Source organism: Phoenix dactylifera, unplaced genomic scaffold (genome assembly GCF_009389715.1).
Source record: "Phoenix dactylifera cultivar Barhee BC4 unplaced genomic scaffold, palm_55x_up_171113_PBpolish2nd_filt_p 000544F, whole genome shotgun sequence".
In the NCBI taxonomy this organism is placed as follows: Eukaryota; Viridiplantae; Streptophyta; class Magnoliopsida; order Arecales; family Arecaceae; genus Phoenix; species Phoenix dactylifera.
Window position 1 is genome coordinate 49,508 of NW_024067953.1, and position 71,711 is coordinate 121,218.

At 43.1% G+C, this 71,711-nt stretch overlaps 3 protein-coding genes, 1 long non-coding RNA gene and 1 pseudogene across 8 annotated transcripts; 3 read left to right on the top strand and 2 right to left on the bottom strand.

Moving 5' to 3' along the window:
• Positions 1-465: 465 nt before the first annotated feature.
• On the bottom strand, positions 466-2,371 carry LOC103719164 (protein ALTERED XYLOGLUCAN 4-like). 2 transcript variants are annotated; one of them, XM_008808274.4, is made up of 2 exons: positions 1,862-2,371; positions 466-1,751 (listed from the first exon to the last, which is right to left on the bottom strand). In XM_008808274.4, the coding sequence occupies exons 1-2, from the start codon at positions 2,061-2,063 to the stop codon at positions 631-633; spliced, it is 1,323 nt and encodes a 440-aa protein (XP_008806496.2). In that variant the 5' UTR covers positions 2,064-2,371; the 3' UTR covers positions 466-630. The 2 variants fall into 2 exon arrangements, with proteins under 2 accessions (XP_008806496.2, XP_008806495.2); XM_008808273.3 differs by having other exon boundaries at positions 466-1,754; positions 1,862-2,367.
• A 7,861-nt stretch (positions 2,372-10,232) lies between these two features.
• On the bottom strand, positions 10,233-25,203 carry LOC103719165. Of its 4 annotated transcripts, none has more exons than XR_005508556.1 (5): positions 24,513-25,202; positions 16,886-17,254; positions 12,136-16,754; positions 11,732-12,009; positions 10,233-10,348 (listed from the first exon to the last, which is right to left on the bottom strand). XR_005508556.1 is itself a non-coding variant. In XM_039119395.1 (5 exons), the coding sequence occupies exons 1-4, from the start codon at positions 24,675-24,677 to the stop codon at positions 12,180-12,182; spliced, it is 5,016 nt and encodes a 1,671-aa protein (XP_038975323.1). In that variant the 5' UTR covers positions 24,678-25,202; the 3' UTR covers positions 11,389-12,009; positions 12,136-12,179. The 4 variants fall into 4 exon arrangements, 3 of the variants coding, with proteins under 3 accessions (XP_038975322.1, XP_038975323.1, XP_008806497.2); XM_039119395.1 differs by lacking the exon at positions 10,233-10,348 and having other exon boundaries at positions 11,389-12,009; positions 12,136-15,370; positions 15,464-16,754; XM_039119394.1 differs by lacking the exons at positions 10,233-10,348; positions 11,732-12,009 and adding an exon at positions 10,358-10,633 and having other exon boundaries at positions 24,513-25,203.
• A 5,086-nt stretch (positions 25,204-30,289) lies between these two features.
• LOC120106397 lies at positions 30,290-39,043 on the top strand. The gene is made up of 5 exons (XM_039119396.1): positions 30,290-30,464; positions 30,560-30,722; positions 31,174-31,254; positions 38,576-38,699; positions 38,808-39,043. The coding sequence occupies exons 1-5, from the start codon at positions 30,341-30,343 to the stop codon at positions 38,856-38,858; spliced, it is 543 nt and encodes a 180-aa protein (XP_038975324.1). The 5' UTR covers positions 30,290-30,340; the 3' UTR covers positions 38,859-39,043.
• LOC113462919 lies at positions 31,261-36,739 on the top strand. Its single transcript, XR_003386256.2, has 2 exons — positions 31,261-32,217; positions 32,339-36,739. It is a non-coding gene; the product is annotated as an uncharacterized LOC113462919 (long non-coding RNA).
• Positions 39,044-44,659: 5,616 nt separating the features above from the next.
• On the top strand, positions 44,660-49,423 carry LOC103710066 (annotated as a pseudogene).
• The last annotated feature ends 22,288 nt before the right edge of the window (positions 49,424-71,711 follow it).

Consider the following 71,711-nt stretch of genomic DNA (forward strand, 5'->3'; position numbering starts at 1 on the left):
ATGATGTAGAAATATGATGTCCTCTGCAGAGCACACCAAAAATATTTGTCAGCGACTCCTCCGACACTGACATCCCATCAAAACTCACTCTAGTGAACTCAACTACTGCCACTCTCATCAGAACCATTCCGAATTTTATTGGGTAAATCAACTACTGTTTGGACTACTGAGCTTTACGAAAACCCTTTTTTTCCCATGGCTACTGAACCTACGAACTACATGATCTCTGCTGCCACCAAATAAAGAGGCCAGCTTCCAAATCCAAGGCAGTATCCTAGACAAATGGCCTTCTTCAATCCAATGCCGATGGAAGAAATGCTTCCTGTGAGACAGCTGGATTTCCACTTTAGACCAAAGTATTGTGGTCCGGAGGCGTTCAGCTTTGGATGCGAAAAGCTCAACTCAAGCCCTCACCAACCTCATAATAACATTTGAACCATAACCTTTCCCGGTAAAGCTTCAATGTTGCAGCTCATAAAAGCTTCCCCAGCTCTCTTGCTTCATATCTTTAATCAAGATTGAACAACAACAAAAAAAAAAAACGTAGATAAAAATGAATTAATTCAATCCAATCTTCCTTCTCTCAAATCACTGGCAACAAACAAAACCACAAGGATGACTTCCTCTTCTTCAGCTACTCTTTTCTTTCCATCTCCTTATCATCTCCATCAATATCTCATTCCAAGTATCGATTGGCCCCGGCAAGCACCAATGCACGCAGTCGTTCTGGACCTTCTCTTTTATTCCATCAGCGAACGGATTTGGATACATGTAAGGCCCTGGGTGGCCGTCCGGCCTCAGCAACGCCAGTTTGGTCACGTCCAGTGCTTCAATCCTTAACCTCCCTCCGCTCTCCGCCGCCTCCTTCGCGGCCGCCGCCACCTCCTCCACCTCGATCTTCCTCATCTCGGCGTCCATGTATTCCATCTCCTTCTCGCCTTCTTTGTAAGGCTCTTTCTTTGGACAAGCGCCAAATTTATCCCACTCCCCTTCAAATTGTGCCGGCGAGAAGGTCGTCACCACCACGAGCTTCTCGGAGGAAGCCGGCGATGACCAATATCGACTGCTCGCCACCTTGAGTGTAGTCTTGAATGCCCTTCGAAAGACATCGAAGAAACCGATCTCGGTGTGATTGGATTCAGGGCAATGGTGGCAGCCAAGGACTAACTCATTCTCGTAGTAGATAGCCGGGTGGAGGAACCAGTGCCCAACCGAGAAGACCACCATGTCCATTCGATCCAACTCCGACGCCCACCGCTCGTCCGGCGAGTCTAGGTACAGCTTGTTGTGATTTAGGCCCGAAGCCGCCGACTTCTCGATCCCCTTAACGAGGAACGGGCACCAAAAGACCGAGATGGTGGCATTGTAGTCATGGAAGACCCACCGCCGGAATTTGTTTTCCTGCCCGTCTCGGTGGACAAGGTCGGGCGGCGTTGCGGTGGAAAGGAGGCAGAGGAGGGACTCTACCTGATTCCGGGCCATGGAGTCGCCGACGAAAGCCAGGTGTTCGTTTTGGATCAGCTGGAGGAATGACACGGGATCGAAGCCGGGGAGCTGGCACTGGTTAGGCTGCCACCGCCAGTAGAGGTAGCCGGCGTCGGGCCGGCCATGGGCCATGCAATTCTGGCCATCTTTGATGGTGCTGCAGCTGGTGCCGTTGTATCGAGGCCCGCGTGAGTCCGGCACCCACCGGCCATCGGAGTAGTCGCACCGGGGACTTCTCGGGCTATGCCTCTGTTCAACTCCTTCCGCTGCTGCAAATTAAAGGATATATGCGAGAAAGTGTTACATAGTTAGCTCTAGCTTTACACAGCTGATAAGAGGAGGATTTGAGAGCAAGAGAGCAGGGCGTTTGAATTACCTTGAGAGGAAGGGATGGAGGGGGAGGAGGTTTCTTGGGTTTGAGTATTGTTGGTGAGTTTGGGTTGGTTTAAGGGGATGGAGAAGAGATATACACGGAGGAGAGCCAAGGGAAGGAGGGCATAGAGAGCTCCGGTTATGAGTTTCTTGGTGGGGAAACTGCTGGGTTGGTGGTGGTGGTGGTGGTGGTGAATAGTCCCCATCTATGTTTTATGGTGGTGGTTTGGACTTTGGGATGACGAGAGGAGCTAAGGTATGGGGACGGGAGGTGAGGTAGGGACTAGGGAGGGAGCGCAGAGAGAGTTTCAAGGAAGAGCAGAGGAAAGGGAAGAACAGAGTCAGCCTTGGTTCGTGGCCGGCGCTCGGGGGTCTTTAAACGCTTTGGTGTCTTTTTCGTGGTCCAAGCTGATGGATTTCTTTTATTTTTGTTCCCCCCACTCGCTCTTAGTCTTCCCACTCTCTGTTCGTCAAAGTTCATATCCCGAAGCGCATTTTTTTTCCCCCGCTCGCTCTCTCTCTCTCCTCTCGTGACCTTTTTCAGTTTTTCATCCGGAGATTCGAAAGAAAACACGACTTTTTATATCTATCTAAAGACAAACAAAGCTGTGGATCAGTTGTTTTTTTATCTCATCGAGCGTTCCGGAGAAATGCTAATTTTGTTGAACATTCATACCAAATATATTAATTTATATATTTTATAGAAAAATAATTTTTAATTTTATTTTTTTGAGCTACGTAATTTGGATCTGAGCAAATTTTTAAAAAAAAATTACAAAAAGTGACTATGCTGCCATTCTAGCTAAACTAGTAGTATATGTACAAATAAAATTTAAATTAGAGATAAAAGTGGATTAGATAATATTCATTTAGATTTATTTTTATATCCTAATCTACATTTGTATCCATATTCATATTTCTAAAAAAATGAATAAACAACTATTCAATTCGTATCCGAATATCCGATTTTATTTATAATTATATTTAATTTTATATAGCACTTATAAGTTTTTAGGAAAATAAATGATCATATTAATATGGTATTAATTTAATTTATCATCTACTTAGTAATATTTTTGATTCTGTAGGCATAAAGTTTAATTATCCATTTTGTATTTATATTTATATTTATATATATATATAGTATTCTAGTAACATCTGTATTTATATTATTAGTATTTGATTTAATTTTAGCTATAATTTAAATATTTGAGATATTTTTCAAAAATTTAAAAGCAAGCCAGCTAACTTGTTTGACATCAAGGGAATTTAAACCCATCAACTAACAAGGGACGCAATCAGCTCTCCAGCTCTCTGTTACAAGAATTTTGTGGTCGCCAAACACTGCTGAAATATCTTTTGTCAAGGTGTCATTTGACATGATTTTAAAGGGCGGTGTTGTGGACCGTAGACGCGTCTGCATTTGCTTCTCCCCGTCATCTGCGGACGCAAGTTGTCAACAATAATTGAATCCATATTTTAAAGCCCATGACGGTTCCTGATTTGACGCTGTCGAGGATAAGAAAGTCTAGCTTCGTGCAAGTTTCTGAAAACTGCTTATGGGTCACGAGTAGAACGGGTACGGGTCACGAGTAGAACGGGTGCAATTGAGAAGAATATCAGAGGGCATACCTAGCCTATGATCTATAGTTGGACAGGGATATCCGTCTCTTCAAAGACACTGAAGCGGCCCTGAGGGCAGTGGTGGACAGAACTTTGCGTCACGCTGCGGAGATCACTGGGACAATCACGTTGAGTTTCTCTGGGATAGCCAGAAATATCTGAGATATCCATTCTGTTTCTTTAGCGCCCAAATTTATCTTTTTTTTCTTGGATGACCCCACTCCTTAGTCATTTTAAAGTGAACTTTAATGACGGTGTGTTGGTGGATGGAGCATATGGAGCTATGAGATTTGTGATCAGAGACTCCCATAGCAGTCTGGTGGCGGCAGGTGGTTGTCGCACTCGAATTGACGGTCATTGAGGCAGAGCTTTGGGCAGCATGAAAGAGCATCTCTTATGCTAGGGGGACACTGGGTGTAGACAGTATATCTCGAGGAAGATTCCACCACGGTGATCGATGGGATACTGGAAGCTGATTGATACGGGGACGGTCACCTACTGATTTGTGAGACTCGCAGACTGGCCAGAGGTTTGACTTTCTTTTGGACAGTGCATGTATATCGGAAGACAAATAGAGCTGCAAACTGGATAGCCTTCTACGTGGCTCGACACTCTGGTGAGATTTCTTAGACTAATCTCACTGAGATTCCTATTCCCCTGTATCATTTTATTGCTTCTGACTTGGCAGGCTGCAATTATGTAAGAGCTATATGAATGTCGTTTTTTATCATTAAAAAAAAAAAAAATTGCTTTCGGGTCCGATCCTTCCACCACACTGGAAACAAAACCTATTGACACGTGGAACGTCGCCAAAATTAATGCCCAATATTACCACCTCCATTTTCTCATGCCATTGGCATGAATTTTTTTTTTTTGTTTTTTTTTGCTCGACGAATAGTAGGGCTCCATAACTTTAAAGCAATTCTTATTGGATGCTAACATGGCCACTCCAACCACATAGAAGAGAATGGAGTTAGGGGCGATAATTTACTTCATCCTATCAAATATATGATCCGATCCGACTCTAGTGAGATAGAATTTACTCCACCTATTTAGAATTGGCGGCAAGTACAAATCTTAATTTCAAAATTCGAAGCAGAACTAGAGCAGATGCAGGTAATAGAAAAAGCACCTCGAATCTGACCTAAATATGTATAACTTCATTAATCTCCTTCCTATCCTTTGCCCTCCACTCGCTTGTTTTATGACTTTGATCATCCTGTTGTCCTTACTCTTTCCAACTAAACTCTGGTTGCAGTGTCGCACCCACTCTTTTCCCCAAGCTGATCGGATGCCAGTTGATCCGTCACTCCCCACCCACACCCAAATTTCTATTCACCATAGTAATTCAATTTTTTTTATTTTTTTTTATTTTGCCTTCTATATTATGATCATATATTTTTGCTTCAGTTGCTACAGAGCTATTTGATATGATTATTGATTCTTGTTTCCATTTCCAAAAATTTGAGCTACTTCAATGTATCCTTTTATTAATTTTTTTACTTCCTAAAAATAATATTTTTATTTGTTATTATTGAAAATTTAGTATTATATGTTTTGTATCTCTGTCTCTTATTTTGTTTAATATTATGCAAAATATTGAGATCTATTTTTATAATCTTTTTTATTTATTTGATTTGTATGCCTAAAAAGATTGTTTTTTTTGCTGTTTTGCCCAAGGTCCAACCATTCCTTTTAACTCTACCAGCCTACCCTACCCTGAAACAGATACTAGGTGGGTATGGGTATATGATTTTTAATTACAAGCTAAATACAGATAATGACCTATCCGATCTATATCCAGCTCGATGCTATCCCTAGATAGAGTTATGAAACAAAAAACAAGACAAAAAATCGGCAACGAATCAGGGCTATCTTGGGGTTTAGAGTTGGGATTCGTAGCCAACTGGATTTAACCTTGCCTATATCCTAAACTTGGAAACTATCTCAATGGAGAAAAAAATTACATTAGGAGATAATATTATTAATAACTTATTTTTTTATGTATATTGAATCTTCATCATGTAGGTCATAATAGAACAATTTTATGACTGAACATCAGGCCCAGGCATCCCCACTGCCATAATTCATGTATAAATTTAAGTCCAAACTTCAGGCTTGAACCCCAATAAAAGACCACCTAGACATAGGGAAAATAGAGAATCCAACCTGCCATGCGCGATGTTATAACTCCAAATTTTGAGAGGATGTTACACCATAGTAACGAATTTCCGGCCAATAAAAAAATAATTTGGGACTCTCGTATCTGCCCACATCTTTTGGAAAGGAAGCACCTAGGTTCCCACTTTCGAATGGAAATAAAAAAATACCGCGGAGTGTTTCACTCCATCTGTGATGAATTACTTGACGTGTGAAAATGATCCCATCAAACAGCAAAATGAGAACTATAATCTCTTAAATATGGAAAAATATATAAAATTTTTATAAAAAATTGTTATTTACATACATATCTTTTATATATATATATATATATATATATATATATATATATATATATATATATATATATATATATATATATATATATATATATATATATATATATATATATATATATATACCTATCTGTTAATGATATTTCGATCATTTTAATTTTAAACTACTCCTTTCTTAACTGCATGAGATGAAGTAGATATGTATGAAAAAAAGAAAGAAGAAGATATACATGTAAAATAAGTATTTTATCAGATTATATATACAAATAGCAACTTGGATTCATATAATTTTCTATATTCAAGAGGGCATGTACCTATTAATTAAAGAGGAAAAAAATGGAGACTAAGACATCACGAATGAAATTGTGCTTAGCTTCTTTTGTCACTCCCATTTGGATATCAAGGGACCACAAGCAGGTGCATCATTCAGTTACTTGGGTCGACTCGAGTCTGGAGTGCCTGGTAATTTTCAACCTACCATCAGGTCATGTTTGGGTCTAGCATCCGTGGTTACCAAGGATGGACATTGATCTTGGACAGGCCATGACTCACGTCCAAACTATTACTTAAGCAGCAGTTGGGGCAGCCCAAACTCATCTTATCCAGCCCAGGCCCACTTAGATGATATAGATTAGCATTATGGTGCATGTTACTCGGATCAAATCATGCATTCATTAGCTTGCATCTTACAGTCTTTGCCAAAAGCCATAGCACTGGATCCACATGACACAACGGTCCTTTGAAATAATGTTGACTCGTAACCATGGAGGCCCACTTGGATAGGCCTCCATGGTTTGCTTTTGTATGATTTTCCAGGCCAGGCCGGGCCTCGTCTGGGGTGGTCTTGTTACTTTTGGTGGTCTTCGGCTCTGGGCTTGGCCTGTTAATATATTGCCCGTCTGAGTGTGCGGACTTTGCAAGATTTTTGTTTTCTCGGTAAGCTATCAAGATTTATACAAGCATTTATATAATGGATAGAGAACTTTGCGATAGACCTATATTTTAGATCTATATAATAGATTAGCCTGATTGCCGAGTCATGTCATGGCTAACAAATTGTACTCATGTGGGGGCTAACATTTAGTATTCAACATGTTACCCAAATAAAGATTGCGTAGGGATTAGAATGAAACTATCTGCGACATTCTTGTAACAGACATGACTAATTGACTATTATATGTCCTTTGTACTTTCTTTCTTCGTCCTTGCTTCTTGCATCTTTATCTTGGTGTGTTGTTCAATGGGCACGGTAATCTTCAAAACTTGCAAATAAAATCGTCCAATAAATTAGCACCCCTAATCATTTCAGGTTTGTGGAACTAATTTGGGTGTTATGGCCGTCCCAAAATGGCCTGAACCCACTGTCCTTTCCGAGCAACTGGGCCCAAGTTATTTTGGCGAAGCAATCAAGCAGTTCCACCGAAAATGCATCAACATTTCCAAATCCTAATGAAAGATTGGAGGATCTCCGTGTTCCCCCTCATATGGCCCCCACATAGGCACTAGGTGCCTCACGTGACCTGCGCAAGTGGGGCATGATATTTTTTTGAATCCTTATTCAAAAAAATTATAGTTAAAACCAATTCCAAAAACCTACTTGCATTGATGGTGACTATTGTGGTTGAAATCTGGTCTGAGGGTGATCACGCCGGAAGAAGATGAGGAGACATCGGCCGGGTTGGAGAAAGAGGGCTACCTTTTGAGCTCCAGGGTACTTGCACGAAGGCCCTCCGATGGCTAAGTTAGCTTGGTTTTTGGAAGGGTTTAGAATAGCTTTCTTCTACCTTTTACTATCTTTTTTTTTGGCTTGCCGAAGGCCTTTTCCTACCTCCTTTTTATAGGGTGAGGATTTTGGCTGTTACTTGTAGCCTTTTGGCTGAATTGTAATCAGCTAGCAGCACGAATTACGGAGACTGAGTCCGCCGACGGAGGATCCAGGAGACATCATTTCAGATTTGCTCTGAGGATCCACGGGGTCTTCAATGAGGATTTAGAAGATATTTCTCCAGTCTTCTTCCGAGGATCCGCAAGATATTAAATGAGGAATTTGGAGACGGTGAAATTAAGGTTGGTAGGATTGAGGTCGACTTGGCCTCGGACCGAGGCCGAACGGGCTTGGAGGTCGTGGCATGCATTTAGCGAGGTCGGTTTGGTCTTTAGCTGAGGTTGCCTCCTTCGATCGAGATCGGCTCGGTCTTCGGCCAAGGTCGCCTCTTTGGGTCGAGGCCGGCTCGGTCCCATGCCGTGGTAGGTGGGATTGTCCGGGTTTGAGTGGTTCCGTGTTGGAGCAGGACAACCCATTTTATCTCCCATCAGTGACGTGTCAATTGCAACCCATTTTCTGCATGTAATTTTCATTTGGGTTCATGCGGAAGGAACCCAAATTTGGGTTTTGTAATCAAATGAAAATTTGGGTTCAGCCAAAAATTTGGGTTTTTTAGCCAAATTTGGGTTTTGTAATCAAATGAAAATATGTGAGTAGGAGGTTCGGGAAGTTTTATGGCTGAAGTAGGAGGTGGAACAAGTACGAAAACGGCAATAAAAATTTCATGCGGAAATATTTTTCTATCTCAATATGACGACGTCCGCTCCTTTTGTTGACTTCAATCCCCCCCCTCCCCTCCGTCCTCTCTCTATCTTTCAGCACCCGGAAGTAGGGTATTTGCATGTCGTGGACGGCATCCTCCGAGGCGCAATTTTTCCAAGTCAAAAAATCCAAACATGGCGTCACGCAGCAAGCAAGATGGAGACGTAGAGGCGACAAACCATCAACCTCAACAGGGAAACCGAGTCCGGTCGCTTTCATGAAGAGCGCATCGGTTTGAATGGGCGGACGTGGGAAGCAAGGCCACCCCACGCATGACGTCGTTTCCACGACATTGCCTTCTTTTTTCTTTTTCTTTTTGTGCTTGTCTCGTTAGGTGAGGTGTTTGTCAGAAGGAAAAGGACGTGATGGGTGCAACTCACGAAGGAATTGTAGACTTTATGGCTGGCAATATGGGTGTGGGGATCCATCTCATCACGGGGATCGCGTCCTTTGTATCCTGCTAGCTTTTTATTTAATGAGACCAAACTTTCGTTCGTTATCATTGGTGTCCCTCCCTTTTGCGTGATTGAAGGGCGAGGACAGCTATGGGGTCAGTCAGACGTTGCCCGTGGGGGGGCGCCTTGAGCTTTGTTTTCTTTTTGAAGAAAAGGAGCTGAAGCTATCCTGTATCCAAAGGAAAATTACACGGTATGAAGGTTGCATTATATGAACGGGAAAACCCAGTCGTAGAGACGACAGCAGCAGCAATTGAGACAAAAGGAACTCACAGGCACCTGAGACTGCAGAAACAGCGTAGAGAATAAAGAAACTTGATACAACTTGAAGCCGAAATCCAGAGTAGCAACAAGATATGACCACCAACTGGCCTGAGACAGAAAGTGCTGATGGCTGCTTAATAGATAATATGTGAATACAGCTGCTGCCACAGGAGGAAGCAGAATACCAAATCCTTTCCCTTCACGCGATTCTTTTAGATAAAGAAGTACGGGAAATAGGCAGTTGGGAGTTCTGAGCCATCGACCAAACAAGCCTTGTAATGATTGAAGTGGGAAAGCTAGCCTGAACTGAGAGGGAAATATGAGAGATCCAGGGTAGCATTTAGATCCCACATCTCGGCAATTCTGGAATACCAGAATGAAACATGAAAAATAACACTGAGCTGAAGCATCTCAAAATCCGCTGCATGCTCCAATGGACAAATCCCTCATTTTCTTGGAGGACAATGTGGATTGAAGCTTGAATAGTTGGTCGATGTCTCATACACAATGAAAAAATACCTCCTCCCCTTGGAGGAGAACATGAATTCCACCCTCTGGTAATACATCAATCTGTATAATTTATGGAGCGGACGAGCTTTGATTGCTCCAGTAATACCAAGATTGGGCAACTTCAAAAGCCCCCAAGGAAGGCTTCTCCCATTAGGTAGCTCAATACCTCCCAACCTCCTCAACAATAATAATAAATACCATCTCATAAAATCAGCTCCTCGGCCCCAGCGGTACCATGATCGGATTTTTCAGCATGACATCAAGAAGAAAACTGGTAATGCAAACCAATGGTTCAATTTTTCCCCATGCGCTACTTGCAGTGAACGAAGTGGTTAATAAAACAATTACATACACAAAAATTGGATCCTCCTTGGCATATCCATGGGCAAATCAGACGTTCGTCGTGTACTTGGAATATTAAACATAAACATATGCAAATTCAAAAATCATCACCAAAAAACGACCCAATGCATAACACCCACAGCATGTATTGCAGTGAATCACACATCTTGTGGCACAGTTCGGACAAGCGTTCCAAGGATACAGCTCATTCTTTTCCACTTCACACCAGCCAAGCAAGTTGAAGGAAAGACAATCTGTCATTAACATTTGTTTAGCCCTCATTCTAAATCCCAGATGTTTAAAGATGAATGGCTTAGACTACTTGTACTGAAATTATGTCCCATCCTACATTGCATTAGAATTACAAAAGCATCGGTATAATTTAAACAAAACTAAACAAATATAATCATTCTGACTCCACCATCCAACTCAATGCTGTCGAAACTATGCAAGGTAGATCCCCAACCAAACACAGAACTCCTTTCTTTGAGACAATTATATATACCATGCATTAAGTTAGAAGTATGTCTTGAGCTCACCTAAAGATCACAATCAAACACAAGTAACTGTAAGAAGTCATTTAACACCAGAATCTTGGATTCATTGATATATACACAAATGCAGCATTCAGAACACACAAGAACCACATGGCAGATATGCATACCAGATCTCGAAGAGATATAGTAAAAAAGGGATTATGCCAAAGACCAAAAAGATTGATAACAAGCAAGACAGCAACAGAAGTCTGTAATGGTGGAGACTAGAAACCAGGACTTTCAAAAATGCTAAATAGCAAACATGTGATGAACTAATTTTCTCTGAACTGCTTTGTTAGAGGCTTACAGCATCCAAATGGCATGCAATTTCTGCCAAGAGAGTAATGAAAAAAACAGGGGGGAAAATGCAGCACCTTTAAATCCACCAGCAAATACTTAAACCTGCCATTGAAACCCATCCTAAGCAAAATCAAGAAAAATAAAAGTTGCCAGTCGTGCCCTAAGAATAAAATGGCCCGAGTCATTGTCATTCAATAATACATAAAACATGTTTTAACTACAGCTCAAACCACTACATGGTTGGCTGCAAAATCTTCTGTCATGACAAAGTTCACCAGAAAAAATTGGAAGTGAGATTACATTTAGCAAACCTTCGGATTATATCCTCCTCCAAAATCTGCCCTAAGAATGAAATGGCTCAGGTAACTGACATTCAATAAGATATAAAACATGTTTGAACTACAGCTCATACCACTACATGTTCGGCTGCCAAATCTTCGGACATTACAAAGTTCAACAGACCAAACTTGGAAGAGAGATTATATTGTTGCACAGTCGATAAAACTAAAAATACAAACGACACATGGTCATGCCTTGGCAATTCAAACAAGGAAGATGAGTCCTGTGCCACTGGAAGAGGTGCCTAGATGGCATATCTAATTGTCTAACTGATGTAGCATTATAATGTTAATTCTTTGGAGCAACAATGCAGGCGGACATGTAAAGCTGCAATACCACCCCCCAGGAGAGATTATACAAACAAAGTAACAAACTACTCTGACCAACAAGGTGCATTTAATTACAGTGGCTTTGGTGGAAGAGATGACAGAGAATTGAAATAGTAAGATAGATGTGACTTACCATCCATCCTCCAAGGCCAGCCATATATTTACCCTCCTTGACTAAACCAGCAAGCATGCCCATAAATGCTAAAAGAAGCTAAGCAACTGCTGAAGCCATGAAAATTGTTTCTAAAGGAGCATCATATCTCAACATTTACATGAATTACAACAAGGTTTGATTCCCTCTGAAAGAGTTCCACATCATCCTCGAGGCAAACACCAGGACGCATGTGACATTGTGTGTGTATAACTTAGTGCAAAAGCAATACAGGAAAGAGAGTCCACAAACGCTTGTGCCTGCAAATTAAGGTCTAACTCATCCATATGCACCAGAATAGAAAAATCCATATACAATAAACACTATTACGCTTTCACGGCCATAAGGGAAGGAGAAAAAAAAAAAGAGAGTAGCTGGTGGCTCACCAGATCCTCAAGTCATCAAAGAAATGGGTTCCCCTGAGACCTCCTTACTGCCACGAAAGTTGCTTGTGACCAGATCTATCTGCATCCCAACCCCCTTCTGGCTCTTTCCTCTTCAGACCCCCACCAGGCACCTGGTACATCCTTGCCTGGTCCTCCACAAAAGCCTGAGAAGGGGCAACCAAGAGTTGTCTCGATGCTGAAGGCAATCTGTCATCTTTTCCTTCCATATCTGCACTCCCTGGACCTGCGTTGAGATCAAGACCTTGTCTGGCCCACTTTCTACTGTTATCAGATCCTCCACTAGTACTACCTTCTGGAAGGCTTATAACATAAGGCCTTGGATAATGGGACGAGACAGCACCTGCTGGTCCAACAAGCTGTGATGAAATGGTAGGAAAGCATGAAGCACCTCCAGATGATGAATCAACATAGGCTGTTGATCCACCTGTGAAGGAAGTTGACGTGAGAGGAAAACTGGAGCCAAAAGGGAAGCCAGCATATGGAAATGCTGTAGCAGGGGAAAAGGCCATGGCTGGAGATGATGAAAGCACTGGGCCTCTGTAAATATCATTTCCAAATGTGCCACCACCTGTAACTGACCCCAAAATCCTCTGGGTCCCTGGAGCTGCAACAATAGGGTAAGGCTGCTCCCCTCTATCAGGCAAGAAAGATGGTATAGCAACAGCTGGATAGGAATTACCCGAAGGAAACCAAGATGATACATTTCCTACTTCAGCATTGTTCATTCTGAGGCCTGCTAATGGCGGTAAGAAGGGCAGACTGCTGCTGCTCTTGGCATGCTGGCTTCTTGGTGCAGGTTCTGAACCAACTTCATCAAGTCCTGGTCCATTATTAAGATCAAAGTCCCTTAATATGTTGGCCTCCCCATTAGAGAATCCTCCAGGTGCTGGTCTTACTGGCAAAAGTGGCACCTCTAACCTCTGGCTGGTGCTTGCTAAGAATTGCCCATTTTCTGTACCCTCATCGATTCTATTTAAATCAAGATCAAGTCCCCCAGCAGTTCGTGTGGGTGCCTCCTGATTGCTAATGACTCCTGATTCAGAGCCTGTTGTCTGAGCAGAGCTCTGAGAATCCATGTCCTCAAGTACTCTCTCATCAGGTATATTCAGATCGATGTCCAAAGGTGGACGACCCTGCTTCCCTGCAGCATCAGATGCTGGGACATTAGAAGTACTAAGTAGCATCTCAAGAACCTTTCGTGGTTCAGCAGGGCGAAATGCACTGGTGGCAGCTGAACCTTTCCACCCAGGCTCAGCCTTAGTCTTCAATAAATTTTCAGGTGGAACGAACGGTCCCTTCGCTGCAGCAGCCACTGTGATTGGACTAGGCAAGCCACTTAACATGGGAGATGCATATGGAGTCAGGTTAGGCATGCGAACTGCAGATGAACATATTGGTGCAGCTGAGGAAGCTTGCTCGCCTTGGTTCCCATCATCTCCAGGGATGCCTTCATTTAAATCAAAGTCGAGCTTAGCCGAAACATGTGGCTCAGCCGTAACAGCCAATGAAGAAGCCTCTGCAGAAGATGCAAGCTCCTCCTTTCCATCAGCATCAGCTCCAGACATCTTAGAACCAGAAGACTTTGCACATGGCTCAGTTTCTTGAGGAGGAATACTGCACGGAAGCTGATTGTTGGCTGACCCAGTAAGACAAACCTCAAGAGGCTGCTTTATTTCTAGGTTATCATCAACCCCATTGCCAGAGACAAGTGAGATAACAGTTGATGCAACTCGTTCATCAATGCTTGAAGCAGCAATACTAGAACTTTCTTTCTTTTCACTGTTACTGAAGTCCAAATTACCAGCCCTCAAATTATCAGACTTCTTGGTCTTGGAGTCGTCATCATTTTCAGGACAAAGAACTTCATCAGCACCAGAAAGAGCAACAGCATCATCAGCACTTTTATCTAAAGCCACTGCATGATTTGCCGCAACAGGAGGTTGTTGCTGGTCCGTTAAGGTAGCACCACCAGGCAGCTCTTTATCAATGGGAGGACAAGAGGAAGATTCTTCAACTACCAGCTTCTCAGATTTTCTGCCTGAAGCAGCCTTTTCAAACTCACAAGCACCAGCCAAAGTGTTGCAAACAACTCCAGAAGTGCACATATTGCCCCCTCCAATCTTTTCACGGGCACAATCAATGGGTTTACTCTCATCCATTGATGGACTCCTTAACTTAGGCTTACAATCTGCAAGACTATCAGTAACCTGCCCACTACTCATTAACCTGTCCCGGTGTAGATAAGCTCCATCACCTTCACTCTCCTCCTTGACGTTTGATGGACTAGACATAGAATAACATCTATCAGCTCTCTCTTCCTCGAGTTTCCCTTCTGATTTCATATAAGAATCTGTAGTTTTATGAAAACTTGCACTGGAAACGGGAGACTGTTTGGGTTGCTCGCCTGTCAATATATTATTATCCTGCAATGGCATGATGATTTTTTCATCACCTGAAAAGTTGGCGCCTACCTGTTGCGGCACATCCCTTGCTAACACAGAACCAACACTCTTCCCATGCTTCCCGGAGTCAACATCAGCAGATTCTTCAGACCTGGCATGACTCTGGACAACACCATCGTCGCATGACAGTCTTGACTTAGCCTCATTATTGGCAGTACAAGGGTCCTCCACTGCAGGTGAAGTTCCAGGCGAGCCAGTGGGAGAAATCAAGTCAGACTTTGACATTTCCCCAGCAGCCACACTAGCAAGTAAATTCATTCCTATATCATCCCCAGCCGATAAAGGAACGCTAGATTCAGAACATTTTGCACAGCTTTCAATCAGTGCATTTATAGAGCTGAAAGAGTTCCTTGTCCTAGATTCAGGCAAGAAAACCCCTTTTTCATTCCCAGAGGATGAACAGCCAGTTCTTGGAACATCAGAGACCTTCCCAGTTTCATCAGCACTCCGGTGTTCTTCATCAAGAATAGTTGTTGGTGATCTGTCCCCTTCATCAGATCCAACTACCCCTTCTTTTACATCATTGCTCTGCCATGTTTCTATATTTGCATTGGTGGCAATATGAGACCGACAAGCATCGCTCCTTAGTTTCATTTTACGATCATTATGCTCATGTTTATCAGGAACCCCAGGTGATGATGCTCTGCTACCAGTCACTGAAGGGTCCTCAACTGAACCTCCACTTCCACTTCGGGCAGGACTGCGACCAGGGTTAGGAAGCCTAACAATCAACCTGTGGCTATTTCCATGATCTGCAACAGGTACATCAAGTGACTTTTCACATGTCAATCCAGATTGTGATGCTTTATCCAGTGTTGTAGTCCTGTTAAGAGAACCAGACTTACCCAAATTAGGTTCCTTCTGAATTCCAGAATTACTTGCTCCCAGAAGCCCATTGCCAGACCTTCGGTGGCGAGAAGAACTGCCAGAAATCTTGCTAGCATTCATTGAGCCAGCAGTTGAACTCCTTGCATCCTCTTTCCATGAAGAACCCATTTTTTTTGCATGATCACTTGAACAAGACTGGCTATTGTTCTGAGACTGACTCGAACTGCTGCTCTTTTCTTCTTTCACCACTGTCGGGGGCAACTCCTGAGTCCCACTGCCACCACTTGTTTTGCCAAGTGGATCCTTCAAGCCAACAGCCCCCGAAGCAGGTAAAGGTGATTGTTTTAAAGATCCTGATGTAAACGGACTTGGCTTTGCAACAGGATCTGAAATGCCAGGCTTACCAGGCAAAGTTTTACAAGCAGAAGGCTGACTGGGGCTTTTCACAGCTACCTCATTTGATCCAGTACGTCTGTTTCCTGGATGAGAAACTTCAGGAAAACCTGACTTTCCAGGCCATGCTACAGCCTGGCTTGACCCTACAGATTTCGCATCATTGTTCTTTGTCATTTCTGCACCAACTCGTTTCTTCCAAGTGTCGACAAGACTCCTAGCCTTTTTGTGGATCTCCAAGTTCTTATGACTACGCAAGTGATTTACCGACTTGCCAATGTTGCAAGTCTGTAAAGCATTAAGATTTACAGGCAACTTTTCCAGAGCACGAAGTAGAGCAAGCAGCAGTTCCTCAGTGGCTTTATCACTTTCCTTGGGACTGTTGCCATCGCCAGTTTTACCTTTGTGTGCCTCCTGAAGCCAATCATCCAGAACAGGAACACCCCTGAGCTGCACAAATCTAACAAGGCAATCATTTAAATCAGTGGCCGCAATCACATCTGCAAGCAATATCCTACCAGCCAGGTCTATTTTTCTCTCATTTCTATCAAGTTGCATGAGATTCACCAGTTTCTCAACCCCTTCATTGTTTACAAGCCCACCTTTTTCTGTAATTTTGGCAATTTCATCTTTTATCATGCTGTCAAATTTAAAGTTAGCAGAATCACCATCCTCCGTCTTAGCAGACCGCTCGCGTTTAATGGGCTCCGTGCCCTGATCACCTCTCTCCCTCTTCTTCCCCTTAGACTGAGGAATGGAGGTGCCACTATTTTGTACACTATCTGAACCAGATTTCAATTGTTGTGCGGACGCAGGACCATTCAGAGGTTTTGGAGAACGCCCGCCTGACTGCACTGCTGCATGCATCTCTAGTCGTGTTCTGTCCAAAAGTTGGTCTACCTCTTCCTGACGCTCCTGAGTTAAAAATAATAATAAGAAGAGGAATAATCGATAACTAGAATTTAACATATAAAGGAAAAACGAATGTACGTATGTATCCATCGCCTTATACATGCAGAAAGATGCTAGAAAGCTACAGGACTTACATTGATATAATCCTGATCAGTTAGCCACCACAAACACTTGTTTGCTGTATCATATACTCGCCTACACACAAATGATGATATCCCTGCTGGAAGGTCGACACCTTTACGCAAAAATGCAACTTTACATGGATGAAGCAATGTGGCAGCTGAAATCACGTCCTTGTGAAATGAGTAGAAGACCTCGTTCGGTGCAGCTTCAGGTGATATGCCTTTGGCAAGCTTTACGTCAGCAGGTCTGTAAAGCCAATTTACACATAACTCAAGATAATCCTCTTTGCCTGCTGAAAACCAACGTATTATTCCAATGAAAGGTGGAGCATTGACAGCCTGGAAAAGAGCACAGTCACCAACTCGAATTTTGCGCCCATCCTACAAAACAACAGAAACATCAGGAAAAGATTAAACAAAAGCAATAAACAGTCTTCATGGCAGTGTAAATGCAAAGTAAAAGAACGACAGAAGAACTTCAGTTCAAGAAACAAGAAAACAATCTCAGAATACTTAAGCAAATTAAATGTACAGACATAGACCAAGAAATTTTAATAAGGGCACCATACTTACCAATCCAACTTCCCAGTGGTCCTTAGTATTAACTAACATGATCTCCAAATCCATATATTAGATATTAGCATTCCAGTTCTAACATTCAGTCAACAAAAAGCATAATTTAGGATATAATTTAAAAATACTTGAAGTTGGAAAATTACATAGCCAATGGGAGAACACCCACATACACATCAAAAATATAAATATCCATATGGATTCACAGGAAATAAACATAACCATACATAAACATGCAAAAAGAATATGCATAAGGAAACCCTCTGCTCCATTTCTTAAGCTGAAACACACTGGCAATAAAAAACAACAGACATTGGAATCAAGAAGAAAAAAGCTGAACTGAAAGCAACAAGGAAATAGATTACAAAATAAAGTACACTAATCAGTTAACAACTCAAAATACAGAACAGCTAGCACAGATATCCGAAAATTTCGGTATTTCCAGAATATAAAAAGTAATTATTTCTACCATTACCAATGGAAAAGATTTATCACAATAGGCTAGCTAGATTTTAAAGAATGAATTAAACATAGCATGCATATGCACATTAAGCAAACAAGACCATCTAAAAAGGCATTTGTATAAATCCAAATATCTGACATATTTAATAACTTGCACAAGGATAAAACTGAATAAAGCAACAGTGCACAAAAAATATTCTCTGCTAAAAGTTCCAGCAAAAGGAACTTCCAATCTAATACTCACTAAATATGTCAGCTCCACACCGCACTAAACATTAACTTGACTTCGAAATACCTAGAAATTTTATAGATCAATCATTATGCCATATATCAAATAAAAGCAGAAATACAAATTCACCAATTTGTATAAATCTACTTATAATAGATGTCATTCATCAAGGAGCTTGGCAAAACAAAATCAGTTTGTAATACATAATTAAACAGATCATAGAAACTGATACTATTTATAAACATTACCGTTACAATGAAGACTAAATGGCCGACTTCATTTTTTTCCAGGGTGCTATATGACTATTTTAAAACAATTTTTGCAACAGTTTTTGGGTTTATACATACTTCATAAAGACATCCAAACACCTAGATAAAAGGAATTTATTAAGTATCAAAGACAAAATGCAAAAGAGGCGCAACAAGGATCTGCAGTAAGGAAGGTTCTAGCCAGATTATGCCAGCAGAAAAGAACCAGTAGTAGAATAATTCTATAGCTAACAACTTCAATCATCCACGGCAAAAGCAATATACTGACAAGCGAATGCATAAATATGTTGGAATCACTAGATTATAAAAGCAAACACTGCCGGGGAAATTAATATGATAGACAGCAGAAAACTGAACAACTAGCATTACAACCCAAGTCAGTAGGAGCTTCTATTCTAAAGTATACAGATTTCTTTTAAATACGCCATGCATCAATTATAAGAAACACATTAAGGTCACTGCACACTATAAACAGTAGCAGAATCAAAAGCTTGCATTGGTCCTTTAAAATATTGCTCCATATCTTCTGGAAGAACCTATATTCTTCAACAACCAACTTGCCACAAAACCTACTCACATAGTCATCAAAATGGACAAGTGAACATTTTGTTTTCCAAACAAATGGGCAAACTTTGCTGATTTGTGAGAAAAACCTATTGCAGAGAGATCACAAAAATAACAGTCCATTACTGGAAGCCATTTTGAGCAAAGGTATCCACAAAGTAATAAACCTCAGGATGAACATCAATGTCTCTTTTTTCCAAGCACATGTTGAATCAACATAAAGGCCATCATTATCACTTACAACAAATTCCTTGTATAAAAAACTATCTCCAATTATCTCATATAGGCAACAAGTCTTCACCTAAACCTTCTATTGTTCGTAACAAAAAGAATTTCGTTAGTTGTCATATCAACAATTAAATCAACATTCTGATAAAGATTGAACAAGAAATTCTTTTACTATTCTTACTTTTCCCATTGCTTGATGGGTGACCAAACTAGACAAAACAGGAACACATAAAGTCATGCAATAGTCTGTACATTGCATCAAATTGGAAATGCACATATTTCAGAATTTAACTAGTTTCCCTTTTGTATATTGCTTGAGTTAACGATAGAACTCTTCTGTTGTCATATTCTGGTGATCAAAGTGATAAACCACACATAAACCTGTAACATTATACGGACATATTACATGCATTTATAAATATTAAATCATCTTAATTATTATGATTATCTTATAGGTGTATACCCTTCTGTGCAATCTAGATTGGCAAGGTCTGCCAAACATATCCATGTAACAATAAGATATTACTGTCTAAATTGACTATATCATAGACTAAGAAGGTTCTTGGAGCCAGCAACAGTAAAAGAAAAAGCATTATACAGGAGTGACGCCAAACAAACTTTAAGGTACATAGAGCAACTCAAAGCTGTCAATATATTTCATCCATGATACAAAATAGACTTAAATGATATCTTCACATTAATGCAAGTCATAACAAGGGAGAAAAGCTCATGCTGGAATTGCCAATTAATAAGCTAGCAATCATTTTTGTCCTACATAGTTCACTCTTGACCAAAACAATACATAAATGCAAACATTCATACCTAAAATAGTCTGTGCAAATAATATGAACACTTAAATAAGTCCATGTATACATGTACATGCGCACATATGTTACAAATATTATACATCTCACTGAACATATGCATGAATCTATGCATGTGCATATGCATTTACATAAACTATTAATACATGCATATCAATGAATATACATCATATGCATGAATATATACACACATATATGTATCTATGTATGAACAATGTAAGTATGTATATATATTTATATGTATACACTGTATCATATACACATTTTTTTTTAAAGAAATTTGAACTAACGGAGGCTCTAAATTTCTGAAAGTGCATTTTAATAACATATTTTAAGTCAGGCATAATTCCGCAAGATTAACTAAATATGAGAATTACTTCTTCAAAATGCATCAAATGAATTGCTTTTTAAAATTCTGTCGAGCATGAACCAAGTCACCACGAAGTAAACCATTCAGGGAAAAAAAGCACAACTTGCAATCCTACAATAAATATAATCTCACTATTCAGTAAAAAAATTATTCAGTCTCAAAGTAATAATAAATGCAGTCATGGTACCAACTAGTACGATCACAGTATAGAACAAAATAGCTGCGACAAACTTAATGTTTCTGCAACACTGGATGTTTCAAATTGTTTATCTCCAATCATCAGCTCATGTTAACAACATAAAGTTCTGTAATAATCAAGGTCCGCCGTACCGGTACCGGTCGGCGTACCGGTGGCCGGCCGGACCGGTATGGTACCGGTACCATACCGGTCTGATACGTACCGGCTGGTACCGGTCCCGTACCGGCCGGTACGCGGTGGTTTCAAAAACCACAGCGCGCGGCGCTGTGGTTCTAAAAAAAAAAATCGTACCGGTACGAGGCCGGTACGGGCTCCGAACCGGCCGGTACGGGCTCGAACCGGCCGGTACGCACCCGTACCGGCCGGTTCGGATAAAAAACCGGAAAATACCGGTTTTTTATCCGTTCCGGTACCGGTCCACGGCCGGACCGGTACGTACCGGCCCGTACCGACCGGTACGGGCCGGTACGGCATTCCATGGTAATAATACATGGCCCAAAAAAAAAAAGATATAGTAGGAAATATGAATAATAATTACTAACTACTGAATTTAAAAAGTATTAATTTTCCTAACTTTTTCCCAGATAAAAACCTTATGTGGAAACAACAAGTGCAACATATAAGCATATCTAGCTATTAGTATGTCATGACACTTGATTAAACTAGTTATTAAACATAAAAGGGCTACTCAAGAAGTCAAAATTATCTCATGTCATAAAACAATAAACTTCGAATGCAAATAAGCCACCGAAGAAAAAAAATTATGAGTTCACCTCAGAATACATAAAAACATGTTCTGAAAATTATTGCAGTAAACTTCTTCTTTATGGTGTTGTAATACAATTATAGGAATATGGTTTTAGAAATCCTGATATGCCACAGGCTCATTTCCAGAACCAAGCCCCCCAGTGTCCCTTAATATTCCTTCTCACTACCTCCAATCGAGTCAATTCCTCCTCATAGATAAAATAATTGTGAAAGTCATGTAAATATAGGGTATTTCATATATTTATTGTTTTTCATTGTTTCAAACCAAGACATCAGAAAGTAAACAATTAAAAGTACATAAAAGTATATAACATCAAAATTTACCATTTTCTGCTATTTTAAAAAACAAACATAATATAACACTTCCTAACATTACGGACTTCAAACCCAATTCTCCACAGTAGGATAAAAGTCTCTACAGTCTCCACCACTGGACAGGCATGGATATCTTCACTCAAATAAGTACCTTCTGAAAGGTCAATCAGAACATCATAATTAAAAAAAAATCATAATAGGTCCATCATCTCATTTTTACCAGTATGATAGTAACAAAATGAATAATATTATAATATTCTAATCCCAAAAAGGCTAAAGCTTCATAAAAATTGGTCAGGTATTTTTTTCTGAGAAAAAAAAACACTCCTGGTTCCCCGATCAAGCATCATACCTTTAGCTTTTCCCAAAATTCTACCTCTTCTAGTGAGGTAAGATCTTTGCCGCCTTGTTTGGCCCTTAATAAATTACCAGCACAGACTACACAATGACTCCTTAAAGGCTGCATGCTCAGAATTAGAAAGAGCCTACACAATTACTCCTTAAAGGTTGCATGCTTAGAACAAGAAAGAATTACTAAAGAATACATTCTCATTTAACCTTCTTTCCTACCACCAACCTCTCATGGCCTAAACAAGAGAGACTTCACCACAAGTAATGCTCAACTAAGAAAATTATGATGGTAGAAATTATAATTCCAAGCTTAGATTAAAACAACCATATAGCATACAGACACTAAACAAGCAAATAATGGCATCTCAGTATTCTCAAAAGGAAAGAAAATGGCAAGTTAGGTAACAGCAGACACAGTAAACAGTAAATGCCCAGAGAGAAAATGAGAAATCTACCAACATATGAAGTAGGAACAGAAGATCACTCCAACAACTTTCTTTTGTTTTTCTACTCATTTATGCCCATTGCAATCAGAAAATTTAAGAAAATACATAAGGATGAGGAGTCTCTCGAAATCGATCAAATCATAAATAGGAAAGTCCTTGGTGTTGGAATAGAATATCAAGACAACCGATCGAATCATAAATAGGAAAGTCCTTGATGTTGGAATAGAATATCAAGAAAACCATTTTTTTCCAACACACATTGACCCCTAATGCAGACAGAAAAGTAAAGGAACAGAGTAAGGGCAATAGACTACAAGAAAAATGATCTAATCATGAAAAGGGAGGTCTATTCCTTGCTGTGACCAGCTATCTCACAAAATCAAAGGCCAGCAACTTAATTTAATAAATTAACTTGCAAATGACAATCTTGTGGGTTCTTACAGTACCAGTCAAGATTACAAACTAGAGAACCTAGTAACTTAAAAGATGAGCCTCAACATAACTATATAATGGATAAACGAACAATGTAGTGATTGATGATCATGATGATGCCAACCTCTATTTATGAGTCACATGTTCCTGACTAAAGCAGTTATGGCAAGAAATACACTTACCATGAGCCTCCAACAGAAAAACACCTTTTGGTTTCACAGCTTAAGCTTGTGCAATGGAAGTTATGCTAAAATTGGAATTTGGAAAGAAATTAGATGTAGTTGAAAGGAGAATGAAAGTTTTGGACATCACATAAAGGAGATTGTGAGCATATTTATACCACAAATTAAAGGCTGAACAGAAAGAACAGCATCACGACAAGCTTGTGCAGTGGAAGTTACGCTAAGATTGGAATTTGGAAAGAAATTAGATGTAGTAGAAAGGAGAATGAAAGTTTTGGACGTCACATAAAGGAGACTGGGAGCATATTTATACCACAAATTAAAGGCTGAACAGACAGAACAGCATCACGACAAACGAAACATTTTGGGTAGCCACATCTGGCAACCACAATAACAAACCAGACAACAGATAAAGGGTTGTCCTGTGATCCCACAATCCACGTATGTGGCACTATGTCTTAAGCATAATTGGAAGAAAAAGCACGATTCAAGAATGCAGGACTTTCCCCTGCACCCCCCCCCCCCCAATCCACAGTTAAGCCACCTGTTGTAATCACACACAGGTGATAACGTAAACCAGTTCCCATGGCAAATTTGTACAAGCCACCATACATCCCTAGGAATTAGTCATTGTTTCTAGCTGAATTCAACTATAGTAGACATCCTTCTAATCCACTTCGAAAAAATGATACATGATGCAGATGTTTTCCTTTTCTAATTCCTTCTTGTTTCCCCCTAAAACTAGAGTTTTCATAACTAACACTAAGATTCTGTCCAGTAGAGGGAAGACGATTTGAAAAAAGCATGATGCTGGCATGACTTGATGACGGGTGGTTTACAATTAGTATTTGGAAAAGATTATCCCTAAACAAACTGAAACAATCAAAATTTTACTGGCAAAGTTCCAATAAACTTAGAAATCCCAAATGAAAGCTTCTATCTAACGAACACTATTGACACAATTTATAGTTTCTTTGCAGCACCAAACTCTAAAAAACTCAAAGCCTTTTCTGTGAGATCATAAGGGCAAAACACACACTTGAGTGAGAAAATAGCAACAAACACTCCAGAAATTACACGATACACGAATCTACCGAGGAAAAAACTTGAAAAAAAAAAAAAGCAAACGCATAGTAGCTGAGAGCAGGGAATATACAAGCTCCGCAAAAAATCTTGAAGCACAAAAATACTAAAATATCCGATGATATAACAAAGAATTAAGGCATACGGAACCAGAAATCGAAAAGACCCACATCTACGGCATGGAGAATCAAGACTAGACCTTCGATCAAAGATCCACAAATCCAAATGACAAAAAACAAACCAATCACCAAATTCCCCAATCCAAGACTCGCCAAACTCCACTTTTTCCCTAGTCGACATACCAACACAAGGAAAAAGAAAAGAAATCCAAGAAAAGGAAGCACCTTTACGAAAGAATCAGCTGAGGGCTGGAAGGAATCGGATGCCAAGGGGGTCAATCGGGGAGCTAGTGGCGCCGGCGGTGGGAGAGCTGCAGCTGCTGTGCCGTGCGCGGGGACTGGCCACATGTGCCGCCTCCGTTTCCTTTCCTCACCTTCCCGCCCATGCATAGCCTTGCATCTTCCCCGGTTTTGGTTGTTCCGATCCCTCCTCCGGCGCGAACCATCAATTCCCCACCCTCAATTCCTCCGCCAGCTCCCGGAATCGCTCAAACCCTAGAAACTTTCCAATCTGCCAAACCCTAGATCCGCCCCCCTCGCACCCACCCACAGATCCCAAAATCTCCCAATCAATACTCGACGAGAGACAAACCCTAATCTGGACCCAGCGGGGCGCCTCGGCCAGGCGGCCTCAAGATCGGACGGATGGCGGATCGAATCGGAAGGCGCGAGATGAGAGCGAGATCGAGGAGGAGGAGGACGCGAGACGGGTGGGCGAGGAGATGGGAGCGGCGAAATCGAGGGATTTTGAGAGAGATTTGGGTCGCGGTTTTGAGAGAGAGACAGAGGAGATGGTTATTCACTTATGAGAGAGACCACGGCCGTCGGCAAAGGAAGGCGTACTTGGCAGCGAAGGGCGGGCAGCACGGGCAGCACGGGCAGGGAAAGAAGAGAGGGTTAAGCTGCGACTCCTGGGTCCTGACTCCAGAGCGCAGCGAGGTTGGAGAGCATTTTGTACCGTTTCTTCTTCTGCGCTGCGGCTGCCGCGCCCGCTAACGTGCGGCGCTATCCTGCGCCGCTGGTGACGTGTGAAGGTCGGGAAGGATCGTGATTTCGACCTCCCGGCGCACGCTGCTAACCTGCGCACCAGGCTCGGAGAGGGTTTTTTTTTTTTTTTTTTTTTTTTTTGTGTTTCATGCTTGACGACACAAATAAAAGGATGGTAGAACTTTTCATACCCAACATGCCCGATGGGGAAATAAAAGTACATGACCAGCGAGACTGATCCCACCAAAGGTTGTGTTTGGAACTAATCTTGAGATGAACTTTTTCCTCTCTTATTATAATTAAAATAAGTGAAGCTGTGGGGCCAGCCCTATTGTCAACAGGTAAATTGAGGGTTGTTCCAATAAAGGCACACTCATATGGTTGATAACAGGAGATTTTGGTTTCATTCAAATATTAGATAGTGCAACTCAAAATATATAAACCTACGTAATTAAGTACTAGTATGTCTTCATTCCATTATGTCCAAAAAACAAAAAAAACAAAACTTGGCGTCAAAAAAGGATTCATGTGATTCATAAGATCAACATAATTTACGAGAAATTTAAGTATAAAGAGCCAATTCTTCCACGTTGCATACGTTTGGAGTTTGTTTTTCTGATGCAAGAATTGGAAAAATATTTCTGCTAGAAGATAGAAAAGTATGAAGAGCATTAAGGAGTTCAAGAAAGGTGTTGTTTACCCAAGTGGATCCAAACTTCCAATCCACCCATCTTAACTCTAGCATATTCTATGACATTACGTCCATTCATAATTGACTTACAAATTCTTACTTTTCGTTGTAATTGGATGATGATCCAATGAAATAGAAGATGGACCAAAAGTTATGATCCACCCCGATACACTATATCATAGTCCAGAAGGAAAAAAGAAAAATTTGTCGACATCTTTGGATTGATGATTTATGGTCATACACGAGGTTTTACATATGTGAAAGATTATGACAGAGATTCTTGCTTAGTATATGATAGAGATGCTCTTCCATCAATAAGTCAAGACTTACTTTTCAACTAAAAAGAGACGCAAGAATTTGACAATGACATGATACCCTACTATTTATCTTACCTCCGCTTCCCTTTCAAATGTGTGTTTTAGCTGCCTAAAATGAAGTTAGTTCCATTCATTGATTCTCCAACCTCTTTATAAGAAATGTTGGATTAAGAGTTTCAATGCCTGTTGGCTTGACACATAGAGATAGCCTCTATGGGCTTATATGTGGGGCATCACCCATGAGCTTCTCAAATGAGAATAACATTTACGAGCTTATACATGGAATAGCGTCCACGGGCTGATGCAGAGAATTTTGGCAGTCTTGGACTAGGTCATAATCTTGGTTAGTCCAAAGTTAAAAGATAATTGATAAGAAACCTAAAAATCAATTTAATGAGAAACAAATGACATGACATAAGAACTATCGTTGAATAGTTGGTTATATTGATATATATATATATATTACGCTTCTTTGAAAAGATGATAATGAGAACCTATGTGCATGTTATTTGTATGAGCTTTCCGAGTATTGATACGATATTCATTTTATCTGGTATTACTAATTGATTTTTTTTTATTACTTATGGTGTGACGGCTCAGAATTTTTACCGTGTTGTAAAGCTCACAACCTCTTTCCTCTTTCTCCTTTTCTGAGTTGCAAGTTACGTAGTACTTAGCTATGATTGAAATCACAAGTAGAAGAGATGAATAGATAGAGCATTATTGATACTATTTGGATAATTAAATTTTGTAATTGGATCAGTTTTATTATTTGTTATGAATTGAGATCATTGTTCCTAGATATCGAGGTTGTAATAATTTTTTTTAGGCCTAACATATTCTCTAGGGCTCTGCCTAAGAGAGTATGCGGCTATGTCGTGTTCCGAACCTAAGTGCTGGGTTCGGGGCGTGACAATTTAAGAAGTCACCTTCCCATCCCTGTCAAATCAAATTTGTTATGTTCACTTCAAGGTTTCTTAAGGACACATGTTAAAATGTTCGTTGTGGCTAATGCCTTGGATCAAACCTTTTATCTCTAACATTCATTCATCCTTTGCTATTTCAAAAACAAACAAAAAAAAATCCTCCATCTTACTTCCTTTCGTCATCTTATATGTACGACTTTCTACATTTATCAACTTTGTTCTAGATGCCAAGAAATTGGCAATGAGAAGTAGAAAATAGAAGTTAGAAGTATCTAATATTTCAACATGCCCAAAATATTTTCTTTTGGTAAGAATAATAGACATTTTGCAAATTATAATTCATTAGATATGTATCTTTAACTTTTCTTTGAAAGATTTATAGTAATGGCAAACATGGAATACAAAGTCACGTACGAGGTTTTTTTTTCTTTTTTTCTTTTTTAACAAATATCATTCAAGATGAATAGATCATATCCAATATAATAAACATGCTAGTAGTTTCTATTAGCCTAAAGTTCCTATTGAGTTTTTTTTTTAATATATATATAATATAAACAAGCAAAATAATTCTTGCTTAAGAGTTGATAAAGTCATATTACTTAGAGGGACCTCTCTTGAAGTTTATATGATCATTAAATTAGCATTTGAAATCAATGACTATAAATAACCTAAAATGTTAGGTAAGACATCCTAAGGGAGACCATATAAGAGACATATCTGTAAACTTATATTCTTTCATTTCGTATGATGTCCAGTGTTGATTTACAAGTAGCTTGCGAACCGATATCTTTATCAAATCACTATGGTTTTTACAACATCTAGATTGCTTAAAGCAACAGTTGATGTTATGATTAGTTGGTGATTAACGTTCTCGAGTTGTTCCACTCTCTCATCTCATCTAGTATCAGGGCTGCAACCTTTTCTTCTGAGCACAAATGAACCCCTAGTTGCCAGTAGCTAAAACCTCTTACGTCAGAAGGTGAGAAAGCCAAGACAGACGATGACTTTGATCTCCCTTCCAAGAGTCATGGTATAAATTTTTGCGTTTATAATTCTTTCAGCTATTCTTTTTTTTTTCCTCCTTTGGTGGTACCTTTATAACACTCATATCTAATGCACTAACATAAATTAAAGGTGATATTATGCATGTATTATTACATTTTCCTTTTTATTTTTGACCACACATGTTTAGTCATACCATGAGGATTCGTGCAAGCACGTAATTCCACATTAGCTATGCAATAGGGAGATCCTCAATACTTATACACAACCAAAGATCCCAAATAACATCTTCCAGCTAGCTTTTAGGATGAACTCATGGATTGTTATTAATGGAATTAAAGTGGACTAGGCTCATAGCCCATATAGAGTAGGAGACACTGCAATATGGAGATAAATTAGATTTATAGTATTAATAATTGAATTTGAATGAATTTGGAGTCTTAGCTTGATGATGATACTATAGCTTAAATAGGTAAAATGTGTGAGAATCTTTACGGGCGTGCATTTAGTTCTACATCAGCTATGCAATAGAAAGATTTTAGGTGCTTATACAGAACCAAGAATCTTAAATAATAACTTTCAGTTAGTCTTTTTGGATGAAATCTCAGATTGTTACACATACGTTGCAATACAACGCTCTTATGATATCATCTCTCCACATTCTTATTTTATTTTCAAAAAGCACAAAATGAAAATAATTAGAAGTTACCATGACACTTCTTTCTCCTTTTGCATCGTAAATAACTTATTTTCCCTATATTTTACAAGATAGATACAACATAGGATATTCATCACCTTTCTTTCCAAAACTCTATGCTTATAATAACTCAAACATCCATATATAGATAACATTACAATCCTTACCAAGTTCATCAAATTGTAATGTTGCTAGAGATAATCATATTAGGTACGAGATTCTATTCATGAGCACTGAAAATAATAAACTTGCTATATATCTTTGCATGTTTATGTCAAACATTAATTTATCAGCGTTGTTTTGTATGCCTTTAAATGAAAAGAACAATCAGAAATTCACAAAGCAAAAACATAAGAGCAAAGTGTTAATGCGATTTGATTTAACAATGGAAACTAAACAAGTAAGATATAATTATAAAAAGTAGGAAATATATATTAATTGGACATGAATATGCGGTTCAAAGAACATTGTACGTGCTAATTCTCATTGCTGTACTTATCCATTTTTACTAAAAAAAAACATGTACAATACTTGCATTTGGTTCGTAATGATTTTTATTTAGAAAGAACAATTATGCAAGCCAATTTGCCATAAAACATGCTTCATAAAATGTAAGAGGACTTTGGTTTTTTTTCCTACAACTCATTTCAATTTTTATAATACATCAATTTTTATTTTCAAAAATAACTTTCATGGAGAGCATCTAAATAAATATCTACAATAATTTATTGCTTCCAGGTTTTATTTAGACATGATTTAATAAAATTCAACAACCACACAACCTCATCAAGAAGATAGAATTGAACCAGCATAAAACGTCTATTTTTAACTTCAACTAGTTCCTAAGTCTATACCAAAAGAGGAGAGAGAAAGTGTGGTCAATAGAAAATAGAGAATACCTTATGTTTGGTTAGAGTTTTCAAATGAAAGACATGGAAAAATAGCTTTCTCATGAGAATAAGATTTCCACATGTTATGAAAAAAGAAAAATCTATATGGAATATGAGAAAATTTAATTTCCATCAGAATTTCAATTTTTTTACCAAAAATATTATTAAACTTTTAGATAGACTGGAGTAAAATTTTTTTCTTTATCAAGAACATAACTAATATTTTGCGTAACTTTCTTAGAAAAAAAATGCTTAACCATGCTTAAAGTCATTTTAGAATATATCATTTTTTAATTAATTAAACATATAAAAATTATTTTTTATATATTATATATTTAGATATTAATTTGTTTAAAAAAATATTTCAGTGATTTTTTTTTTTCACCCACTATACGAGTCTTACGATGATACCGCTGTGTATATCGTTTGTGGTTATGTATATTTGTAACACGCCTACCCAAAGATCTTGGTTTTCTAAATGCTGGTATTATATGTATACTCGGTGAGTTCTTTGGGTCGCGGGCCGCAAGCGGGAGGCGGGACATGGACGGGGCCAACGGCGAGGAGTTTGCGATGGGGTGCATCCTCGCCATCAAGACGACGCTCGGCGACGAGTTCGAGGGACAGATCATCACATACGACCGTCCTTCCAACATCCTTGTCCTTCATATCCTTCTCGTTCCCCCATGGATCTCTTTCCATATGCTTCTCTCTTTGTTATTTTTGGTTCCGTCGCTTGTTTTCTTTGACCTAGGAGAGCACAAGAGGGCACCACGGAGCCCGGGGCTCGGCGGAACATTCGGCTGTTGAAGGCCAACTACATCAAGGACTTCACCCTCGTGGGGAGGGGCGAGGACCCTCTTGACCCCAAGAAGTGCTTCATCGATCTTGCCGCCATCCAGGCGAGGGAGGAGGCTGCATTGAGGTGCCGAATCGGTTCTTGTTTTGGTTTATTTTACTTTCCTTGAATTGGTCGAAGGGATGAACTTTAGAGCAGGTTTATTTGATGGCTTTTGTTTTTAATTTCTTGGGTTCTTTGTTCGATCAATTCATTGCTTAGAGATGGTTAGTCGAATGTGTTGTGTGAGATACTTGGAGCAGAATCCGGAAGACGTGATGCCTTTATTGTTCTTTTACCCCTTTCCGGGCCTTTTTCTCTTCATAATTTGGTCCAAGGAACGATCTTTGGAGCAAAAGAGTATTTGATACCTCTTGGTTTTATATATCAGGAACTACTTCTTGACTTGTTTATTTTCATAGAAATTGTTCTTGAAATATATCGATTTTGAAAATCTGGAGGGGAAATGCTGAGACCATAAACTTTGAATCTTATTGATGCATTTTGTATTTTTGACGGTTTATGGGGTGCGATGCAGACAAGCAGAGATCGTAGCTGAGCGGATTGGCGTCGGGGTCACTGCTGAGGCTCAGAGTATTTTTGATGCATTGTCCAAGACGTAAGTAGATGATGTCTTTTGATTATGCTTTTCGGTCCTGATTGTCTAATTAAAGATTGCAAGAAATAGTCAGTCTTTTGGTAAGCATAACCCACCTTTATTTGTTTTCATTGCAATTGTGGTTTTGATGACTATGTCCAGGAAATCAGCTTTTTTCTTTTTTCTTTTTTATTTTTCATTCTATACTTCTTTCAGGTTGTTTGTCACCTCCTTCATGCGAGCATGCCATGTAGGCTAAGAAAGGGGTACACAGTATCGGATAACTGTCTGCTAGAACCAATAGGCTGTTGGGCATAACCACATCACCTGCACTTGCAAAATTTGTGCATTCGTTCCACCATAAGGCAACACACTTGCTTAATTCCACCAACAAATTGCAATAAATGTCCCTCGAACACAAGCTCCTCAAAAGAGGAGCAAGGTACCAACTGGGAGTAAAGCCCCAGTTGGTAAATCCTTTCATTTGGTGTTACTGTTAAGTTTGGATGATTGAGCTCTGCATTTGTAGACAGTCTGAATATTGGATTTGGTTGTTCGCAAGCACTATATATTTAGTTCAAGGAGTGGATGGTACATTCTGGTGTGGTGTCTTTAGTACCAATTAACTCCACTTTTCTAGGTTTGGCAAGAGTATCTGTGGTTGCAGCTGACCCTTCTAACACAATTTGGAGCAAGGAAATAAACATAATAAGATAGGCAATAGATTCATATGTTTTTCTAGAAAGTAGACTCTATATTAATTGTAGTATTGTTTGTTGAGATCAGCTGGTAGTTGCAGTCAATTCTGCAGTACATAAATCTGTATGGATCCTGATGAGTTCTATTCTATATGCAATATAAGGGTTTTTGGCTGGCCTTTGGGGAGCCCATCATGATTTTTTTTCTATCTTTTTGTTAAGGTCAGTGCAGAGATGGGTGTGTCTGGTTACATGAGCTAAGTTTGTGATCAAGGTTTTGAGAAAGGTACGCTGTAAATTCAGGCCAAGAGCAACAGATGGCCTGAACTATATGTTTTGGACCAATCTGTTAGTCATTATCTCCAGATAAGTTCAAGACTGATATGTTGCATTTTTGTTTATTTTAGGTTTGTTCAGTTCAGATTGGGAATTGAAAGCAATACTGAATTATTGGAGGTAGTTGAAAAGCAAGTTATATGGAAGGATTTTGGCAAAAGTTAAATGTGGTCATGATGAATGCAGAGTACATGATATTAATGGATAAACCAGTATATCAAGGAAGATTAAAATTCTTCAGCCTTTGATCTTGGCCTAGAATCAAGTTAGACTGGTATCTCAGTCCATCCCGGCATTGGTGACCAACCAAGATGACTAAGATATTTGGCATTAAAAGAGTTAATTGGTTTTGTTTAAACAAGTTAAAACAAAAACCTAAAATTAATAGTATTTAGAAAAACGTTGTTTGATTGTTTTTTCTCATAAAACCTGCTTTGGAAAAAGCTGATAGGTTATAAACCCAAAAAATGAATTCTATCAGAAACAAGTTTCCCCCTTTTATCCATAGAAATTGTTTTACATAGAATTATGTTTTATGATCATTTGTTATTAGTTGACTAAATAAAACATGTCCATTATTTCTGAAGTAGTAATTATGCCATCTTTTGCTTATCGAAACCAATGCTTTGCATTCATTATCAGAATTACTATGAGTGCATTCTTCATAACCAAAATGGCTACTTCACTCTCTTATGCTCCTATGAACCAGCAATAAGTTCTCTAATACCAAATTGCTATTGGTTAATCGTTGTTTTTAAAATCTAGAACATTTTATTTGATCCAGTGGTTTGCTATCTACAATGTAGAAATTTCAGCATGTAACTGTCCATGATATACAAATTAGTAGCATTTAATGTTAGCCTTCTGATGTTATCTGAAAAAAGAAAATCAACCTTTTGGGTGACTCAAGATGTTCTATTCCAGGGAAAGTGTGAATTTAAATATGCTATTTTGATGATCATAGGTTCGTTAACTCTTCTTTCCGCTTAGTAGAGTCAACATTGTCGTCCTTTACTCTTGAGCTCATCCAAATTCCTTAAGGATGACATCTCATCTATCTTAACTATTATGTTTTTAGTTTTGATAAGCACTCTTCTTTAAGTTGAAGCTTCTTGCTGTTATCGACATTTATCATCTATTGATAGAGACTTGAGTCTTCTTTTGCCGATGGATCTTGCCATTCTGATGCAAGAATACTGAATAAATCCAAATAAAAAGAATCTATAAGATCATTGTTTTTGGTTTTCTGACAACTGAACAAAATTTGAAGACATGGCTCTCTTAAGGTGAATTCTTAGATCACAGAAAAATACTGAACATAAGAGCAAGATTCGGTAAAGTACAGGGTTCATTTACATATCTAAGTATACTAAAATTGTAGCAACATACTTTAAGGACTAAAACAACATATAAAACTGATCCATCCTGTGGTATTTAGCCAGGTCACAATAAACCTCCAAAAAATGCTAATCACCTTTGTTTCTTTAAAGTTATATCCCTTATTACCCTCCTTTTCTCACAAAAAAAAAAGAACGTCTCAAATACTCTTCCATGAAAATAGGATTTCTTCTCAACTGACAAGCGGGTTTATTAATATCATGTTCAGCTAGCTCTTTGTTATATGATTTGGAACCTGTGATTTAAGATACAAACCAGGAAGCTATATGGTCCACTATTACATAGAATAGCTATCAGAAACTTTTTTTGATCCATTAAATAGGAGGGTGTCAACCATTCTTCACTTAAAGTTATAGAGTGTCAATATGTAGTAATTTAAATATCTTGATAAAATGGAATTCTGAGATGTCTTGACTAAATCTTTCCTCCTATGGGCTCGTAGACTTCAGAAGTTGGTCTTCTACTTCACCTTTTCCATCCTTTATCTCATGGGAAACAAACTGCCATCAACCCGTTTCATCTCTCATGCATAATCAACAGTATGCGGCACTTACTTATGAGATCAAAGCTACGGATATAGCTTTTTTTTTTTTTCCTTCATGTCAGTTTATCATCTTCCCAATCCCCCATCTCATGTAAAAGCATTACCATCCACTTCATTCCATTCCCCCCCTCTTCTCCCTTTTCCCTGCCTCTGTCTCGTTAGAAAAAACATAGAACTTTGTTGTTGTGCGAACCACGACCATCAGTATAATCTTCATCATGGCTTACGTCAAATCTAGCTGCATATGCATGTGACTGTTGGTGCACGAGGTTAATTAAGGTGGGGCTGCGTGTGTTGTCAACCTCCACATATAGGGAAGTCTATTTTATACATAATTTTCGTCATGGCTTACATCAAATCTAGCTGCATCTGCATGTGACTTGTTGATGCACGATGTGTATTAAGGTTGAGCTAAAGCATGTGCTGTCAACCTGCATATATATATAAGTCTGTTTTATTACACTAAACTCTAAGAATATATTAGGAAATGGAAAAATTTTCTAGTTGCATTAAGGCCAACAATCTCGCCTAGCACAAGAAACAAATCAAGTAGAGAAAAGATTGTTATTATGGCATATTCACTTTTCTTGCTATTTCAGTCACTAATAAATCATTATACTATAATTAACATCAAATTCTTACTTCAATTATTTTTTGAGATTAGAGAAGCCTATTGAATCTCTCCTATATCTCATATCTAAAGGTTTGTAAGCACTAATCAACGACTTAGGTTGAGGTTCAAGTTCTATGAGAGAAAAATAGAAGCATAGATATGCTGGAATTAAACTGTAATTTGAGATATAACAATTTTAGTGACAAAAGTTGAAAATAATATGAACTAATTTGATGGGAAGTGTTAGAGATGCTAGAGAGTGAGAATTAGGAAACTGATTGCGGGATTAGAAGGTCAGGTCATGGTTAGATAGGATGAAATAAAGAAAAACCAAATAGGGGAATGTGAAATGGTGAATATTTGAGGAACCTTGCTAGAGTTGAAAGAGAGGATAACTGATGGCGTTCTAGCCTTCATTGTCTAGGTGTTGAATAAGGGTAAGACTCTTTCCTCTGTTTCATATAATTACACCATGAAAAGAAAGAAAGACTAACTATTTATTAAAAATGTACAAGTATCTAAAGAGAAGTGGACTAGGCCTTTTGTACCATAATGGGGGCCAACACTACATTTACTTCCTAAAGTGGGCTGTACTCCTACCAAAAAAAAAGGAAGGAAAAACAAATTATGTTTCAGTCATCTAGCTAAAAACCAATTTGTTTATGAACCAAGCACCATTAAACATGTAGAAAAGAAGTGTCGAAGAAATCAAATAAGAAAAATTCTCTAAAGTTGGTATCCATTTTTCTCTTTGCCAACTCCTCAATTCTAGAAATAGGAGGGTGCCAGCTGGTTCAAGTGGTAAAATGACTGCATGTTGATGCCAATGACCTGGATTTGTGTCCTAGGTGGACTACACATCTAAATGTTGATCAAATCTTTATGCATAGACTCTGATTCTTTTGACTAAATCTGATTGTTCCATTAAATTAAATCCTAGTGAAACTAGGATGCACAATACTTACATGTTTGTGAAGTTAAAACGGTATCTAAAAAATTTAAAAGGTAACCAGTGCATGGTACTCAATAATAAACGTTCAGTCAGCAAACAAAGCCACAGATACCACATTATGGTGACTGGCATCATGCACTGCACTGATAGAAGGCAATGATGATTGGTTGTTGGTACAAAGCATGAAAACTAATTTACATGTGCCCATGCACAATATCTACCTCTAATCATACGAATTTTGAAGCATCTTTCCTAAGTATTGTTTTCATCAAAAATCATTCATTTTTAAATCATTTCTAACATTTCAAAATTTTGAATATTCACACCCACAAACACATGGACAGACAGAGAGAGAGAGAAGTTTGGCAAGTGTGGGCTTAAAGAAAAAAAATGGGGAATACCATTATAAACATTTTATCATGCTATGGCTGAGAAATATATACCATACTGCGAATGCAACCTATGTCCTATGGATTTAGAAAGTGACAAATATATTGAAAAGTTCACCATGATGGCGAGTTTTTGGCTTTTCTTAAACCCACATAGTTATGCTCTCATCACTAATTTTAACTTAAATTTAAACACATGTCATCTCCTGAAACATACTAATGCCCTGACATGATTTTCTAAGGTAATCAATTTTCAACCTAGTTGTAAAAAAATAAAAATATAATCAAACAACTAGAACTTCTTTGCCTATTGGCACTTTCCGATATAAGCAGTAGTTATAGAGTCTATTGACATAGGTTAAATTTTGCGCCCCAAAACATATATAAAATTTTTATGTTTTGATCTTTTTTTGGCGATCATTCATAGAAGACCAAACGTTATGGCTTTTTGTGGAACACTTATTGTTAGTTTATAGATTAATTTCATTTTTAAGATGAATATTTGATATGGAAAGTAGAATTATTGTCTTACTCGAATATCTATTTTTAATAATTAGTTTTAGAGCTACTCCTGATCACATGTCAAACTCAAAGGAGAGTGTTAAGAATAGGACACTGAAATAAAGGCTTAAAATTCTAGTGTTATCGTTTACATCTTGGACATAAATCCTGTAGCTGCAGAGAGTTCTTTGGATGTTGGATCCTCAATTCTAGACACGTTTTGTGTGATCTTTGGCCCTGGACACTTTCATCTGTCCACACTGCTCTTCTTTCCCTTTCAGAATTATGAGAATCTCTTGTGTCAAGTCATTGATGCAATCAAACCAAGTCCCACCCTGGCTTGTTCCTGCTCCTGTTTCTCTATGGTTTCAACTTGCGCTCCTGTTTCTCTATGGTTTCAAGTTTCAACTTTCGAATATCTTTATACCAACAAAACATTTTGGTATTCTCTGTCTTTCAGCATCAAAATAGAAATGTTCCCAATCTCTGTTGTTGATGTCTGGTCAGCCTGTTATGGGACCAACTTTTTGTGGAACATTCAGAAGATTGTTTCTAGCCATAATAAATATTTGATTTTTTTTAACTGCAGAAACTGCAGAAATCTGAAAATAAATTTATCTTTTTAAAGAGAAATCTACAAGGGTAGAGAATCGTCTCTTAAGGGAATCATATCTATAATATGGGGTAATTTTGCAAATCCAAAAAAAGGCGGTCCAACGCACGAGGCTCCTGCCATTGCATGGTTTGGCAAGAGTCAGATATATGTAGCCTTACCCCTGTGTAAGGAGAGACGGTTTCTGTGTTTTGAACCCATGACCTTCAGGTTATAATGGGGCAATTTTACGGCTGCACCAAGGCTCACCTTTAAAATTCTACGAATCCGAAGAGAGAAAAAATTAAAGAAAAGGATGAAGAAAAAGAAAGAAGCAGGGTATCTTCATCAATTTAACTCGTTGTCTATTTGCTCGGAGGTCTTCTGAAGTTGTTTATCTGTGAATTAAGACACCTTTATTTTTTTCCTAATTAAATAATAGCCAAAGTTGACAAAATCCTGATTCCATTGGGATTTGTATAGAAAGTCATCAAAATTAATTCTAGAATTTATGCTATTTCCTAGTTTAACATATACTTGTAGGACTTTTTCAACTTTGATCCTAGTTAAGATAAGATCTGGAAGTCTACAAAGGAGACCAAAAATTCTGTCCAAGTGCAAGAAAATGTAATGTCTAACCCATCAATGCTAAAAGACTCAAAATCAGCAAACTAACAGAAAACGATCTAAAATTGAATAATCTACAGCTAAACAAAATTTAAACCTAAACTGCATCATATTGTCACGGCAAGACAAGTTCTTCACATTCATACCTGCTTTTCTTAGAAGTTTACTTGCCAGCATGCTTCCCAACATGCACATATGCTGCAGCAATTATTGCAGAAATATTAGATGCTGTTGCATCAATATCAGGACAAAAAGAATCTTGTTCCTGGCCAAAGTAATGTGAATCTAATGCTTAGCAGAGGATTACAATGCTGCTTGTCTTTCCAGTTTATCATGGTGGCAATCTTGTATTTGAACTAATATAGCTGCACAGCAGTTGAATGGCATTTCTAGATGATTATGAGTTGGAACATATTTCTAGTCTGTAGATGGCACCGTGGCAACTAGTTTGTACTATATTGCTGAATTTTGAAGGCCATTCCTTGTACCCTAATTATGACAATCATCTAATCATTGTTCAGTTTTCCTTCCAATATCTGGAAAAAAGAAATATATACATGCACCTGCTGGTTTTTGACAAAAAAATAGAAGCAGAACTAATTATGATTTCTTTACTGTTCATCTTATGGGCCTTGTTTTCAGTTTTTCCGATCTCATGCATCAAATAAAGTTCATCTGATATGTCATGTCAGGCTTCCAGTTCATTGGGATAAGACTGTCATAGTGGTGATGAATGAAGTGCGTGTATGCAGTCCATATCTCCCCGACAATGTTAATGGGGGAACACCAGCTGCCAATGAACGGGTGAAGAAAGTAGTAAGTACTCTTGCATTATGATTTTGTCTGGAATATTCAAGTTTTGAACCATGCAAAAAATTCTTGTCTAATATTCTTTTTTTCCTCTTTTTCTTTTTAACCATACAGCTTGAGTTTGAAAGGAAAAGGTTACAAGCTCGCCCATCTGGACGGTTTTGATCATCTCTCTTGGCATGTAGCTTGTGGATGTAATCACTGGCTTGCTTGGAGTCTTTAATTAACACACTGATTTCTCACTAGTTGTGTTTATATTCTAACTGTTCATGAGAAGGCTAGCTACAGCACAAATTGTTAAAAAAACTCTGTTTTCTATATATGCTCAATGAATCAATTGGAAAGAGTCATTTCCTTTCTATTTGATGGATAGCTATGATTATGGGTTTTGGAATGTTTTTTAAGTTCATTTGCTGAAAGTCGGCTTTTATATATGACTATATACCCCATAATGGGAAGAGGATAAGGGAAGGAAGAAGGAAATACATGATATTCATGAAACATAGAATAGTAATTTAACATTTTTAATACTTTTTCCTTGATCACGATTTTGCAAATATATTCGTAATCCTTAATAGTGAGACTAGAGATGCTTATTAGAGATGTCACATTTTTCTTTTTTACGAAAAAAGGGAAGTCTCCAATTTTTAAGGATCCATCTTCCATAGTTAAATCAGTAAGTTGTGTCAGATGGGGTTTCCAAGACTAGGCAGCACTGTTTGAAAAACCAAGTCATTAGGTTGTATATCCAAATTATGTTCTCAGCCGCTTGCGTGCAGCCTTTCTTCCAGCTAGCAATCATACTGCACGGGTGTCGAAGATTGGTTTTGAGTCATTTGAACTTCGGGTTTGGGACAACTTGCAGGCTTTCCTAAAGGAAGCCAAAACAACATTTTCAGTGTTGGTTGGCTTTAGTATTTTTAGTTTTCCATGAGTTGCAGAGGATTAGGAGGAGTTTTAAGTACAGCTTCATCAGAAAATAGCCGTACCAATGCATTCCGATTATACTGTCCCTAGTCCTCCAGCTCCAATGGGCAAGACCAATGGTTTCTTGTGTATTGGCTAGTAAATAGCTTTGTAGATCATTTCAATCTTCCAATCAAGTCTTAGGGAAGTTTATTGCAACTTAGAAGGTAGATATGCATACAAGAACATGTTGGGGGTGGTATAGACACTGTTGGGTTCACAGGTCTATTTAGGGTGCCACATTTAAGCAGAAGCAAGCAATGCTGCAACAAAGGGAAACACAATAGCAAAGTAATTTTTTTTTGCCGCGGGGGGGATCTAGCAAAATTAGCTATAATCTACAGTTCTATTGACTTCCCTATAAATACATCTCAAAATATGAGTACTGCTGAAGATGATGAGCCAAGTAACCACGTCATAATAGTCAATGAATCTCCCTCAAGAATAATATGAGATGCCGTCAGAATTCTGGTAGTATATGACACACCTTTCCATGCAGCGCATAGTTCAGCCTATCACAATTAATGCACCACTAGCATCTCTAATAATAAAACCATCTCCACCAATGTCTTTAAGTGGGGTTTCAAAGTTAGAAGCTTTGATATCAAATTGCAGGTAAGTACGAGGTCCGCATGTCATGTTAGCATTTTAAATTAAGTGCGAGCAACCAATGTTGACAACGATGACTAAGTTTAACTGCAATATTTTCATTTTTTGGTGTGCTTAGAGTCGAGACTGATACTAAATTGGTTCTGATGCAGCATGCTTGTGGTGGTATGAACATTGCAGAGTTACAATATTGTGGAAGTGCTGAGGTCAAAGATGAAGGGATGCAAACGTCAAAGCATCTTGAGTTCCTGCTTGTAGAACTCTTCCCTTGTTTGGAGTTGAGCGCTGATAATTTCTTAGGGTTTTGTTAAGATGCCAGAGTGAGTAATCATAATGAGGTTGCTCAAATTATTTTTTTTTCCATAACTACTACCAAGTCCTCTCTCATTGACTAAAGAGTTAGAACCCTAAGCTTGCACAAAGTCCGCATTAGAACAAGACAAAGAGGGTGGATTGCACTATTGGTCTATCGATGCTTAAATAAAGAGAATACAAGGCTATGTTAGTTAATAGTATGAGCAACTTAAGATTCATGAGCCAAAGTCCTGCAAATTTGCTCATTAGTAACAATAAATATAAACAACCTCTTAGATGTGGTTTTAATAATTAAAGCTTGACAGACTGTTTTAATTTGCTCTTCTTCGTTGATGAACTGAAGTCCCATTGATTTGGTGATTACCTTCTATATGTTGACAATCATGATACATCTTATGAAATTGGTTCAATTGAGTGTTGCAACATAGAATATTTCTTTTTCTTATGTATTTGGAGATAATTTGCTATTCCATTATGATGACATTTCAAAATATTTTTGGAACCACTTGATATCTTTTTTCCAGAAACTTTCTGGGTTTAAATGTATTGCCAACCGTTCAAGCCCAATGTGATGAGTTTGCTTGGTCCCAGTCTGCATAAAAAATCAATGGTGCATAAATTATAGCATGCATTTCTGGAGGTTATGGGTTCATTTTGTCCTTGAAGGGACACTGGACAAGAGGCTTTGGTGCATGGTTTAATCCAAAAGCAATGTGGTAAGGTAAGTCTAATTTTTTGGACACAAGGCTGCGGTTCTGGTTGGTCTACAGTTTACAGGCTGGACTCAGCTTTATGAAATTGTTCGAGCTGCACAAAGATGGCGCAGGTTGAGAGGTTGAGTTTGTTTTATTTTTGCTAAACCTAGATCCAACCTAGTTGTCGAACCGGATCTAAGGTTGGGACCAAACTCAATCTGGAACCTAGAAACCATTGCTGATATCTTATCATTGGCTTGCCAAGGCGGGTTGATCATTTGGTTTGAGCCAGTGATATCAAAGAAGAACTGTGGATGGATTCGTCTTTATGTTAAAGGAAACTTTAGCCTCTAAATGGGTGCTACATTATTTAGAAACTTTTATATACCTTCAGGCAAACATAAGCATCCATCCATATTTTTGTTCTCACTTATTTGATATGGAGGTTACAAATAAAATGCAGTCTCTATATAAAACTTGCTGGTCAGCAACTTTTGAGTAATTCTTGGTCCATACAGGGATTTCTATAGGTTTTTTTTTTTACCCTATTCTATATCAAGATTATAACTTGCTCGCAGAATTTTAAATAATTTCAGGAAAGCAAAAGAACTTTTTTTCTTTTTTTTTTAATTTAAATTTACAGTATTCCATACAGAAACTGCAAACTTTTTGCAGTCTGTGTTACAGGTATATGTCTAAATACTTCCACCGCATGCAGAACCTGCAGTCTATTTATGAAAATTCTCAGAAGTTTGAAGTAATTTTAGAACAATATATTACCTATCCAGCTGATGGCAGCAGTCCTTTTTCCTATCCAGTTTAAAAGTGAGCAATTGGAAGGTTAAATAGATCTGCAGAAAGGGGTCTTGGAAGAATGCCTGGCTGGAGATGGTATCTAATTGTTGGTGCCTATATAGTTTAGAAACTAAAGGATGGAACATTGCAGCAACAAGTACTGGAAAAGCAACAACTTAAGCAGTGCTTTGCTGTTGATGCAAACAAACGGCTTCTGCAAATCAAATAGCTGCTGTTCCAGTAAAATACTGTCTCCAAGCACAGTGGAACCAGCATCCCTTACTCTGTTGAATTAAACTGGTGGCAGTATGACGGACATACCAGGTGCAACATTAGGGAAGGGGCCAAATATGTCCACAGTAAGTTTGGTGATCCTTCTGCATCGCACTACAAGGCTAGACGATAAAAAATTCTGCTCATTAGCAGTTCTACTAGCCACTTGACAATCTGATCTTAGCCAGAGGGCAGCGGCTAATGTGGTTTGTGGAACATTCTTGAGATTATGTTTTGCCAATACCATGATTCTTTTTTTTATTTTTTTCGTTTTGTACCAATATCATGGTTTATGAGACAGCATGATTTAATCTATGGGATGGTACCCAAAGGTCAGATCATTCGACGTATCTGTTGAAGGGTACGGATGGCATCTTTCGTGTAAAAAAATGATTGATCTTGCAAAACATCAACCACTAGATTGCGGCTTGCACAGCTCTCAAGTCTCAAAGCATTCCCAACTTTTTTTCATCTGCCTTCCTAGATCTCGAAGTGGCCATTGCACAATCCAACGACCCACATCAGAAATCATTCTTTCGCACATTGCACAATCCAACGACCCACATCAGAAATCATTCTTTCGCACGAAAGTAAAGCTAACCACTTTGAAAAGCAAAGCAGAGGCAAGGCCTCCCGGAGCACCTCAAGCAAGTGCAGGGCGAGTACTCACAAAGTTGGTGGAAGAGCTGCTTGTTTTTTTTGCTGGCGAGAAGCAATCTGAGGCAATGAACTTTAAAAGTTCAGAGTACCATCTGAGTGAACAATCAAATGGCTGAGATGTTTATAGGGTCTGATACATCTATATATCACAGCAAAAATACAGTGATTATGAACTAATTTGTGTTTCAGCTATTCTTTTTGTGGTTTCAACCAAAAAAATCCCCATTGATCAATAAAATATCCTTAAACACAATGTGATTGGTCCAAATGGAAGTGAGTTAATATTCGATCTAAAATTTTGACCCAAATTGAATATAGATTAAATTCGGGTTGCGTTGAACTGGGATCCAAGCTAACTTTTTTTGCAATCATAAGACCAACTATAATATCAAGAAAAGATTAAAATATTAATTTAATTCAATTGATATATTAATATGCATTATTTTGTTGACTAACATATTAATATTACTTCGATCAGAAACTTCAAACGCATCTACCCCAAATGCAAAAAAGTTGTAGCTGGTTGGGCCAATTTCACGTAGTTCTACGCCCCACCGCGATACATGCACTCGATAAAAACATCATCATCGTTATTATTATGTCATTTTTTTTGCAATATAAATTTTCTTGAATCTATTTAACTTAATAGAGTAGACCGAATATACTCAAAGGTTAAATACAATGAATTTTCTCTTCATGGAATGCCCTTAGTTCTGGTGTTCCTTTGAGTGGATTGGAGCTTAGAACCCCATGAATTTGTTTACCATGCAATGTACTGTAGCTAATCCTACTCAAGAAAGTAGGATGTCAAAGCCTCAGCAGCAACAACAACAAGCAACAAGAGAAATTGTACCCTACACTGCATGGATCAATGTAGTTGTATACAATGCCAATCATCTAATTTTTTTCTCACGAGACTCATCCTCATATTCTTATCTCAATGATTGGCTCATTGAAAAAAGATGAGCTAATTGACATGGCTTATAATTTGCTCAAGGCTGCTGGTTGTGCTTGTTCCCAAAATTCCATACTTGGCACCAAAAGGCTGGACAAACGGTCCCAACAACATAGGAAGAGAAAGCCAGAGACCGTGGTCGTCCAAAGCGTTACAAGACAACCGTTGGGACTCATGATGGCCTTCTATTTTGTCCCGCTTTCAAAGTTCAAACACGAAGGCGCGCAGAGAACATTCGGTGATGGGGAGAGGAGAGAAGAGGCACTTTTCCTTCATGCAGAAACCATCTTGAAAAATAGAAGAAATAAAAAGAGAGGGAGTTTTTGGGTTTTGCGGAAGATTCCTGCGGGCAGAGGAGGGAGGGAGAGAGAGAGAGAGAGAAAGAGGAGGAGGCGCGCCGTGGTCATTTGAGGGGCATTTCTCTCCGCCTCGTCTTCTTGTCAGTATCTCGGTTCTAGGTTTTGGGCCTTCTGGTTGGGGAAAGTTTGGATTTTTGAGCCTTTATTCCTGGAAATCTTGCCCTTGGCGGTTTGGTTGGAGATTGTTTTTCGAGGTCTTGGGCCGTTTCTCTCTGAATCTCTGCAGGCATTTGGGTTTTGAGAGCGGTGGAGTTAGATTCGTGGTTCTTTTGCGACATTTTCCTTTCCTTCATTTAAGTAGAAGGGGGGGGGGGGGGGGGGGGGGGAGAGAGAGAGGAGAGGAATGGCTGGAGGTGGAGCGCCGGCGCCGAAGCCGGATGAGTTGGTGCCCCACCCGGTGAAGGATCAGCTGCCCAATGTTTCCTACTGCATCAAAAGCCCACCTCCATGGCGTCAGTTCCACTATTTCTTTTTAATAGTTTTTGTGATGTTTTTCCTTTCGTTTGCTGTTCTTTTCTTAGATTTATTTCATTCAGGTTTTTTACCTTGTGGTGGTTGAGGTAATGAGGCCTGCCATAGTCTCCATTTTGGTTTTAGAACTGGTTGGTGCTATTGGGAAAGATGCGATTTTTGTTCCCTCCTTGACTCCTTCTCTACTAGAATCTGAGTTGGGTGCATCTCGTTTTTCTGGCAAAATTTCACAAATGGTTCTCTATTTTTACTATTTGAGGGTTGCAGAGACTTTCTGTTAGCTAACCATGCTTTCCTTCAATTTTGTTTCCATTTTTTATGTTTCAAAAGTCACTTATTTTCCATTCAATGCGCCTTTTTTAGGATTTTTTTTAGCCCCTGGATTTGCGTTTTTCTAAATGTTTTACCTTTTTATCACTGAGATATTTGATGCGATGGGAGAATGCTGATTTGATCTTGGTGTTGTTTGCTGTTGTTTCTGATGCAGCTGAGGCAATTCTTCTTGGTTTCCAACATTATCTGGTTATGCTGGGCACAACTGTCATCATTCCCACTGCACTTGTTCCTCAGATGGGGGGAGGCAATGTGACACCAAATTCACAATCTAGATATGAATCTTTTATTGAATTATGTAGATTGTACTATATCTCTGTAGTTCGTTCCGAATGTTTTTATCTAGCTATCAAAAAATTCTCATCAATACCTGTTTTTCTTGGATCTACTAGGTTGAGAAAGCCAGGGTGATCCAGACATTGCTGTTTGTGGCTGGATTGAACACTCTCTTCCAAACCTACTTTGGAACTCGCTTGCCGGCTGTAATCGGCAGATCATATACCTTTGTCGTGCCAACCATCTCTATCATTTTGGCTGGTCGTTTGATATTGTGGATCCTCATGAGGTTGCCATTGGACTCTTCCATCTGATGATGTTATACTCTTTGGATAATAATAGACTGTTACATATGATCATCTTGCAGAAATTCCTCCATATCATGCATGGAACCCAAGGTGCCCTAATTGTTGCCTCAACCCTTCAAATCATTGTTGGTTTCAGTGGCCTGTGGCGCATCGTCACAAGGTTGGTATGGAATTAATATTCTTTGTTAAAACTATTGTTATGAGTCATTGTATGCTAATTTATGTTTATTAGCATAATTTTAGAAATCACGTAATAACCTGCATCGCCCATAATATTTTTTTTATTAACGTGATTCTGTATCAACCTCTATTATTTTTCTTTATTAGCATGACTTTGTTAGAGTAATTTTAGGGATCACATAATAACTTGCATCAATCAGTAATATTTTTCATTATTATTGTGATCCTATATCAGCCTATATTATTTTTCTTGTATGAAGTCTGTACACAGGTATATAACCCCTGAGATATACCGAATATGACGGAACAGAAAAATAAAATCATTTTTTTCTTTCTCTTTTTCTCTTCTTCTACAAATATTTTAACAATGTTTTCTTGCCCTTTTAAAATATGTGTACAGATTTTTAAGTCCACTAGCAGCAGTTCCTCTGGTCGCGCTAGCTGGGTTTGGGCTCTAGGAGCTTGGTTTTCCTGCGGTAAGCTGTTAATTATCTTCACATAGGTATCATATGCAAATAGTAGTGCAGGGGACCTCGTGAGAGTAATGATTTTCTTTGTCAAGCTTCTGGTTACTCTGGATTATACAATCATGAGTCTGCAAATGCTGATATAAAATGTGATGAATACCCAGGTTGCCAAATGCGTCGAAATTGGTCTTCCGCAAATAATTCTTTTGATAATATTTTCACAGGTATTCTAGACTGAGGCTTTCCATTCAAACATAAAGAAGCATCAAAATCCACTCACCTATTTGTTCTCCAACTTGCCTCAACATGACATGCATGTCTGTTGCTAAAATCTTGGTGGTTAGTATCAGAGACTCATTCTCTTTTTTGTATTATTTTATTTTTGCACAGTACATACTGCACGCTATACATGCGGAGAGGCCTGTATTCGATCAATTTGCTGTCATTTTCTCAGTTGCAATTGCATGGCTTTATGCATTCTTGCTCACTGTTGGTGGAGCTTACAGGCATGCAGCACCGAAGACACAATTGCATTGCCGCACTGATCATTCTGGACTTGTCAGTGCAGCTCCCTGGTATGCTTTAATCACTTTCTTCATTGAGATGGTCCCTGAATATGAGTGATTCTGTAAATGTATTTAAAAGACATCCTTGTTATGGCTGTAATTCTATCCTTTGATATCTGTATTTTGGATTTTTGGAACACAATGTGCAGGATAAGAGTCCCTTATCCTTTTCAATAGGGAGCACCAACATTTGATGCTGGTGAAGCTTTTGCGATGATGGCTGCTTCATTTGTTGCACTTGTAGAGGTTAGATTGCACTATGTTTTCATAAAATTAGGATACTAGCAAGTCCAGAACTGCTATACTAAACAGCTTACTGTGATTGACGTATTTTTTCAATACGTTGTGTAACTATGCAGTCCACAGGCACTTTCATTGCGGTTTCAAGGTATGCAAGTGCAACACCAGTGCCTCCTTCAATTCTCAGTCGTGGTATCGGTTGGCAGGTATAGAGTTAAACAACCTTTTCCATTGAATACATTATTAAATATTTTATCCAACAGTTTGAACAACTCGAGATCATATTAATATTCTGATTCTAGGGGGTTGGTATCTTGCTGGATGGATTATTTGGAACTGCAAATTTGTCCTCAGTATCAATGTAAGGCTTAGATGACACATTTATTGACATGTTTTAATAAGTAGACGGATTCTTGCCTGAAAGTTTCATGTTTAACTCTGCTGCAGTGAAAATGCTGGTTTGCTAGCCTTGACACGTGTTGGAAGCCATTGAGTTGTGCAAATATCTGCACGATTCATGATCTTCTTTTCCATCCTTGGTAAGCTGTTCATATGTTGGTGCCTCTTGCTACAAGGTTATAAATATTTGATTTCTAGGGAATTTTAGTATCAGTCAAATGTCATGGGTTTTAGCACAAGCTAGTAAATACTTTTCCGTGCCTGGTTCTAATATATCAACTTCATAAATTGTATTATAGTAATTGAAGATTATATGTATGACATGTTCAAGAGCTACATAGAGCGTGTACATAACTCTTGAAGAGGCACAGTTGCTTATATTCTTTGTAGTCTTTATTTGAAATTTTGGATACTAATTGAAATGGATGTTCGTACAACATATTTGAAGTCTGCCTTTTCGCTGAAGGAATTTGTGAAATTTGTTCTCATGAAATCATCATGTGAAAGTGATGAGTTTTTTATTATTATTATAATTTTAAGGTACCATTTAACTGAATATATGCCCATTTGATTGGTTGATCTTTGTGATTGCTAGTAATTCTTAATCATGAGTGTCTGACTTGTGTCATTTTACAACAATTATTTTCTTGTCATATATTTTGCTGTTTTGAGAAAAAATGATTCCTCTTATGGTGGTAGAAGATCGTTAGAAATGATATACATGTCACATAGCAGGAACTTAGATTTAGTATCCTGCATAGTTGAACCACCAAAGTTGACTAACCAATTTTCCTTATATCATTCAGGAAAATTTGGAGCAGTTTTTGCATCCATTCGAGCCCCTATTGTTGCAGCTCTTTATTGCCTCTTCTTTGCATATGTTGGTAAGTACTACGTATTGAAAATAGCTTATCATCAATCTATGACAAAGCCTTAAGTTGCAGTTATATTATTTTGTGGTTCATAAAGTGCTGCTGGCATGCAAATACAGGTGCTGCAGGTCTCAGTTTCCTTCAGTTTTGCAATCTCAACAGCTTCCGAACAAAGTTCATCTTAGGATTCTCTGTCTTTATGGGTCTATCAGTTCCACAGTACTTCAACGAATACACCTCCGTGGCTGGTTATGGTCCAGTTCACACTCATGCAAGATGGGTTTGCAAAATAGCCATTCTCAAGGAACACTCTCATTTTTAAATTTCTGAAGTTATTTGGCACTGTACTGATGGTTTGTTTAATTTTTCCAGTTTAATGATATCATTAATGTGATATTCTCTTCAAAGCCATTTGTTGCTGGCTTTGTGGCATTTTTCTTAGACAACACCCTGCATAGGCATGATCGTGCTACTAGGAAGGACAGGGGTTATCATTGGTGGGACAAGTTCCGGTCCTTCAAGACAGACACCAGAAGTGATGAATTATACTCATTGCCATTTAATCTCAATAAATTCTTTCCATCTGTCTGAGCTTGCATCGAAGGTCTTACTAGGAATACATCTATCTTGTCCATTAAGAGTTCTTTGGGTGACACCATAGTGTTGATTTCTCTTTTTTCTTGATCCAGGGAAAATCTACAGTATAAATGAATCCTAATCAATTTGTCTGTTGCATTTTTCATTTATTATATGTTAATTTGTACCTGTGATAGGTGACATGGATTAAATTAGGAAAATCATTATGCATTTTCAGCCCCTATTATCGATCTTGCTACCTGCCCCTATTAGGAAAATTAGGAACACCTCTTCCATAACCTTTCTTCCTTATTGTATCTACTAAATAATCTCCCTTGAATGTTCTCATATTTGAACTGATTACTTGTTCTTCCTGCCCTTTTATTTATTTTCATTTTCCGTGTTTCTCCATTTCTCTTTCCATTAAAAAATGAAAAAAATTACTTTTAATAGATTCTTTTTCTTGTGCTCTGGACCTAGTCTTAAGCTGGTTAAGAAGTTTTTTGGGTTTTAAGATAAAATGAACAGACAAATATAGATGTATGTTTGGCTGGCTTAGAAAACTAGAGATAGAAAAACATAAAGGCTAATATTAAAAACTTGTGACGTATACCTACTTCAAAAGGTGTTCATGGTGCCAGTCTGCCAGATGTTCTTTTGATAATTCAGGCCACCTATTCTACAACTTAGTTTCCTTTGAAAGCTTCATCATTTAATTCAATGGGACCAGCCTATTTGTTTTGGACGCTTAGGCACCTAAGGCATGAATTAATGGACAGTGTGGCCTTCTCGTGCTGATGCCATGATGCCATTTTCCCATTTTGGTGGTTCATGCTGCACAGATATAACTCATAGATTCAGATGGTGGAATGACTAAGCAGTGTGACATTCTTGTACGTATGCATGGGAACAAGAAGATACTAGGCATTTTTGCATTCTTTGACCATTTAATGCGGGATAGTGGTAATGAAACTGAACAGTAGATGGCTGAGGACTACAAAAACTAAGCGAAATCTATAAAGAGAGAGTTGACATGAGAATACAGTTTGTGAAACGTAGACTTGGAGGATGGAACCAAATTCTGAGTTATGAGCAAAAGATGAGAACAGATTTTTTTTTTCTTCTTGTTTTGTTCTTTTTCTTTTTTAAATAAACCGTAAATTCTCTTACTATAATTACTCGATGCTTGTACAAAAATGGACCAGAAAAGTTTGTCATGCAATGATAACTTGACTTTAAAATGTTTCATTCATAAATTTTATAAAGAAAAAATATATTTAAGAACTTTGTAGTTCATGCAGATGAGACATCAGAAATTCAGTTACTAATGTTTTTGAAGAGGCAGATAAATTTTATGTCGTTCCTTCATCTACTCCATGGATCACAGCCAATATCAGTTTATGATGTGGTATTTGCTATATAAATATGCTGATATGTATGATGCCGCTCAATAAATATTTGTTAATTTGTATGTTATTTTTTACTTTGTTAAACACAAATAATTTATGTTCAAAATATTCTTTATATTATGTCTCGTGCCCATAATAATTTATATATTATTTTATTTTCTTATGGTATTAAGTATTCTGCCGAATGTTCTCCCCGTTATTCCTAACCTAAAGTTTGCCATGCTGAGTAACTATGATGGCAAAAGAATTCTCACGTATAGATCAAATGAGAATAATTCCATGGATATGGGCAGGGAATTTACTTTGTTTACTTAATGCTTTCTGGTTGGCCTTCTGTGCCCCATTATTGCTGCAAGTTGCCTTACCAGGAATCTGATGTCAGTTCTTAATACGCAATACTGAGCTTAATCATTACATGAGGCCTTCTCAGTATGGTGTTGGGCTCCATATTTGACCACATTTTCCTGGGAAAGGACCCGGGTAGTAATGATGCTAGTCTCTTTCGGTTCTTGGGTGAAGATGACAATTTCTTTTCACTGCTTAAGAATGTTTAACGGCCTTCAGATGGTCATACGTATTGAAAGTTACTCAAGGCTCATTAATTTTCACGTCTCAATCCCCTGATTTTATCACTTCAAGTGGCTCTCGTTTTAAATGCCAGCAGTTCTGGTAGATTTGAGTGCCTGTAGATTGAATTGTTAGACATGCTTAATTCTTGTAATCTTGTTAACTATTACCCTTTTCCCCCTTTTTTTTGTAAAAGGAAGATTAGACATGATCAGTATATGAGTGTTGGGGGGAATAAAGTTCCCCCCAAATGACATAAATGCCCCTAAGAAGCCGTACAACCTCCGACCCCGGACAGCCGAAGTCAGCGTCCGACCTCGGAACGCTCGGCCACAAGACGACCGACCCCGAAACCTCCGACCTAAGAGAAATCCCGATGTCCGAGGACCGTACTCTAACACCCCTCCGGCATTTATTGCGCATGGCCGCTGTAATCTTCCGGCACACTCAACAATAAATGCGGATTTCCGGCTTACTCCATAATAAATGCGGATCTCCGACTTACTCCACAATAAATGCGCATGGCTCCTGACATCTACGGATCCCCAGCTCTCCACGGCAAATCGACCCAGCAGGGTCTAGTCGACTATGATAAGTCTCTGATCTCGGCCATACCGCCGACATCAGTGCAATGATTCGCCTGACCGAGCGCCGACCTGAACAACATGCCAAGCCGTACTACGGCCTCGCCCTATTACATCACAGGTAAACCGACCCCCGCATATAAAAGGGAGCCTTGGCCTCTCAAGAGGAGATCGGAACATTCATACACCCAAAAATCACTGTTTATCTCCTTCTCCCCACTATTTGCCCCCTCCCTGACTTGAGCGTCGGAGGGCCGGCGCCGGAGAACCCGGCCACCGGTTCGTGTGCAGGCACCCGGACGAAGGACGCCGCCAGCCAACGGATCGCCGCCCCGCTGCGAGGCCCTGCTGTCCCTTCTCTCCGACCGCCCCGGACGCAGGACGCCGCCCGCCGACAGACCGCCGCCCCGCCGTGAGGACTAACAGTCGCTCCCTCTCCTCGACCGAAGATTGCTCCCGGGTCCAATTTCCAGCAACAGTTGGCGCTAGAGGAAGGGACCGAGTAGCAGTCATGAAGTTGAGAAGTAAGGGAGCCTCTAACGTCTCCCGGCGTCCCCCGCAAAGTCCTGGACACTCCGTCCAGAATTCTCCAACTCCGGCTGACCCAGCTCCTCAGGTCCAGCCGGAACAGTTCAATGCCCTGGCACAGCAAGTCCAGGCCCTGGCCGCCGCCGTTCAGGGCCTGCGGCGCGTGGAGGCTTTACCGGCACTTCCCTCGCAGGCCCAGGCCCCGCCGGAGCGTCTCCCCAACGGCCCGGTTCTCCCCAGCCAAAATTTGCATGGCTCCTCCAGAGCCAACAATGGAGAACGAGCTTCTCCCCGGAGAGAGTTACCGGGAGAAGGTTTCGACCGGAGACCCCAACTTTCTGAGGCGGAGTCAGCCCCGGATCACCGTGAGCTGGCGCATACCACAGCGACAATCCCACGGGTGGGGGAGCTCGACCGAAAAGTCGAGCATCTGGAGCGCCAGATTGCGGCACTCCACAGCAAGAAGGCAAGACAGGAAGGGGACTTTGAGTTCACTACCAAGTCCCCCTTCTCCCGCCAGATCGAGGACGAGCCAGTTCCCGCGAGGTTCAAAATGCCCCAGGTGGAGCCCTACAGCGGAATCACCGACCCCCTCGACCACTTGGAGAGTTATCGGGCCCTCATGGCCCTACAAGGGTCCTCGGAGGCCATACTCTGCAAGGCCTTCCCAACAACCCTCCGAGGGACCGCTCGGCTTTGGTTCTCTGGTCTGAAGCCGAACACGGTGTCCTCTTTTGAGCAGCTCGGCAGGCAGTTCGCCACCAACTTTGCTGCCAGCCGGCGCCAGCGACGGACATCAGACTCCCTCCTGGACATCAAGCAGAAGGAGGGGGAGTCCCTCAAAGAATACCTGGACCGCTTTACCGCCGCCACATGGGAGGTTCGCGAGCTAGACCAGTCGATAGCCATGTCGGCTCTGAAGACTGGGGTCCGCTCCTACCGATTCCTCTTCTCCATCGAGAAGAGCTTTCCGGCCGACTTCACCGAAATGCTGGCCCGAGCCCGGAAGTACGCCAAGGCCGAGGAGGCAGTCGCCTCCAGGCGGGGGGCAATCGAGCCCACCTCGAAGAAGCGGAAGAAGCGCCGCGAGGAGCGCGGTCGACAAAGGAGCCGGTCTCCCCGCCGAGAGAAGAATCTCCCCAGACTGAGGAGCCCGCCCCGTCAGCAGGGGCGACCTCAGCAGAGGACACCTCCTCGTCCGAGGTCTCCACCACGGCCCCGGACGTACCAGGCGAGGTACGAGAACTATACACCCGTCAATGCTCCTCGGGCCGAGATCCTGATGGAAATTGAGGGTCGGGACTTCTTCCGACCCCCGCCTCCTATGCGAGACACGGGATTTCCCCGAAATTCCAGGAAGTACTGCCGCTTCCACCGAGATCGCGGGCACGACACGGAGGACTGCTTCCAACTCCGGGACGAGATAGAAGCGCTCATCAGACGGGGAGTACTGAACCGGTTCGTGAGGAACCGACATGAGGAAAGGAGGCCGGCGGAGAATGTCGCACCAACCGAAAATCCCGGCGGCAACAGGCCTATCACCGGCACCATCAACATGATTGGGCGGACCTCGGCAGGAACAGCCGCCCAGGGAGCACCCCCGAAGCGCCCACGCACTGATGAAGTCATCTCGTTCTCGGACGAGGACTTAGAAGGGGTCGAGACCCCTCACGATGACGCTGTGGTCATCTCAATGATTGTAAATAGGTTTGATGTAAAGCGTGTCCTAGTTGACAATGGAAGCTCAGCCAACATTTTGTACTACCATGCCTACCAAAAAATGGGGTTGACAGAAGGACACCTCCGGAGAATCAATGCCTCGCTGGTCGGGTTTACTGGAGATGCGGTCCCGGTTGAAGGTGAGGCTAGCTTCCTTGTCACAGTTGGCCTCGCCCCCCGGGAGAGCACTGTGAGGATGGACTTCCTGGTGGTCCGTCTGCTCTCGGTCTACAACGCCATCCTTGGGCGCCCAGGGTTAAACGCCCTTCGAGCCGTGGTTTCAACTCGCCATTTGCTCATGCGGTTCCCCACCGGCCAAGGAGTGGGCGAGGTCCGCGGAGACCAACTGGTCGCCAAGCAATGCTACATGGCGGCCCACACAGTAAAGCAACCAGCCGAGGCACCAGACCGCTCGATGGGCCCTTCACTGCCCATAGAAACCCTCGATGCGAGGGACACCCTCTGGAAGAAGCAAGTAGAGCCCGGTGAGCTCCTTATTCAAATCCCACTACAAGAAAATTTTCCCGAGCTAACCGTGCAGGTTGGCTCCGGCCTCGGCGCCCATGAGAGGAATCGCCTCGTCAGCTTCCTGCGGGACAACGCTGACGTCTTCGCCTGGTCGCCCGCGGACGTGCCAGGAATTGACCCCGAAGTCATGGTCCACCGACTCCAGGTGAGGCCAACCAGCAGGCCCGTAAAGCAGAAGAAAAGAGGCTCCGCCCCTGAGCGACAACGAGCTGCGGCCGAGGAGGTGGACAAACTCCTCGGAGCCGGCTTCATCCGGGAGGTCTCCTACCCGGATTGGCTCGCCAACGTAGTCCTCGTAAAGAAGGCCAACGAAAAATGGCGTATGTGCGTGGACTACACCGACCTGAACAAGGCCTGCCCAAAAGACAGCTTCCCTCTCCCGAGCATCGACCAGCTCGTCGACTCCACTTCAGGACACCAACTGCTAACTTTTATGGACGCCTTTTCAGGATACAACCAAATCCGAATGGCGCCAGAAGACGAGAAGAAGACGGCCTTCATCACCGACAAGGGCACCTACTGCTACAAGGTGATGCCCTTTGGCCTGAAAAACGCTGGGGCCACCTATCAGAGACTGGTCAGCCAAATCTTTAAAGACCAGATCGGCCGGAACATGGAAGTCTATGTGGACGACATGCTGGTAAAGAGCCAAGCGGCGGAACACCACATAGCCGATCTCAACGAGACATTCGCCAAGCTCAGAAAATACCAAATGAAACTCAATCCGACGAAGTGCGCGTTCGGAGTCACCTCGGGCAAGTTCCTGGGTTTCATAGTGACCCAACGCGGAATTGAAGCCAACCCAGAGAAAATCCAGGCACTGCAAGAGATGTCGCCTCCAAAGACAGTTAAGGAGGTGCAGCGGCTCGCGGGGCGGGTAGCCGCCCTGGGAAGGTTTGTTTCTCGATCAGCCGAGCGTTGCCTCTCCTTCTTCAAGAGCCTCAAACGGCCGAAAGACTTCCGGTGGACAGAAGAATGCCAGCAAGCCTTTGAAGAGCTTCGGAGCCTTCTGGCCTCTCCCCCACTGCTCACCAAGCCCCAGAAGGGCGAAATTCTTTACTTATATCTGGCCGTCTCCCCAGCTGCAGTAAGCTCGGTCCTCGTCCAGGAAGAAGACAAGCTCCAAAAGCCGGTCTATTACACCAGCCGGGTCCTCAGGGATGCTGAGACCCGATATTCTAAACTTGAGAAGACCATCTTCGCTCTCATCATCTCGGCTCGGAGACTCAGACCTTACTTCCAAGCCCACACGATAGCTATATTAACCGACCAGCCTATGAAGCAGATATTGCAGAGGTCGGATCGTGCGGGGAGGATCGCCAAATGGGCGGTCGAGCTCGGGGAATTCGACCTAGAATATCGGCCCAGGCCGGCTGTCAAAGCTCAGATACTCGCCGACTTCATCATGGAGTGCACCCTTCCGGACGACCCCGAGCCGCCATCTGAGTCCGTGGAGGAGACCCCGAAGCAGCCATGGGTCCTGCACTCGGATGGGTCTTCGACCCCGGGGGGCAGCGGGGCCGGACTTATCCTCACCAGTCCAGATGGAGTGGTGGCCGAGCAAGCTCTGCGCCTCGAGTTTCCGGCCTCGAACAATGAGGCCGAGTATGAGGCTCTCATCGCCGGGCTCAAGCTGGCGAAAGAACTAAAAGTGGGAGACCTGACGGCCTTCAGCGACTCCCAGCTGGTGGTGAACCAGGTCCAAGGAGATTTTGAAGCTAAAGAGCCATCCATGCAAAAGTATCTCCAAAAGGTGCGGGAACTCACATCTGCCCTGAATTCTTTCAATATTCAGTATATTCCCAGAGCGGAAAACCTCAGGGCAGACCAGCTATCCAAACTGGCCACCTCCCGCATGAGCGAGCTTCCCAAGGGAACAGCGCTCGAGTATCTTCGGGTCCCCAGCACGGAGGAACCCGAGCCCACTATGTGCATCGACTCCGAGCCAAGCTGGATTGACGGGCTCGTCTGCTATCTTCAGGACGGAACTCTACCTCATGACGAGACGGAGGCTCGCCGAATCAAGCGCCAGGCTCCCCGGTATGTCTTGTACGAGAATAAACTCTATCGACAATCATTTACTTCTCCCCTTCTCAGATGCCTCCGCCCCTCCGAGGCGGACTACGCCCTCCGAGAGGTCCATGAAGGGATCTGCGGAAATCACCTGGGGGGTCGAGCCTTGGCCCATAAGATCCTGCGGCAGGGATACTACTGGCCCACACTCCAGAAGGACGCAACAGATTTCGTCCGCAAGTGCGATCGGTGCCAACGAAACGCCAATATCCAGCGCCGACCTTCAGCTCTGCTGACCTCCATCATCGCCCCCTGGCCGTTTGCCCAATGGGGGATCGACATCCTGGGGCCCTTTCCCCTGGCCACCGGACAGAGAAAGTTCCTGGTCGTCTCCATCGACTACTTCACCAAATGGGTCGAGGCCGAACCTGTTGCCCGGATCACCGAGCAAAAGATGCGGGACTTCGTGTGGAAGTCTATAATCTGCCGATTCGGACTACCCCGTATCCTTATATCTGACAATGGTCGACAATTTGACAATGTTCATTTCAGGGAGTTTTGCTCTGAGCTCGGCATTGATCATCGCTTCACCTCGGTTGCCCATCTCCAGACAAACGGAGAAACCGAGGTAACTAACCGAACTATTTTGCAGGGACTCAAAGCTAGGCTTGATCGGTCCAAAGGACAGTGGGTCGAGGACTTGTACAATGTCCTTTGGGCGTACTGGACCACGTTCCGACTGCCCACGGGAGAGACCCCCTTCAACCTAGCATACGGCACTGAGGCCGTCATCCCATTGGAGATCGGCTTGCCTTCTCCGAGGGTGGAGCATTACGACCCCGATACCAATTCCTCCCAGCTTAGGAGCAATTTGGACCTCGCCGAAGAGACAAGAGAGGTCGCCCGGGTGCGCATGGCGAGGTATCAACAGCGAACGGCCCAATACTACAACTCCAGAGTTAAGCCCAAGCTCTTCAAAGTAGGGGACCTCGTCCTCAGGAAAGCCGAGGCTTCTCAACCAACCGAGCAAGGAAAGCTCGCCCCAAACTGGGAAGGACCGTATCAAATCGCCCGGGTACAACGGCCAGGGGCGTACAAATTGAAGTCCCTGGAAGGGACTCTGATCCCACGAAGCTGGAACTCCGAGAATTTACGGATGTACTACCAGTGAAACCCCAAGGGGTTCAAGATAATCAGGATAATGGACTCAGCTCCTTTTTCTGCAAATATTTCTCTCATTTTGATGACTGTAATCCTCTTCTAATATTGGGTCGTCTGTGATCCTCAGATTCCCCGGCCAAAATCGGGATGCCTCGAGGCTCGACCGTAGAGTCCCAAACTCCCTCGACCTCGGGAAGAATCGCAGGACGGTGAAACGTCGACTGGCGCAAGATTCCTCGACTAAGGTCGAGATGCCCCGAGTGTCGACAGTGCGTGCCCAGACCCCTCGACACTTCGGGAAGACGGGGTAGTACCTTCGCAGTCCCCCGTGGCGCTCAACACCAACAACGGGGTAGTACCTTCGCGGCCCCCCGTAGCGCCTCCTCGACTAAGGTCGGGATGCCCCGAGGGTCGACCGTAGAGAACCAGACTCCCTCGACCTCGGAAAGGCGCCGTGAGGGGTGGAAAGGGTGGCTCCACCCGGGGCGCCACAAAGTGGACCCCCGGGAGCGGTCGACGATCTCCGATCCCCGAAGTGAGCGATCCCTCGACCAAGGTCGGGATGCCCCGAGGGTCGACCGTAGAGAACCAGACTCTCTCGACCTCGGGAAGCGTCGCCGGTCGGTAGAGCGTGCCCAGACCAGCCGACCTGACGAACGATCCCTCGACTAAGGTCGGGATGCCCCGAGGGTCGACCGTAGAGAACCAGACTCCCTCGACCTCGGGAAGGCGCCGTGAGGGGTGGAAAGGGTGGCTCCACCCGGGGCGCCACAAAGTGGACCCCCGGGAGCGGTCGACGATCCCCGATCCCCGAAGCGAGCGATCCCCCGACTAAGGTCGGGATGCCCCGAGGGTCGACCGTAGAGAACCAGACTCCCTCAACCTCGGGAAGCGTCGCCGGTCGGTAGAGCGTGCCCAGACCAGCCGACCTGACGAACGATCCCTCGACTAAGGTCGGGATGCCCCGAGGGTCGACCGTAGAGAACCAGACTCCCTCGACCTCGGGAAGGCGCCGTGAGGGGTGGAAAGGGTGGCTCCACCCGGGGCGCCACAAAGTGGACCCCCGGGAGCGGTCGACGATCCCCGATCCCCGAAGCGAGCGATCCCCCGACTAAGGTCGGGATGCCCCGAGGGTCGACCGTAGAGAACCAGACTCCCTCGACCTCGGGAAGCGTCGCCGGTCGGTAGAGCGTGCCCAGACCAGCCGACCTGACGAACGATCCCTCGACTAAGGTCGGGATGCCCCGAGGGTCGACCGTAGAGAACCAGACTCCCTCGACCTCGGGAGGTATCGCAGGTCAGCAAAGCGTCCACGAACCCGCCGACCTGACGTGGGATCCCTCGACCAAGGTTGAGGTGCTCCGAGGTCTGACCATAGGGTCTTAAGCCCCCTCGATCTCAAAAAGGGCTACAAATCAACAGAGCCTCCCCAGATCCTCTCAACTCCGGCAGGAGTCGCCGGGTCCATGGGAAGCCCGAGCCCCTTTTACAAGTCAAAAATGACTCCGGAGGTCGACGAGGAAGGGAAGCGACCTACTCCACCATGCGAAGCATGACCCCGAGAATGCAAGAGGTACACCCAACTAGACGCCCTCCTTGTCAAATTTTATCTACATATTGCCGAGCGGGATCTCGTCCAATGTTGGAGTCTTATTTTGCCCCAAAGCCGGGCTTCTTCGCTGGGTCGGCTTAAGACCGACCTCCCAACTTCATCATGCCTGCTCTGTTCGTCAAGTCTCCGCAATCCGTACTAAGGCTTCATAAAGTAGGACCCAACTCGGCTCTTCTAAGTAAACTCCGACGTCCAGCTGAGAAAGTGGTCCCGGCCACGAATGTACCAGCCAAGCACAGGTACCAAGGCAATCTTTGGGAATCCCAGCCTTGTTCACCGAAATCTCGGCAGGGTCCGAGAACGATAACTATGAAAACCTTCGGCAATAACTTGTTTATTAGCCCGCGCTCCCTATGAGAGGTTCGGAGTTGAGTTCGGAAACCCGACTAAACTCCCCGAATAGCGGCACGAATAGACCTATTCCGGTCCCACTTGAAGGGCTAAGGCCCGACCTCGGTGCCTTAAGATTTTCCTAAAGGCCAAACGTGGCAACTCCCACGACTCTAAGATCCGAGTTATAGGACCTAGAGAAATTTTCTAGAAACCTAAGCTCGGAGCTCCCTTTGGTCAAGACGACTGGAATCCGAGGGAAAAGGGCAGCTTCGTTAAGCAGCCCAAAGATTAAAATACGAAGTTAGAGGTCGTCGAGGCGGTTAGCTAAGGTTCTAGCCTCATCCACGACAACAGAAGGAAAGATGAACACAGAATGACAAAAACATTTCTTCATTAACAAAGGGCCGGAAGGCCAATTACAAAATTGGAAGTCGGCCACTCAAGGGCCGACCCCGGATACAATGAAAAAGAAAAGAAAAATATGCTTAAGTCCTAAGCGGCGGGAGCCACATCCGGGGGGTCATCCGGCACATTGATGACCTCATGATCTTCCTCCGGAACAGGCTCGGGGCCGGGAGCAGGAGCTTCGGGCGCCGCCTCCGGGACAGCGTCGATCTCGGCCGCCGGAGCCGCCTCCATGACACCGTCCGCCTCGGCTACCCCCGTCGAAGGCTCGGCGGGGTCCTGCTCGTATATTCCCGCCTCGGACGTCAGGATGGCAGGAAGGGCTTGCACGTCGGACCCCCAGCCCCGGTCCTCCCTCGGACGGACCGTCGAGAAGTCGTACTGAGGGCAGTACCGGCGCACCTGCTCCCGGAAGTTCTCGAAGCCTCGAAGAAAATCGTCGACCGTCTCCTCCTCCAACATGTCGCGGAACTCTTGCGACTCTTTGAAGAGTTCCACAGCATGCTCGGCTCGTTCGAGGGCCCTCCTCTCCCGGGCCTCAAGTTGCCCGAGTCGGAGGCGCAAGACCCCCTCCTCATACTCGAGGGCCGCAACCCTGGCCTGGACCTCCCCTAAGCGCGCCTCCGTGCCGCGCATGGTTGCCCTGGTCAGGGCATGAGCCGCCTTCTCCTCCTCGAGCGCCCCCACCATGGCAAGACGCTCAGCCTCAGTGGCTGTCCACTGAGCCTCGGCCGCGGCCAACGCCGCCTCCAGCTCGGCGACTCTTCTCTTGGCCGGCTCCAGTTGCTGGCCGAGCTGTTGAACTTCTTCCCGATACCCATGGGCGATGAACGCCATGGTGTCGAGCTCGAGAATATGCTGAAAAGAAAGAAACGAGGGTATTGTGAGTTGAAAAGCACATATGTACGCTAAAAACTCGGGGAAATTAAGAAGGAAGCTTACCCGGGCGGTGTTGCAGTAAGCACTGCCGACGACCTCCTCCAGCGAAATACCCCGAAATACGGCCCGGTCCGCTGGAAGCACCGCACGCCGCAACATGGAGCGTGCGACCTCGGCATCTTGAAAGGCCGAGCGCCCCTCGGGAATAGAAGAGTCTGGCTCGACCGACTCTTCTCGGAAAGCCCGGGAAGAGCTCGGCACGATCGAACCCGAGGTCCCGGAGCCGCTCGCCTCGGTGCCTCGGGTAAGCCCGGGTCCTGGCTGCTGCGGCCGGACCACAGACGGCTCCCCCCGTTGGGAAAGGGGGGTAGGGCAAGGAGGGGCCGACGGGCCCGCATCACCAACAACCCGCTCCCGCCTCGGGTCGGCTGCAGGGGCCCCCGCCTCGGGGCCACTCGTCCCGGCCGACGAAGAAGCGCCGTCCGTCCTCACCCTCTTCCGAGGCTGGGGCGCAGCACCCCCGGCCTCGGCCTCTCGCCTCCTCAGGCGAGAGAAAAGTGATGTGTTGCTGGTCGGCATGCGTGGAATATCTGAAATCAAGAATTTTGTTAAGAGTCAGACCCGTGACCGTAAAGACGGAGAACAAGAAATAAATAAATAGAATAATGCAACCGCCCTTACCCTCGGGGCGCGCCGAGCTCAGACCCACGCTCGCCAGGGCGTCCTCCCGCAGGAGCTCGGTCAGGTCGTTGCTGTAATGTCCGGGCCCACAACCTACTAGGCCCAATAGAAAAATAGGCCCAGTTAAGGGTTGGGCCCAAATTTTACTGTAGCCAGTATAATGATTATTATAAAAAAAAAAAAAACGAAGGGATAAGACCGACAGGGAAGGGTGACCCCCACCCCTGCTGGCAGTCGATGCCGGCGCACCGGAGACAGAGGGGGCGGCGGCCATTCCCGGAGAGGGGAGGCATGGAGCGGATGGGACCTCTCAGAGAGGGGGGTCTCATCTTCTAAACCACTATTTAAGTCCCTGCCGGCAACCCTAAGTCGGAGGCCCCCAAGAACACTGAAAGAGAGAGAGCCGAAGCCCTGGAGCCTAAGGCGGAAGAGCCCTGAAGCTCCAAGAGGAAGGAGGGACTACGAGGGGGAGGAACGGCCCAACGGTAACCAGCAAAAATCCAGGTAAGTGGCCCTTAGGTTAAATAATAAAGTTTAGGGAGTGGAGATACCCCTCTGTAGGGTATTCTCCCCTCTGTTTCACTGATGAAACAGAGGGGAGGAGACTGGCACAGAGAGGAAGGAGACCGGCACGGGAGAGAAGAACAGGAGGAGGGCCGTGGGCCGGACCCACAGGCTGCGGGCCGGACCAACAGGCCGCGGGCCGGCCTGAGAACGGCCCAAGCCGAGCCCACGCCACCCGGGCCGAGCCCAGCCGGACTCGGCCTGCGGGTGACAGGCCCCGGCCGTGGCTGCCCTAGGGCTGAGGGGCAGCCAAGGGCCGCCGGGTCTGCCGTGCCGGCGACCAACGCGGCCTCAAGGCCGCCAGCCTCAGCCGAGCCCCACCTCTCTGCCGGCCGAGAGGTGGTGGCGAGACTCCCACAAAAAAAAAGAAAAAAAAAAGAGAAGAAAACGGAAGAGGAAGAAGAACAAGGAAAAGAAAAAAAAAAAAAAAAAAAAGAAGAAGAGGGGGATACTTACCGCGGACCACGGCCTTACCTCGCCGTGGTCGGAGCCGGAGAAGTTCTCCCGAAGGAGATCGGCCTCGATCCCACCTCCCGGCTCTTCTCCTCTCCTCCGGCACCACTTCGAAGGAGAGGGAAAGGGCCGGCCTCCCACCGTCGCCGCCCCGAAGGGGAAACACCACTCCGGGCTGGTAGATCTGGCCGGGGAGGGTTCGGTGAAGGTCGGAAGGAGGAGGAGGCGGTAGATCCGGCCGGCGGAGAAGAAGAAGGCCACAGATCTGGCCGGAGGAGAAGAAGGGGAGCCGGAGAAGAGGGCCGGAAGCATGGGCTTCGGTAGAGACAAAGAAGGTGAAGAGGCGGAAGCCTCTGGAAGGGGGGAGAAAGAACCCGATAACGGGTTCGCGGGTCGGATCCGAATCCGAACCCGCAACCCGTTAAGCCCAAAGAAAAAGAAAAAGAAAAAGAAAAAGAAAAAGAAAAAGAAAAAAAAAAAGGGGAAAGGGTTTAGCCAAATTTGACTAAACCCGAGCCCAATCAAATTTGGGCTAAGTCTGGACAAGCCAGACTATAAATTTAACCAAAATTAAACCCAAATTAAACTTGGGATTAAGCCTAATGACCAATTAGAAGGCCAATTAAACCATATGGACCCAATCAAGGCTCCAATATGAACACATTAGACTTGGGCTAAATTTCGGATAGAATCCAAACAAGTAAAAGAAAATAATATGCTCATTATAATGTGATTTTAGGTGACTCAGGATCCGTCACCAGGACGTAAGAAACTTGGGAGAAAACGAATCACTGTAAGTAACCTGTCCTAATCCTGTTGTGGATCATGTTATGTTATTAATGTTTCCTAAGCATTTATTTTAAGTATATATGTTTCATACATGATATGTTACAATGCATAAGTAACTTTAATGATCCCAGAAGCTATGGCTATGTATGCAACATGAGGATGCTGATATTTTAATCATGCATGCAAGTTAGTATAATGAAATACTATCTAGCCAAGAGGCACTATGATGGGCTCAAAGATGCTACTGAGAATGACTGAGCTGCCAGTGGCTGAATAGTAACTGAGCTGCCCCGCCAGTGGCTGAATAGTAACTGAGCTGCCCCGCCAGTGGCTGAATAGTAACTGAGCCTGCCCCGCCAGTGGCTGAGTTGGAATTGGGCCTGCCCCGCCAGTGGCTGAATAGTAACTGAGCTTGCCCCGCCAGTGGCTGAATAGTAACTGAGCCTGCCCCGCCAGTGGCTGAATAGTAACTGAGCTGGCCCCGCCAGTGGTCGAGTCTGACTTCGCAGTAGCATCCGAGAGAAAAAGGACCACGGCATGCCGGGGGCACGGTTTCATATGCATATATTATGAAAATTTTTGTGATTTGCACTACTGCTTTGTTTAAATCGCATACTTGTTAGGCCAGGATGATTATTAGATAAACGTGCATGTCAGATTCTCAAACCCTGATTTACATGTTTAGCATACTGGTTGATCCGATAGGATTATGCAGGATTACTTACTGAGCCGTGTAGCTCACATCTGTTTATGTTTCATTTCTTTCAGATCCTCATCAGTGATCGCCATCAGATATGTTTTTATTTTGTTACAGAGCTTCGTATTTTTGGAAGAAGCTTATATACTTTTGTATATTTGAATAGTATAGAAGTTCTGTATTTTTGGTTCCAACCAGTTGAAGGTTGTACTGCAAATATTTTAATATATATGTAAGGATGAATCCTTTTGGCTACCTGCTACCCCTGTATGAGGCTGCGTGCTACTGTGGGCGATAGTCGGCAATAGCACGGCCGTGTCACGGATCCGGGTCCGGGGCGTGACATCTAGTGGTATCAGAGCCTTAGGTTAAACAATAGAATAACCATAAAATGCCTAAGGAAAAGGATAGAAAAAGAATTAGAGACAAATCTTTTACAGCTTGACATGCAAGACTTTGATATTATCTTGGGCATGGACTGGAGGTCACGGTATCACGCCCACATTGATTGTTACCACAAGAGGGTGGTATTTCGGATACCTGGGGAGCAAGAATTTTTCTTTCAGGGCGATATACCCCTTCAAGATGCTCCTACACTACACTTTATTTCCGCCTTGAAAGCTGGAAAGGCTGTGAGAAAAGGGTGTAAGGCCTATCCGGCCTGTGTAATGGATACCCAGAAAGAGACCAAACTGGAAGATATTCCAGTAGTCAGAGAATATCCGGATGTCTTTCCGGAGGAATTACCAGGATTACCCCCAGACCGAGAGATCGAATTCACAATCGACCTCGCACCAGGAGAGGGGCCAGTCTCCAAGGCTCCTTACCGGATGGCCCCTGCTGAGTTAAGGGAATTGAAGGTACAACTACAAGAACTCCTGGATAAAAAGTTCATCCAGCCCAGTGCGTCGCCATGGGGAGCTCCTGTCCTATTTGTGAAAAAGAAAGACGGGAGTATGCGGCTATGCATCGATTACCGGGAATTGAACAAGATAACCATAAAGAACAAATATCCCCTACCTCGGATCGATGACCTGTTTGATCAGCTGCAAGGCGCCCAAGTCTTCTCCAAGATAGATTTGAGGTCAGGCTACCATCAGCTGAAGATCAAATCTGAGGATGTGCCAAAAACTGCATTTCGAACCAGGTATGGGCATTATGAATTTCTGGTTATGCCTTTTGGACTGACCAATGCCCCGGCTGCATTTATGGACTTGATGAACAGAGTCTTTAAACAATATTTGGATCAGTTCGTGATAGTTTTTATCGATGACATTTTGATATACTCAAAGAGCCGGAAGGAACATGAAGACCATTTGAGGATAGTGCTACAAATCCTTCGAGAGAAGAGGCTGTACGCCAAGCTGAACAAATGTGAGTTCTGGCTGGACAGTGTGGCGTTCCTCGGCCATATAATCTCCAAGGAAGGAGTGTCAGTGGACCCCAAGAAGATAGAAGCGGTGGTGGATTGGCCTCGTCCCACCAACGCCAAGGAAATAAGAAGCTTTTTGGGATTAGCCGGGTATTACCGGCGATTTGTGGAAGGGTTCTCCAAAATAGCTACCCCCTTGACCCAGTTGACTAAGAAACGGGCCAAGTTTATCTGGGACGGCAAGTGTGAGAGGAGCTTCCAGGAGCTTAAACAAAGGTTAGTTTCTGCCCCAATTTTGACATTACCGTCCTTAACTGGAGAATTTACCATCTACAGTGATGCTTCCAAGAACGGGCTAGGCTGTGTGATGATGCAAGATGGCAAGGTGGTAGCCTATGCCTCGAGACAGCTGAAACCCTATGAACAGAATTACCCGACACACGACCTAGAGTTGGCCGCAGTAGTGTTCGCCTTGAAACTTTGGAGACATTATTTGTATGGCGAACACTGTGATGTGTACACCGACCACAAGAGCCTGAAGTATATATTCACCCAGAAGGAATTGAATATGAGGCAAAGAAGGTGGTTGGAACTCTTGAAGGATTATGACCTGAGTATTAAATACCACCCAGGAAAGGCCAACGTGGTGGCGGATGCCCTAAGTAGAAAGTCAGTTATAAGCTCCGCCGCTTTACTCACCACTCAACCACAGATTCAGAAGGATCTCGATAAAATGCAGGTTGAGGTGGTTACCCAAACTACAAAAATTTTGCTGGCCGCCTTGAGTATACAACCAACCTTGATCGATAGAATAAAGGTTGCCCAGCAGTCTGATGAGCACATTTGTCAGCTCAAGGATGAAGTGGAGAAAGGGTTGCGACCCGAACTCCAAATGCACCCAGATGGCACTCTAAGGTTTGGCCACCGACTGTGTGTACCGGCAAATGTTGACCTAAAAAGGGAAATCATGGAAGAAGCCCACCAATCCCGTTTCTCTATTCACCCAGGCAGTACTAAAATGTACTGGGACCTTCGGGAACATTACTGGTGGAAGGGGATGAAGAGAGAAATAGCTGAGTTTGTGGCCCGATGCTTGACCTGTCAGCTAGTAAAAGCAGAGCACCAGAGGCCAGCAGGATTGCTGGAACCAATAGAAATTCCGGAATGGAAGTGGGAGCACATCACGATGGATTTTGTTACAGGACTCCCCAAAACGGTGAGAAAGAATGATGCAGTGTGGGTGATTGTTGATCGCCTTACAAAATCAGCTCATTTTCTGCCATTCAGAATTGGTACTCCTTTAGATAAGCTGGCCCAATTATACATCGATGAGATTGTACGCCTGCACGGAGTACCAGTGAGTATCATTTCTGATCGTGACCCCCGATTCGTGTCCAGATTCTGGAAAAGCTTTCAGAAGGCCATGGGTACCGGACTGAGGCTCAGTACAGCATACCACCCCCAGACTGACGGCCAGTCAGAGCGGACAATCCAAACTCTGGAAGACATGCTGAGGGCTTGCACTGTGGACCTAGGTGGAAACTGGGATAGTCACATACCACTGGTGGAATTTGCTTATAACAATAGCTACCATTCCAGTATCCAGATGGCCCCATACGAAGCTCTCTATGGGAGAAGATGCCGATCCCCCTTACACTGGGATGACGTCGGGGAGCGGAAAATGCTAGGACCCGAACTGGTCCAGCACACCAGAGACAAGGTACTACTAATTAAGCAAAGGCTTCAGGCTGCCCAGGATAGACAGAAAAGATGGGCTGACAGAGGAAGAAGGGCCTTGGAATTTTTGGAGGGGAACTTTGTCTTCCTAAAAATTTCACCATCAAAGGGTATTACCCGATTCGGAAGACACGGCAAATTAAGTCCTCGCTACATTGGCCCATTTGAGGTTCTTGCTAGAATAGGCAAAGTTGCCTACAAATTGGCCCTACCTTCAGAGCTATCAGGCGTACACAACGTCTTTCACGTCTCCTTGTTACGGAGGTACGTTCCGGATCCCAGCCATGTGGTGCCACCTGAGCCTCTGCAATTAAATAAAGATTTAACCTATGAGGAGGCTCCCCTGTGCATCATAGACAGAAAAGAGCAAATCCTCCGAAGGCGCACCATTCCCTACGTTAAAGTCCAGTGGACCAACCACACTGAAAGGGAAGCTACCTGGGAATTGGAGGAAGAGATGCGACAACGCTACCCTCAGCTCTTCGAGAACCAAGGTATGTTTAATTTCGAGGACGAAATTTATTTAAGGGGGGAAGAATGTAATGTCCGGGCCCACAACCTACTAGGCCCAATAGAAAAATAGGCCCAGTTAAGGGTTGGGCCCAAATTTTACTGTAGCCAGTATAATGATTATTATAAAAAAAAAAAAAACGAAGGGATAAGACCGACAGGGAAGGGTGACCCCCACCCCTGCTGGCAGTCGATGCCGGCGCACCGGAGACAGAGGGGGCGGCGGCCATTCCCGGAGAGGGGAGGCATGGAGCGGATGGGACCTCTCAGAGAGGGGGGTCTCATCTTCTAAACCACTATTTAAGTCCCTGCCGGCAACCCTAAGTCGGAGGCCCCCAAGAACACTGAAAGAGAGAGAGCCGAAGCCCTGGAGCCTAAGGCGGAAGAGCCCTGAAGCTCCAAGAGGAAGGAGGGACTACGAGGGGGAGGAACGGCCCAACGGTAACCAGCAAAAATCCAGGTAAGTGGCCCTTAGGTTAAATAATAAAGTTTTAGGGAGTGGAGATACCCCTCTGTAGGGTATTCTCCCCTCTGTTTCACTGATGAAACAGAGGGGAGGAGACTGGCACAGAGAGGAAGGAGACCGGCACGGGAGAGAAGAACAGGAGGAGGGCCGTGGGCCGGACCCACAGGCTGCGGGCCGGACCAACAGGCCGCGGGCCGGCCTGAGAACGGCCCAAGCCGAGCCCACGCCACCCGGGCCGAGCCCAGCCGGACTCGGCCTGCGGGTGACAGGCCCCGGCCGTGGCTGCCCTAGGGCTGAGGGGCAGCCAAGGGCCGCCGGGTCTGCCGTGCCGGCGACCAACGCGGCCTCAAGGCCGCCAGCCTCAGCCGAGCCCCACCTCTCCGCCGGCCGAGAGGTGGTGGCGAGACTCCCACAAAAAAAAAGAAAAAAAAAAGAGAAGAAAACGGAAGAGGAAGAAGAACAAGGAAAAAAAAAAAAAAAAAAAAAGAAGAAGAGGGGGATACTTACCGCGGACCACGGCCTTACCTCGCCGTGGTCGGAGCCGGAGAAGTTCTCCCGAAGGAGATCGGCCTCGATCCCACCTCCCGGCTCTTCTCCTCTCCTCCGGCACCACTTCGAAGGAGAGGGAAAGGGCCGGCCTCCCACCGTCGCCGCCCCGAAGGGGAAACACCACTCCGGGCTGGTAGATCTGGCCGGAGAGGGTTCGGTGAAGGTCGGAAGGAGGAGGAGGCGGTAGATCCGGCCGGCGGAGAAGAAGAAGGCCACAGATCTGGCCGGAGGAGAAGAAGGAGAGCCGGAGAAGAGGGCCGGAAGCATGGGCTTCGGTAGAGACAAAGAAGGTGAAGAGGCGGAAGCCTCTGGAAGGGGGGGAGAAAGAACCCGATAACGGGTTCGCGGGTCGGATCCGAATCCGAACCCGCAACCCGTTAAGCCCAAAGAAAAAGAAAAAGAAAAAGAAAAAGAAAAAAAAAAAGGGGAAAGGGTTTAGCCAAATTTGACTAAACCCGAGCCCAATCAAATTTGGGCTAAGTCTGGACAAGCCAGACTATAAATTTAACCAAAATTAAACCCAAATTAAACTTGGGATTAAGCCTAATGACCAATTAGAAGGCCAATTAAACCATATGGACCCAATCAAGGCTCCAATATGAACACATTAGACTTGGGCTAAATTTCGGATAGAATCCAAACAAGTAAAAGGAAATAATATGCTCATTATAATGTGATTTTAGGTGACTCAGGATCCGTCACCAGGACGTAAGAAACTTGGGAGAAAACGAATCACTGTAAGTAACCTGTCCTAATCCTGTTGTGGATCATGTTATGTTATTAATGTTTCCTAAGCATTTATTTTAAGTATATATGTTTCATACATGATATGTTACAATGCATAAGTAACTTTAATGATCCCAGAAGCTATGGCTATGTATGCAACATGAGGATGCTGATATTTTAATCATGCATGCAAGTTAGTATAATGAAATACTATCTAGCCAAGAGGCACTATGATGGGCTCAAAGATGCTACTGAGAATGACTGAGCTGCCAGTGGCTGAATAGTAACTGAGCTGCCCCGCCAGTGGCTGAATAGTAACTGAGCTGCCCCGCCAGTGGCTGAATAGTAACTGAGCCTGCCCCGCCAGTGGCTGAGTTGGAATTGGGCCTGCCCCGCCAGTGGCTGAATAGTAACTGAGCTTGCCCCGCCAGTGGCTGAATAGTAACTGAGCCTGCCCCGCCAGTGGCTGAATAGTAACTGAGCTGGCCCCGCCAGTGGTCGAGTCTGACTTCGCAGTAGCATCCGAGAGAAAAAGGACCACGGCATGCCGGGGGCACGGTTTCATATGCATATATTATGAAAATTTTTGTGATTTGCACTACTGCTTTGTTTAAATCGCATACTTGTTAGGCCAGGATGATTATTAGATAAACGTGCATGTCAGCTTCTCAAACCCTGATTTACATGTTTAGCATACTGGTTGATCCGATAGGATTATGCAGGATTACTTACTGAGCCGTGTAGCTCACATCTGTTTATGTTTCATTTCTTTCAGATCCTCATCAGTGATCGCCATCAGATATGTTTTTATTTTGTTACAGAGCTTCGTATTTTTGGAAGAAGCTTATATACTTTTGTATATTTGAATAGTATAGAAGTTCTGTATTTTTGGTTCCAACCAGTTGAAGGTTGTACTGCAAATATTTTAATATATATATAAGGATGAATCCTTTTGGCTACCTGCTACCCCTGTATGAGGCTGCGTGCTACTGTGGGCGATAGTCGGCAATAGCACGGCCGTGTCACGGATCCGGGTCCGGGGCGTGACAGTTGCCCCTCCCGAGGGCTCGCAAAGAGTCCAGGGTCCTCAGCTCCCTCCCCGTGGGCTCGGAGAGTTTGTTGAGGGCCTTCAGCCGAGGGTGTCCCCACCTTGGCTCGAACCCCCAAGGCGCCGCAGACGCCAGAAAGAAAAACTTCTTCTTTCACTCGTGAATCGAGGAAGGGGCGCCCCGGAAGAGTGACATACCGCCCCGAAAGGCGAAATACAACCACCCTACGTCCGCCGGGTTTTTCTTTAACAGAAAACACCGGCGAAAAAGGCCGACCGAAATCGGGATCCCGTGCCCGAGGCACAGGGATAAAAACCCGATTATGGTCCTCCATGAGTTCGGAGCCAACTGCGCCGGGACGAGCTGGTACTCGGCCAGCAAGTTGCTCACGAACTCATGGGCGGGAAAACGCAGGCCCGCCCAAAGTGTCTCGCGGTAAACCGCGATCCGACCTGGGGGCGGCTGCGTCACCCTGTCTTCCGGCCCTGCGGTTTCAAGGCGAAACCCGGGCTGGAAGAAGAAACGGGAGCGGATTAACTCCAGCTCCTCTTCCGACAGACTCGACCCAACCTCTTCGGGACCGGAACCCATTCTCACGGAAGAGTGGAGCAAAAGTTAAGAGTAGAAAATGGAAGTTGACGAGGAGGAGAAAAGGGGAAACCCTAGTGAAAACAGGAAGAAAACCTACTGGACATTGCCGGAAATCGCTCCGGGCACCACCAGCAAGATTCAGCTGAGGGAGGAAGCAGGGGGGAAAGACGACGAAAATAAGAGGCAGCCAAACAAGACCTTTAGGGCAGACTCGTGGGGTTTATATAGACCCCCCTGACGGCCCAGATCGACGGGGTCGGTTCCCATCCCCCGACCGAGTTGCGCCACGTGTCGATCTCGGAAGCCGAGGCACCGTATTCACTCCGGTTTAATAAATCGGATACGAAATCGAAGCGTTGTCCCATCGGATCTCGGGGCCTCATCATGGGTCCACAGAATCAAATCGTCTTGAGGAACGAGCGGACGTAACCCCCGCTCCCCTCATTTAATAAGATCTGGGACACGTGGAGCCCCGATGAGGCCTCCACTTCTTCGGAATTATGATCCAGTAACATGAAATCGAAAGCGTCCGACCTCGGGTCGCGCCGCGTGTCCGTTTCAAACCCCGTAACGGCACACTCATTAATGAGCCAGAAACGTCGATTACGGAATCGAGACACCGCCTCGACGAGCTCGAGGTCCCCCATCATTAATCCGCCGTAAAATGATCCTGGCGATTCAAGAAGCATGATCATTAGCTCACCGAATAAAGCAGCCTCGAGACGCCAAAGGGCGCGTATCTCACCATGAAAGCTCCGGAAAGCACAAGGGGGCGGGCGAG

Bases quoted from the DNA above. Each gene is read 5' to 3' on its own strand.
- LOC103719164 (XM_008808273.3), bottom strand. From the start codon at position 2,063: ATGGGGACTATTCACCACCACCACCACCACCACCAACCCAGCAGTTTC. The intron at 1,755-1,861 runs GTAATTCAAACG...TTTAATTTGCAG, and splicing joins CTCCATCCCTTCCTCTCAAG to CAGCGGAAGGAGTTGAACAG.
- LOC103719165 (XM_039119394.1), bottom strand. From the start codon at position 24,677: ATGCATGGGCGGGAAGGTGAGGAAAGGAAACGGAGGCGGCACATGTGG. The intron at 17,255-24,512 runs GTGCTTCCTTTT...GTTGTTTTGTAG, and splicing joins CAGCTGATTCTTTCGTAAAG to GATGGGCGCAAAATTCGAGT. The intron at 16,755-16,885 runs GTAAGTCCTGTA...TTTTTAACTCAG, and splicing joins CTGATCAGGATTATATCAAT to GAGCGTCAGGAAGAGGTAGA.
- LOC120106397 (XM_039119396.1), top strand. From the start codon at position 30,341: ATGGACGGGGCCAACGGCGAGGAGTTTGCGATGGGGTGCATCCTCGCC. The intron at 30,465-30,559 runs ATATCCTTCTCG...CTAGGAGAGCAC, and splicing joins TTCCAACATCCTTGTCCTTC to AAGAGGGCACCACGGAGCCC. The intron at 30,723-31,173 runs GTGCCGAATCGG...GGTGCGATGCAG, and splicing joins AGGGAGGAGGCTGCATTGAG to ACAAGCAGAGATCGTAGCTG.